This window comes from Lucilia cuprina, chromosome 4 (assembly GCF_022045245.1).
Source record: "Lucilia cuprina isolate Lc7/37 chromosome 4, ASM2204524v1, whole genome shotgun sequence".
Taxonomy (NCBI): domain Eukaryota; kingdom Metazoa; phylum Arthropoda; class Insecta; order Diptera; family Calliphoridae; genus Lucilia; species Lucilia cuprina.
Genome location: NC_060952.1, coordinates 5,280,189 through 5,352,277, shown reverse-complemented (window position 1 = coordinate 5,352,277; position 72,089 = coordinate 5,280,189). Strand labels below are relative to the sequence as shown.

At 30.2% G+C, this 72,089-nt stretch overlaps 5 protein-coding genes across 9 annotated transcripts; 1 reads left to right on the top strand and 4 right to left on the bottom strand.

Moving 5' to 3' along the window:
- The first annotated feature begins 14,999 nt into the window (after window positions 1-14,999).
- On the top strand, window positions 15,000-28,552 carry LOC111684430. Of its 2 annotated transcripts, none has more exons than XM_023446604.2 (17): window positions 15,000-15,870; window positions 15,927-16,369; window positions 17,724-18,478; window positions 18,535-19,300; window positions 22,573-23,210; window positions 23,271-23,581; window positions 23,649-24,212; window positions 24,267-24,424; window positions 24,495-24,628; window positions 24,697-25,057; window positions 25,119-25,234; window positions 25,295-25,464; window positions 25,521-25,602; window positions 25,665-25,964; window positions 26,124-26,768; window positions 26,828-27,064; window positions 27,132-28,552. In XM_023446604.2, the coding sequence occupies exons 2-17, from the start codon at window positions 16,108-16,110 to the stop codon at window positions 28,437-28,439; spliced, it is 6,807 nt and encodes a 2,268-aa protein (XP_023302372.2). In that variant the 5' UTR covers window positions 15,000-15,870; window positions 15,927-16,107; the 3' UTR covers window positions 28,440-28,552. The 2 variants fall into 2 exon arrangements, with proteins under 2 accessions (XP_023302372.2, XP_023302371.2); XM_023446603.2 differs by having other exon boundaries at window positions 24,483-24,628.
- Window positions 28,553-32,529: 3,977 nt separating this feature from the next.
- On the bottom strand, window positions 32,530-33,256 carry LOC111684428 (protein D2-like). Its single transcript, XM_023446602.2, has 2 exons — window positions 32,810-33,256; window positions 32,530-32,750 (listed from the first exon to the last, which is right to left on the bottom strand). The coding sequence occupies exons 1-2, from the start codon at window positions 33,202-33,204 to the stop codon at window positions 32,612-32,614; spliced, it is 534 nt and encodes a 177-aa protein (XP_023302370.2). The 5' UTR covers window positions 33,205-33,256; the 3' UTR covers window positions 32,530-32,611.
- Window positions 33,257-34,592: 1,336 nt separating this feature from the next.
- Window positions 34,593-35,330, bottom strand: LOC111684426 (protein D2-like). Its single transcript, XM_023446600.2, has 2 exons — window positions 34,854-35,330; window positions 34,593-34,789 (listed from the first exon to the last, which is right to left on the bottom strand). The coding sequence occupies exons 1-2, from the start codon at window positions 35,246-35,248 to the stop codon at window positions 34,651-34,653; spliced, it is 534 nt and encodes a 177-aa protein (XP_023302368.2). The 5' UTR covers window positions 35,249-35,330; the 3' UTR covers window positions 34,593-34,650.
- A 2,800-nt stretch (window positions 35,331-38,130) lies between these two features.
- LOC111684427 (vacuolar protein sorting-associated protein 16B) lies at window positions 38,131-39,809 on the bottom strand. Its single transcript, XM_023446601.2, has 2 exons — window positions 39,322-39,809; window positions 38,131-39,261 (listed from the first exon to the last, which is right to left on the bottom strand). The coding sequence occupies exons 1-2, from the start codon at window positions 39,707-39,709 to the stop codon at window positions 38,264-38,266; spliced, it is 1,386 nt and encodes a 461-aa protein (XP_023302369.2). The 5' UTR covers window positions 39,710-39,809; the 3' UTR covers window positions 38,131-38,263.
- A 1,382-nt stretch (window positions 39,810-41,191) lies between these two features.
- Window positions 41,192-69,003, bottom strand: LOC111684424 (bestrophin-2). Of its 4 annotated transcripts, none has more exons than XM_023446595.2 (8): window positions 68,723-69,003; window positions 57,197-57,613; window positions 49,080-49,190; window positions 48,243-48,999; window positions 47,846-48,172; window positions 44,712-45,351; window positions 44,579-44,623; window positions 41,192-42,072 (listed from the first exon to the last, which is right to left on the bottom strand). In XM_023446595.2, the coding sequence occupies exons 2-8, from the start codon at window positions 57,265-57,267 to the stop codon at window positions 41,699-41,701; spliced, it is 2,325 nt and encodes a 774-aa protein (XP_023302363.2). In that variant the 5' UTR covers window positions 57,268-57,613; window positions 68,723-69,003; the 3' UTR covers window positions 41,192-41,698. The 4 variants fall into 4 exon arrangements, with proteins under 4 accessions (XP_023302363.2, XP_023302365.2, XP_023302364.2 ...); XM_023446597.2 differs by having other exon boundaries at window positions 47,930-48,172; XM_023446596.2 differs by lacking the exon at window positions 44,579-44,623.
- Between the last annotated feature and the right edge of the window lie 3,086 nt (window positions 69,004-72,089).

Sequence of the window (72,089 nt, the reverse complement as noted above, 5' to 3'; positions counted from 1 at the left end):
TTCCAACAAATCTATATTTAGTTGACACTTAATTTAAACAAATTCTAACATGGATTCCTCTTCAAATATTCCAAGGACAATAGATAGTTTCCCTAAATAACCAAAAAATATCAAATTACAAACACACACCTTCGACCCACAACAAATGTCGGAAATGTTTCGTTCATCTAAATGCGTTTTTTTTTAACTTGCTCTTTTGTCATCTCTTTATTGGCAGTAAATTTCTAAAGGATTTAAATTGAATTCTCGCTTTTCATAACCGGCCACGTGTTAAGGATACACTTTGACATATCCGGTAAAGAGAGAGAGAGGCAGAGGAAGATATTTCTTGGACCACACGTACATTACAGGCGTAATGTAATTTAAGTTTCTTTCTCTTTTAAGGGTAATAATTAGCACATCACGTGTCATTATTATAAATAAACAAGAACAAAAAACAAAGACAGAAAAACGTATCGTTTACAGTTTGAAGTAAATAAAATGACAGCTTTGTAAAGAAATCACTGCTTAAGTAAGAAAGAATTCCTATATTAATTGTAACTGTTTAAATATTACTTGAATACATTTAATTCTTTATTACTTGCAAAATTATTTTAATAACATTACACATACAGTTAAAGTCATTTAATTTTTTTGCCTGCCATTTTTTCACAGTTAACATTACAAACTTTAACCAAAAAATTTGTTATTATGAGTCTTTATTGTGTGCATTGGGAGTTGTTAAAAACCCGCGAAGAGATTCAAAAATGACCATAGATTTTATAATGACTACAGCGATTATCTGTTCTCGTTTTATCAGAGTTAAAAACTAATTACACTGTTCATGTTCACTCGAATCCACCGGAATAATGATGATGCTTCTGCTGATGATGACAATTATATTGTGTTGTTGCTATTGATACTACCAGAAGCGGCAGCAATGTAACTGTTTTGTGGCCATTGATGATGATGATGGTGTTATATAATGTTACAGTAGATCGATTTATCCAAGTATATATTCTGGTCATATTTTGATTATCATTGTTGTTTGCAAAATGTTGAACAAGTGTATTTTGTTTTTGGTTTTTTCGTGTTTTATCAATGTTGCTTTGCTGTAGGTTTTTTTCATGCAATCGTTGTGTGTCTAGTAAATGTGGCAATTAAATGTTATTACTGTCGTCGTTGTTGGTGTTGTTGTTGTTACCAACGAGTGAATTGTTTTTTGATACAATATCAATTAAATTTGATATTTTTGTAATGAGGTGTCTGAAGTCAGACAAATATGTTTTGTTTCACAAATAAATCGCATAAAAACGGATTAGGGATAGAGTTTAAACACAATGCAAGCGTTAGGCGTTAAGTAAAAGTAAATTGTATAGAGGAGACAGTTTTATATTTTGACAACTATTTTTCTTTACGAAATTTTCTTAGCCGAAATGAACATTAACGTTTCTTACTCTTTAGCAGCTGGTCACGTAGTTTTTGGGCAAATATCCACTTTTTAGTTCGACTAGGTCTACAAAAGATGTAGTTACAACTGTTCTTATATAACTTTCTAGGAAATGAAGCTGAATGGAATCGTTTTAACATAAAACTGATATCAAATAGTACTCAAACCACTAACTTCTTATTCGTTGTCATCAAAATTAACTAATGTTATTAATAAAGAACACGAATGTCGAGAGTTTAACGTGAACACCTGCCTTGACGGCCTTATTTCATCCGCTGGGTAGACTAGAGACGGTCTACCATGCGCCCCTGAATTCCTCATTGAAGAACTCAGGTAGCAATTTTTGTACATGGATGTCCGGTCCATGTACATTTTGTTAAAGTACTTGAGCTATCTAATCTCTTGCCATAGCAGCCCCGTTGCGGAATGACAGTCCGCATAGGATTAAATCCGCAATGCGTACCCCGACAAGGAAAAAGCAATCACTGGTCTAAAGTCAATAGAAGGGGGTGACGAGTCCTAACATCAGGTAAAATCAATCTTCCGACAATACGGAAGTGACCACCCTTATGCAATCTCCATCATCTAATGACCCATTCCAGTGCATTTCTTAACCTCTTAAAGTCCGCGCAACCACACTACTGAGATGGCTCTGCTGTTTTGGCAACAGCACCTAGAGACATATTTGGTAGTCCGAAATACCCCAAAAATATGGATCAGGATCCCTCTTTTATGAACCGATCAATGTGAATTTCCAAAGTCAATTAATTCCAATAATTGCCCCGACAAATAGTCGCGCAGCATGTATCAAAATATCCTGTTGAGATGGCAACATAAAGAACAGAAACAACATACTTCACAGAGAGTAAAAAGACGATTAAAAATTATACACACTTGGTGCCAAATTAACACCAAAGAGTTTTTAACATCCCCTATCAAAGCATGTTCGTATAGTTGTCAAATTAACAATACAAATTAAAAAAAAAACACACGACGTTAAAAAATAAACAAAATATAATATAATCTTACCAAAGTGACAACATTATGTTGTCAAACAGAACTTTGCCTAATCGAAGTGACATCGATGCGTTGTTAAAATTACAACGTTGGTTGTCAAAACGATTACTGGGTGTTATTTAAATTTTATACACATCCCCAGTCCAAATGTTAAAAAGGTGGTAAGATCACGTTTAACAATGAATTGTTTTAATAAAAGTAAGTTCCCTTTTTTTAATATGTTTTACAGAAAAGAACAGAAAATTAATTCATAAAACAAAGAAACATTAAGGAAAAAACCAAAATAATAGAAACAAATTAAAAAATATTTAGCTACATATTACTGTTAACTAGTCTCCCACAAAATCCATACATTTAAATGTATAAATGTCCTTTAAAAATCTTCTGCTTTTCTTATTCTTCCCACATCATAGGGGGACATAGGATGCAGCAGCAATAAACCCTTTAATTTTGTAGGCGATAAAATAATAAATAAAGAAAGAAAAATTAAAGAAATGAAATGAAAGCAAACATAATGTAATGGTCAATGGAGCAACTGAGAAAAAGAGAGATATTTTGGGCAACATTGTTACAAAAAGTTAAGTTGAATTTGTGCTGTTGGAATGGATTGAATTGGTGATGGGTTTTTGCTGTTATTGCTTGTGAAAGTAATGATTGTAGTGATGGCAAGTGGTGGTGTTTTGGATAGATGCCTTTTGTTGTTGTTGGTGTTGTTGGTTCGTTTGTGGTTGGGTATGTCTGTCCATTTATATGTCTATCTATCTGTATGTATGTTTCGTTGTTGTTGTTGTTGGGTTCATTTGTTACAGTGAAAAACGCGCAAATGTTAATAAATCTTATTTTTATCATTCGGCTATAAATACTGAAATTTTTAGCCATTGCCAATTTATGACCATTATTTATGTACCACAAGGTACCAATAGTTCAACCAACAACATACAGAAAAAAAATACAAGAAATAAAATATTTATATGGTTAAAAATAATAATAAAAAAATTATATATAAAATATATATTAAACACGAATTATTTCATTTTAAATACATACGAATAAACTTCACTTACAGCAACAACATTTATTTAGTTTTATTATTAAATAATGTTGTGAGAAAAAATTTATTAAAATAGTTCTTTGTTGGTGTTGCAGGGAGTATGTTAGGAAAGTATATTATTTTTCCAATAGAGTTAAATTTTTATAATAATGAAATGGATTTCATCATATGATAGTTGTACAAACTAATGCAGACTTAATGGCATTAATGAAGAATGTTTCATTAATGGAATGAAATTAGTTATTGGTTCAATGAAAAAAATATCCTTGAGCCCGAAACTTTGATCGACAAACATACACACCCCTATTCTGCATTTCGAATACGTTTACGCATTCAGTTACGCAACGATCGAAAAAAGGTATTACAAGAAAAAACTGAATCGTAAGAAAAAGAAGAAGCAATTCCATTTTGTTTCATTGCTTTACGAACTGTGTATTTTGCGTAACGATCGTACTTACGTTTTTGTAAGTTATTGTTTATGTGGCGTAGAGTCGAATCGAAATGCAGAATACCAAAGCTGCCAAACAGAGAAAATTTCGATTCGAATTGAAATGCAGAATAGGGGCCACAACCATGATCTTTATTATATTCAAAGTTCTCAAAATAATTCCCCACATAAAAAGAATATTAACTTTAATGAATTTTCCTTTTAGAAAAACAAATCCATCGATGGAATGATACATGAGAAATACATGTTCAAAATTTTCGTTACGAATAAAAATACAAAACATTTAAAATAGTTACAAGTACTTGTAAGAATAAATGAAAAATCACTTCATAATACTGATAAACACCTCAAAATATAAATGAGCGCGTATAAATAAACGAAATTTTTTTATTCTTATAAGATACTAAACGACAGTAAGAACTACAAGAAACTATAAAGTTGAAAAATACTTGAAAACCGATGACCCAGCAAATGTTTTCAAAGAAAAAAATACTTTTAAACATGTAAAGAGAAAATTTTATTCCAACAGACCATTTGATCAACATATGTATCATCAAAATGTTTATAATTTATTAATAACTCCCGTTGTCGAATTATGTACAGATAGTTATCAAATCAACAACAAAATCATAAAAAATACACGATGTTATTAAATCAACAAAAAAGTAATAATGTTTTACCAAAGTGACAACAATTTGTTGTCAAATGGAACACTGCGTTGTCGAAATCACAAGGATGCATTGATGACACAATGCTTAATCGAAATGATAACAATATCTTGTCAAAATTACAATGGTGGTTGTCAAAATGATAACCGGGTGTTAAATAAATAAACTATATACACATCCGTTGTCAAAATGTTAACATACGTGGTAAGCTCACTTTTGACAACAGTTTGTATAAGTGTCCTGTATGTAAATTTCCTGTATGTTGGAACCATGTTGTATCTATCTATTTTGAATCTATTACACATTTAAAAAAATATACAGCGATGAAAAGTGAACGTTTTCTTTTCTAGTGTAAAAAGTTTGCTAGGTTTTTATTGCAATTCGTATCTAAAACAATAAATCAGACAATTTTCTAAATACATATTTCTGTGTGTTAGAGGCTGTTTTTGTAAATGTTTTTCTGTCTTTACAATAAAAACATTTTAAAATAGAGTTTGCCAATAGTGAAAAAATGGAATAAAACAAATCCTAATCAATAATATTTTATTGGCGCTAGAATTATCCTACAGTTTATGAGTTTTCATTACGGGTTTTGGACGATAGCAAATGTGTCATCCAATTTTAGATCCCATTCATTACCCTCGTAATAGTATCTTATTAGAGATCCTCTACAGATCATCTGCGATAACGATTTAAGTTATGAAGAGCTGCAGATCAGGTGGTTCAAATAATAAAGCAAAATTGTATGTTCTTTAGTTTACGAAAGTAGAGTCTCCAACAAAAGTTTTTTGATAAAATTACCGGCGATCAATTCTGTAAATATTCAGATAAAGTTATCGACGATTACAACATAAAATTGAGCAAAGATCCAAAGTAGTAGTTGACTTCGCTCTACAAAATGTTGACAGCAATTTAATTAGAAATGTTAATGCTAAAAGTTAAAATTACTCCATGAAATGTTTGAGAATAATTTTCTTCTTGTAATGGAATGGTAAGATTAATCTTAAGATTATTCCTCTTCAACTCATTAAGTTGTTATTTATTTTTATATGCAATCATGATCTCACCCTAATGACCTCTATTTTGGTAATCAATCAGACATTAGAGTCTATTCCACATATTTCTATCAACGAAAATCTTCTAAGAGATTACATTGGACTATTCACTACTACTGCATAAGTTATCGTTTTGAATAAAAGGGGCAATGTAAGGCTTTGCAGAAGATCCACATACAACTAGACCTTATAGTTGTACAACCTAAACACACACCACCTTTAAAAACATTTCAGTAGTGGATTCGAATGAAATTAACTTAACTGAAAATCGTTTTTGAATAAAAGGGGCAATGAAGAGATTTGCAGAATATCCTTTTACAACTGGGCCTTTTAGTTGTACAACTTAAACACCCACCACCTTTTAAAAAGATTTCAGTATTAGACTCGAATGCATTAGATGAATCAGATTATCTAGCGTTGTATACCAAATGCACTTTGGTTCCAAATAGGTAAACTACAAAAAGATAATACCTCCTTCCAATTTTGCTAACCCTAATAAGAAAATAAAACAACATGCTCATAGTTGGTATGATGACCATAATGAAGATCGTTCACAACATAAGTTATGTTGTAGTCGATGTATTTATATGAGATTTTTCACTTTGATTTCTTTTGCTTAAGCCTTTTCCTTCATCTACAACTCTTCTTCAAACAACTGGCCCATCTTCTTCAAAGTAAGGCAAAACACAAAGAGACTCCTTTATAAAATACACATTTCATAAACTGATTTTCAACTCTCTAGAGCTGTTTGCTGTTGCTCTTGCATTGGGTTATTAGAAACGCCTACAATATTTGTTGTTTGGTAATAACGATTTTTCCATTAAATTAATAAATTAATAGTTACGAACGAATACACTTACCAACCAACTAACAGGCTAAGTGTTCCATGTGTTTGGAGTGCAGAAAAAAAAACAACAATCTGAAAGTAAATGATGTCAAATTTTCATACATTTTGGGGTGATTATGAACGAGAAATTATTATTAATAAAAATGGGAGGAGGAGAAGTAGAAGAGCCAGCATTGTAGATGAGAGTTTTACAATTTTTGTGATAAAGCTAGAGGAAGGGGTTGTGTTTGTGGTTGCCATAAGGCCTCATTCAAATTATTGTTTATAAAAATAACACCTAATTTTGCTGTTCAAAATCTGATTTCAAAATCATTATTTAAAAGAAAAAAACTAAGTTTCCTTGCATTAAAGAAAAGAAAATTTGAATTGAAAAAACATGCAAATTTATCATACATCAAACTTCAGCGTATTTTTAACTTCAAGTCAAATTCTAGTGCATACAACCTGATGTTTGAAAATGTGTTGCAAAGAAACACATACACACATACCAACCACATTTGCCAACCATACCTTTTGTATGTATGACACTGGAGATTGTAGTGCAATTTAGAAAATACTCGTAGTCATAATAAGGGATCTATGTACTCGTATCTCTACGTGATGACAGATTGTATGTGCTTGAACGCTAATTAGTTTTGGGTTGTTGAAAATTCACGGGAACTCACTAGTTGTGGGGTCCTTTTTCCTTCAACTACCAGCAGCAGCAGCACCTACTCATAGCTTTAGTTTTGCTTTTGTTGTATGATGTTGTTGTCAACATTTGTTTGGGGTGCCTAGAATATCAATGTGGTTGGTAGCCTTGAGTGTGTGTTTGTATGTTTGCTTCCTTAGGTTTGCATAAATGTTACTGTATGTGTATGGTTTCTGCATTATTACAAAATCATTAATTCGTGACAATTGTCGCGTGCATTTTGTGCATGATTCCAAAATTAAATACTATGGAAAATTGGAAATCTGCCATTAAATGTCTTATGAGACATAGATGAGCTAGTGCTTATTGAATATTTTTATAATCCTTTTTATTGTTTTACTTAGTTTATTCTAAAAAAAAGTTATTTTAACTATTTGAAGATATTGGAAACTTGTACAGGAGTCCTTTAATTGCAAATGATTGGGCATTATATTGGGACTCGTCATTATTAAATGAAGGATTTGTGGAATATAACTTTGAGAGTTTCTTAGTGTGAAATCAAATTTAACGATTTGAAGTTTAAAATTTCGAAAATCGTTTGGATAATGAGATGCAAATTGTGCAACTCGTAAATACGAATGCGCTAAGAAACCGTTAAGTAGCTAATTATCCAACAACACTTTTTTGGGATTTTCTGGGACTGGCACTCAGGGGATGACCCCTACTCATGCAGTGCATTGTGCTGGAACTAGGAAAATAGGTTGTGGACATTTGATTTAACCGCAGGAAGTTTGTTCTACATACGAAGATTAAATTTTCCCTGTAATGTGTTGTGCGGTCCACTGACCAATCGACCACAAATGGGTGTGTTCTTGAACACAGTCGTGTGCTACGTAAAAATATACGGGTATCGGAAACGAGTTCCCTAATTTCAGAGGAACATATTCCATTATAGTAGCGATAGAACAGTGAAATACACCCCACATTGCGACGCTGCTCCAGTGAATCAATAGAGTTGGATACCCTACTATCACCCATGAGTACCTTCGCCCTCTTTTGTGCGCTGTCGAGTAGCTCCAAAATAGACTTCGAAGCTCCGGACCATACATGGGAGTTGCACACCATATTCGGTATATCCCACAGTTGGAAAATTTGTTTAGTCCATCGGCACTATATTTTCATGCCCAGAACATCAAGAGGTTCTGATCCACTCATAAATATAGTTGGACTAACATTATCTGTCATACGTTTATGTCTTAAAAAACAACATTAAGTCTTGCGAGCGTTAAAATCGACTCTTTTTACACGACCCATTCAGAGATTTTTATCAAGTCATGATTAAACGCTTCATTCATATTGCGCTTCATTGCCCCAATCTCTAGAGGGCTTGGCCTATATTTAAACGAATAGGAATGGCAGATATTGCTGTCATCGGCAAAAGAGTACATAGAGTTGGAAGTTTGAAATAGAAGGTCATTTATGAAGATAAGAAATAGGGAAAGAATACAAAGAATAAACAAGAAACGTTTTTGTAACTAATTAGCCGACACCAATTTGTCAAAGAAACACAAAATCGGCACTTTCTCATTTCAGTATTTGTCATCAAAAAAACGCCAAATCACCTTAAAAGATCTGCTTTTTACAAATGTGAGTTTAAAGAAGGATATTTAGAAGTAAGTTCAACAAATTTAGATACGAATGCATGGAATATTTTATAAATACTTAGCCAACATCCGATTGTCAAAGAAACTCCAAATGGGAGCTTTAATAGTACAGTTTGTTGGTTACATTTTCAACGATCGACTTTGTCAACAATGCAAATAGGCGAGGAATATCTCCGCAACCCCATTTTCCACTACTCGAGCACACAATTCGGCTGGAATTTTATACAAACATATACATTTGACAGTGGTACTCTACTCACGTTTGTGTAATTGGATATTGAAAAATAATTACAAATTTAATTAAGAATATAAATGATTGAAATGAACAAGTACCATATACTTATGTTGTCGTTCAAAATTTATAATGAATAGAAATCAAACCTTTTACTTCGTATGTCACTAGAATTTATTTGTCTTAGAAATCATTCAGAATCATAATTTAGAAATTTTATAGCAGAAAAATAAGTTTATTCTTAGCTAGTCTGATAAGACTTATTGAGCGAAGACAAAAACTTGGTTTGGATGCATAAAGGAGTTGACGATTTTCGCAACAAAAAAACTTCTTTTGAAGGATCTTTAAAAGATCTTCGATTTTGTTTAATTCCTTAAACTACCATTACATTAAATGTAACACAAAACTATAGTATGTAATTCATAGTGCGAGTGCAAAAGAGATAATCACATACAACTTGCATTCGTATTAACATGTTCGCGGGCATTTCCCGCCAAACGAGCTGCAAAGTTGTGACCTGCTATTTGTGCATTAAGATTTAAATCGATACGTAGTAGAAGCGTACAAAGTAAAAGACGTAAGAATAAAAACTAAAAAAAACAATTTCAACGCCTTTTTTAGTTGCATATTGCACACATTACTATGTACACTCTTCCCCCAAAGACACAAACTTCGATTATTATTAATGCCTTCAGAGTAGAGTAGAGTTTTGCGTAAATTTGTTCTTAAAAACAAGGTGGTGTTGATGGTGAGTGGGTTGATTTAAAAGGAACTATGAAAAAGTAAAGATCTCAAGAATATGATCAAAAAAGGTGGTTCTATATTGTCAATTAACTAGTCGAGAGGTTAGAGTGTACATTACATTAATGGCCAAATATATATACTATAAACAAGTAAATAACATATTAAGGTTCTATAAATCGATTTTCGAATAATCGAACAATCGACTTTTTGTCGAAAAAAGTCGAAAAGTCGATTTTGGAAATAAAAGTCAAAAAAGTCGGAAAGTCGGAAATAGTCCAAAATAGTCGAAAAAAGTTGAAAAAGTCCAAAAAGTGGACAATAGTCGGAAAAAGTAGAAAATAGTCCAAAAAAGTTGGAAAAGTTGAAAATAGTCGGAAAAGATGTAAAAAGTCGAAAATAATCAAAAAGTTGAAAATGGTCAAAGAGTCGAAAAGTCGAAGAAGTCGGAAAAAGTAAAAAAGTCTAACAGTCGAAAAAAGTTTTAAAATCGAAAAAAAAAACGTGGGAAAAAGTCGAAAATCGTCGACAAGTCTGAAATAGTCAAAAAGTCGGAAAGAGTCGAAAATAGTCAAAAAAAGTTGAAAAAGTGGAAAAAAGTCGAAAATAGTTGGAATAAGTCGAAAATAGTCCAAAAAATTCGGAAAAAGTTAAAAATAGTCGAAAATGTCGAAAATAATTAAAAAGTCAAAAATGGTCAAAGAGTCGAAAAAAGTCTAAAGAAGTCAGAAAAAGTCGAATATAGTCAAAATGTCGGAAAAAGTCGAAAATAGTCGGAAAAGGTAAAAAAAGTCAAACAGTCGAAAAAAGTTTTAAAATCGAAAAAATAGTCGAAATGTCGGAAAAAGTCAAAAAAAGTCGACTTTTAACTAAATGAAAAAAGTCGACATTTAACTAAATGCAAAAAGTCGATTTTTACCTAAATGCAAAAATCGAAAAGTCGACTTTTCGTTTCATCTATAGAACATATTCATAGACTGGCCCTCACATAGGCCACTTCACAGATTAGCCATTACTCTAGTCCCTGGAATAGCCCATAAACTAATCCATAGAATAGTCTATATACTCATCAATAGATTAGTAAATAGACTATTAAGCAAACTATTCAATAGTCTATTTACTAATCTATTGATGAGTATATAGACTATTCTATAAATTAGTTTATGAACTATTCCAGGGACTAGAGTAATGGCAAATCTGTGAAGTGGTCTATGTGAGGGCCAGTCTATGAATATGTCCATTGAGTAGTCAGAGTTATGAACTAGTGTATGACTGTGTACCAGTCTCTGGTCTATTCTATTTACTAGTCTATAGACTTATTTATAAACTCGACTAGTCTATAGAGTATTCTATGGATTATTCTATGGACTACTACACAATGTTAGAATTTTCAGTAAAGATCATAAACCAGTTTTTTGAAAAATATTTAAAGCTTTTTCTTCCCTCTGATAAATTAAAAGGTAAATCTTCTCCCTTAACAATTCATCCACTCCAAACTAAAACCAATAAGCACGTATGTTAAGATTAATATGTTGCTCGGTATTTCCATGCCTTTGCAAGCACAAACAAAATACACGCAATTGAAAATATTATTCACTATTTATTATAGACAGACGTCCATTCACTCACTCACTCACATGACGAAATTCGTCAGCAGTAAAAAGAAATTGCAAAATAAGAACGTCAAACTAAAACATGGCACATCAGGTTTCCCAACAGTCGTTTTTAATAACTAACATTAGTTTGATTAAATGAAAATAAAGTAAAAAACCTCCTCCTCATTCTCTTTAGCTGACTGAAGAGTAGTAACCAAGAGGAAGGAACCTCGGCATGTGCGTGCTACAACAGAACTGACCACAATTGTAACACATCACATCACGTCCTTGTTGAAAAGCTAAACTGACTGACTAACTGACAAAAAGAGCATTTGATGTACTAAAAAAGTGAGTGAAATAAAATCCATGATTTGGGACTGCGTGTTGCTCATGTTAATTTTTGTTGGTGTTGAAAGTAAATAAAACACTAACAAAACCACAGTTTAATAAGTCTTCCTAATAATGGCGACGAACTTTAATTCGAACACAACAACAACAACAGCAGAAAAATCAAGATTATTGTATTGATTCAGAGTTGGACAACTAAAGGGCCTTAAGGGAATCTCATTCTCAGGCCATAAAATAAGCAGAAACATTTTTATCATTTTTTTTGCGCCAAAACAAAATGTAATGAACATCTTTAAAATATAAAATACTATTAATGCCAACCAACTAAACAACCAACCATCCATCCATCTATCGATCTGCAAAAAAAATGTATTAAGTAAGCAAAGTGTATGAGTGTTTTTGTCCAAGTACCAAATGTTGTGTTGTTCAGCGTGGAAAGAAGAACAACCAACACAAGCGTTTGTTCGATTATTGAAAACAACACGTTCATCCACTTCACGTATTGAGGGCGTAGACTTTATAACGAGGCATTTCTGTTCGGGGTATGGATAGATGAATATTTTCGTTTGGGATTGATGGTTGTTGGCTGTGGATGAATTGCCTGATATTTAGTTGTACTTAGTTAGTGAAGATATGTACATACTTGAGTATCCCCACTACCATCATCTTGGCTTGTATGTCAGAAGAGAATGCATCACCTCATAACACGTTTACCAAGATGACTGACTACGTTTTACGTTGCAACGACATGTACTACTAACAGTTACAAGTATGTTTGAGATTCTTTTTTTTTTTAAATATTATTATCGAAATGGTTGTTGTTATTTTTTTCTTTCTGCTTAAAGATTTTGCACCTTTTTTATTGTATTTATATTGATGTTGCACTATTGACTATGTGATTGCTGTGATGAAGATGAAGACGATGAAGTTAGCGATGGCGTATTGTATTGCAGTATGACGTTACAACACCATATTATTGCTGAATGATGTACAATTACAAAATAATATCAAGTTCTATTTGGTGTTGCGAAGAAAGAAAAGATTTTGAGTAACTTTTTACATTTTATGTTTAATTTACAATATTTCTGTGATGTCTTTGTATAATTTAACAATATGTGTCTCAAGGGTTTTTCATTCAAAACGATGGATGCACTTTGTTTTTTAATATAATTTATTAAAATGTTCGTTAATCTAACTTTGGACCAAATATTGTGGTCTCCGGTGGGTTAGTGTTTATTGTTCTATATAGGTTATATGTGGTTTCGATTTCTTCCTGAGACACTGGTTAAGGAGCTCACAACAAGCCCGATAGGGGCCTAGGTGTACTTCTTTCGATTTGATGTATATGCATCCTCCATTTAAACTAACTAATACATATTATATATGGGGAAAGTAAATCGAGAATTGTAGAACATCACATGAATGCGACCAGCGGCCACTCGAAATACATAAACACACAAATTACAAAATTATTGGAAAACTTTAGATGAAATATCTAACTTTACCTTGGAAGACAAAAAAGGAGTGTTATGTACTATTGGAAAACTTAACTGGACACCAAAAGGATATGTACATATGTATGGTTAGCGTACACTGGAGTAATAGAAAGAAACAAAGGCAGAACAAAAGACAAAGTCTACTCACCATCTAAAAGAAAAACAACATAAAAATCTAATGATTGTTATAATATCACATAATATTACCTTTTAGTATAACCAAAATATTTTCTTAAGCAGCCAGCATTTTGCACAAAAAATATGCACAATCACTTTGTAAACAAACAAACAAAAAGTCACACACGAAGTTTTTCTTAAGAAATCATACATTAACACACACTTTCACTATTATTCTAACCACATTCCAGTTTATTAACATTTTAAACACAATTTTATTACAGATTCACTATTTTCACACTTTGTATAAAACAATTTACTCAATGATCACTTTTTTCTAAATATGGCTTAATTTTTCTCACACATTTGACAGCAGGAAACCATTTTAAAAATACCGTTAATACAACAAAAGAGCACCAGACTGTTGATTTTTCTAGCATATTAGTGCTTTTCAGCTAAAATACACAAGAAATACAACATTGTTATTATTTACTTTTTTGTTTTTCTTCATTTTATGACATTAAAGTGCTGCCAAGTTTCATCATGACAATTGAAGAATTTAGTCATCTAGAGGAAGAGACTTGAGACGATTTAGCTTAAAACAACTAAGCCTAGCCGCCGAACAAAATGTCACAGCCGCCGCCGCTGAAAAATTTTCAACTTAATACGGCTTGAAAATTTCGTCATAATTTGTACAATTTACAGAACACTTTCGCTAAATTTATGGAATTTTACAATATAAAATTAATTTGTTTTCATTTAAACAAGTTTTCTTTTATATAATAATAAGACGGTCATTAAAATTTGGACAGTGTAAAACATTGCTTAACGTTCAATGTTTATGCTTCGCCTGTTTACGCGCCTAATTACAAACGCTTCTCTTATTGGAAATAACATAACTGTTTATTGAAAACGTATTTACGTGTAAATACTAAATACCTATATTGATTGATTTAGCCTGTTTGTAAGATCAAGAGTATTAAAAAATGTAAGTAATGATGTTAAATTATTATTTGTCTCTAAAAAGAAAGAGGAGGCATCATGATGGTTTTCTGGAAGAATGTCCACAAGAGGGTGACAATTGTATACCTCCTACCAGGACATGCCATCCCTTTAATTGATGTTGTTCTGGTTCTCATTATCCCTAACTGGACCTATTTCAAAAATCTTAACACTTATTGAAACTTTTAAAATTTGGTGTTCTTCAAATCAATTTTTTTAACGTATATTTTAACTCTACTTTTTGCCCAAATTATTTTTTTATTACTGAATAAATAAATATTTTTGTTTTTACGTTATTGATTATATTCTTAATGCAAAATTTTTTAGAAACTGATTTTCTGCAAGATGTTTTATATAGAGAATAGGATCAAATATATTCCGATCCTAGTAAAACTAGAGAAAGGATTTGTTTTTAATGTTTAAGAATTGATTATCCATTCCTTCATAATTTCGCACACAACACTTCTGCTTATTCTGTTTTGTTGTTATAAACAATATATTTGCTTTCAAAATCCCACTTTCTGATCACTCGGATTCCGTTTTTATTTAAATCGTTGAAAATTTAAAAACTAATCGTAATTAAAAACAGCCGGCTTACAGTCGATTTAAGTTTAATTTTAAGCCGCCGCCGACATATTTAGTGTCAGTGACGACGACGCCTTTAATATTTGTTGGCGCAGGGCTCTGTCTGGAGGAACTTTTTATTGGATTTTCTTTATTTTGATTTTCTTAGAGAACTATTTAAGAAAAAATAGAAAATTTATATAAAATAAATGTGTAACGGTTAAAAACTTTTTCTAATTATATTTAGAAATATCCAATTAATAAGTGTGTAATGAAATTTGTGCAATTGACAACAAGAAATGTGAAATTAATTAAAAAGTAAAAAAATTTGTAAGCCAAAAAGAAGAAAAATTTGTTGCAGCAGCAGAGCACCCCCAGCACACACATACATTTTGAAAATCTACCTAGTAGATGGATGGATAATAGAGCAAACAGCTAGGGCAATCAAAAAACATTTTAGTGTAACCATTAAAAAGGGGGTTTGCTTGGTGGATGGATGGGTCGTAGTTGTATATTGAAATAAAAAAAAGACCCAACAACAACAGCCGAAAAGGAAGAACAAGAACATTACGTGAGTGCGCAGCCAAAAAAAAGAAAATAAATAGAAAAATTAAATAAAAAAGTAAAGTGTTTGAAGAAAAACGGGGGGCAACTACTAAACGACGGAATCTGCTGCTTTATACAATTTGCCACCAGAAAACAGTGTACAAAATACTATTCGTAGTACAAACAACTATTTTGAACACCGCACAGAATTGCAATACGAAAAAAATAATAAAAATTTGAAGGGAAAAACAAATAAGCAGAAAACACACACACACAAACCTTAACTAAACTCGACACGGCCGACAATTATTGAATTTTTGTCTTCTTCAATTCTTTTTTTTTACTTCCTTATTCAAAAAAGAATTTTAATACTCCCAGGTGTTTTAATGCGAAAAACATTTTGGTGGCGGCATTAAACCGTGAGTAATTAAAAATATAATTGAAAATATTTTATTCGAAAACAATTTTCTTTTAGTTTTTTGAGTTGTGTGTGCATTAAAGAAAATTTTCTATTCAACGACTAGCCGACAAAAAAATCAACAAGACCGCACCCTTCACTTTTACTCTCCCCCCACCTAATTGCTGCAATTTATGAAAATTTTCCCAAGAAAGAAGGATTTGTGATTTCCTTTTAGGAGTTTTCCTTCGTAGACGTTATGACTTCGCCTCTTTATTATCTGGACATTTTTGAATTGCGACCATTGATTACGAATTTCAATTGTAAATTATCGACCATCACAGAGTATGATTGTCACAAACAGCTGCTGTGCTTAGTGTCTGAGGACAATGACATTGTGCTGCGCTACACCAGTGAGGGTGGTCAAGAGGTTTTAAAGTTAATCTCCTGGTTTCGTCGTACATCCCGTGTTATACATGATGTTTGTTTTGATCCATCGGGAACGTGGTTATTGGTTTTATGTAAGTATTAATGAAAATTTATGAAAATAGTAGTTTTTAGATATTTTTCCGTTATGTATTAATGTTTTAACTAGTCTATTGGGTGGTCTGTGTTGTATTGAATTATTCTATTTACTAAATCAAAGTGTAGTTATTCTATATATGTACTTCTCTATGGAAAAGTATGTTCACTTGTTTCTTTTATTGTCTTTCGAGTTACCATTGAATTTTTCTCTTGACTAGACCAATGACTAGTTGACCTATATACTTCTCTATGGAAAAGTCAGTTCACTTGTTAATGTATAGTCTACTGACTATTCAATGTAGCATTTTACAGGCTATTTACTCTTCTAAAGAAGATTATACTGGATAGTTTATGAACTATTCGCTTTTCTGATCTATGAAGTGGTCTTTAAACTATTTGCTCTAGTCTATGGATATGCTAATAGTGAACACTAATTACTATTCTTTTAACCAATCTAATGGTTATTTTATAGATTCGTCCATTGGCTTATTTATGGATTAGTCTTGTTTTGTGTTAAATTTGTTATATTTTATAAAAATCTTTATATAAATATTGTTGCATTTTTTTACTAACAGAAACTTAATTATCTTAATTTAACATCTTTTTTGTTAGAAAAAACTGTATATGTCAAGAGTTTCGAAACATAATAGGGATGCTCACATAGCTGCACTCTGCTTGGTGTTCATATTGATTAAATTAAAACACTTAGGAAAAATGTGCCTAAGTGACCCAAAAACACTTTTCTTTTGAAAGCTTAAACATGTATTAAGTTTGTGGTTTTATGCAAAGATTTCTTAAGTAATTTCATTATATTTTAAGATGTATTTTTCTTAGTAATAGAAATAATAGTTTTCTTAATTACTCCTGAAAAAGTTATTTCACACTTTCATGGAAAACTTTTGTTAAACAACCGATTTTAATGAATATGCTATTTACAATTGTGTAACCATAACTAATTATAAATTATATTACATATCCCTATAAGTACAAAAGATGAACCTAATGTGTAGATGATGTCATTGAATTAAGAGAATTTTGAAACCCCTACCTCCGATTCTTACAATTTGTAGATTATGAAACTTAAAAAAGATGTGGTATTAAGATGAAGTTTTTTGTTAGATTCTCATAGCATGAGGCTAGACAGTTTGTCTTTGTTACATTGCAGAAGTACAGACACTTTATATACACATTAAGTTATTTTTAAAGTTTTTTACACGTTTTAATAGGGAGTGTTTTAACGCAATTTCTTTATATGGTTGGTTAACCTTCCTTTAGTTATGGCAAAATGGTAACAATGTTATTAATCTTTTAGTAAAAGTTATATTCCAAATGAATCTTTACTATTTCCAGGTTTTGACAACACCCTACACATAGTGCCCGCCCTAGCGGTGGTGGATAAAAGCTACGTGGAGAAAAATGCCAACAACACAGGCTATCCACAATCACACTATAGCCTAACACAAGTTACTTCATATATAATACCCTTTGTGGGTCCACATGAATGTCCCAACTCTAAAAAGTGTCCCAATCAATTAACCCGCAAACGACACTCCGCCCTTAATACGCTGAGAACAGAAGAGCGTGCTAAAGAAAAGCCAACAACTAGTAACGAAGCAGAAGCCGAAAATAAAGATAAAGATGAGGGAAATAATATAAAAATTCTAGTTGAACAAGTGGAGAATCTCCATGTAAACGAAGAGAAAAATGAAGAAAACAAAGAACAAGACGATGAAGGCGCGGTAATGGTAGAAGCCGCTGCCATAGATGAGGGTAATATGGAAGTTTTTAGTCACGATGTACCTGCCGAAATGTTGGCAACTTCAAGTGCTCCCAATCAGGTGGATGATAAGACCGGCAATAGTCATTTGCCATTGATGAGCATGTCCTTTATGGCCTCTAACACTTGTCCATATCCTCTATCGGTGGTGTGGTGGCGTACTTTAGAGGGTGTTAATCGTGCTGTTATTGGTTATTCAGATGGTTCAATATGTTTTGTGGGTCTTAGTCCCAATTGTCCATTTGTAGCCAGTACAGCAGTGGAAAGTGGTTCAGTAGTAAAATTGCTCATTTGTCGCGATAATACATTTGACAGTGTTATGTTATTGGTAAGGTTTTTAAATCTTAAAAAATGAAAACATTTTGTATTTATTTTTTTTAACAGATAACATCATCTTTAAAACAACAATTCAAACTGTTGTTGGAACAAAAAGCCATTAAGTATATTTACCCGGGCGAAATGTCTCCCACAACTTCACAACCCAAAGAAAACGATTGGCAAATTGTTATGCCCCTTAAGAATACTAGCAATTCTTCAGATCCAGCCTCAGAAAAATCTCAACCAGATGAGGATGTTTTTATAAGTGATGATAAATTAACAACAACTAGTGCAACAAGTACTGATGATAACGTATCATTAGTCTCACAGACACTGCCTTCAGCACAAATACAAGTAGCGCTTTCAACATCAGTGGCTCATAGTAGGCCTCAGCAGCCACCACCAGCACCACTTGGTTACTCCTCATCATCGGTAGCAGCAACTTCATCGAGCTCAAACACTAATGATTCTGCTGCCGATAACAGCAATCCTCAGCAGCAACCACCTCCTCCACCATATTCAGTAGCTATAACACGACATTTAGACAATAAAGTTTCGGTTACAACCACAGCTTCGAGTGCTGCTAAACAAACTGCAACCACTACAAGTTCTGCGGCACGTTTAAATCAGCAACAACCTTCTCAGCAACAACCTTCCCAGCAACAACAGCAACAGGATAATAACTTAATGAACGATTTGGATGATGCAAATGGTCGGGCTGGTATTTTACCAGCCGCTCGAGCTCGCTTGGCTTCTCTAAAATCTTTAGGTTCAAAGAAATTAAATGCCATCAAAATGCGTTTGTCGGATAATCGCCAGAAAATTGAAGAATGTAAGTAATGTTTTGATATTTTTCTTTTGCTTTTACTTTCACTCTGGCTTATCAAGCAAATGAACACTTGTTTAAAGTTACAATGTTTAAAGAATGTGAGAGTAATTTTCAATTTCGCCTTATCAAGCGAAAGAACACTTGTTGTTTTATCGCGTTTAAAGAAGGTGAAAATAAACATAAATTCAAATTTTTCAAAAATTTTTTATTGAACAAAATTTTAAAATATTCGAAAGAGTTTGAAGAAAAATTTTGGTGTCAGGTGGGTGACTGATACTTTTTCGAAATCCGTACATTTAAAGGATGAAAATGTGTAACAATGGTGAATTTGGTACCATTTTGGGTCCTTTATAACTTTGTAACTAATAATCATAATAAAATTTTTGAAAATATTTAGAAGACATCTTCAAAATTAAAAAAAAAATCGATTTATTGACGTATTCTTATAAGTAATTACCTATTACACTGACCAACTCTGTAATATTTATATAAATAAAAAATTTGCTATTTCTTTAATAAAAAGTATCAAAAAGGGGGAAAACGGGAAATTGAAATTTCAAGTCAATTTTTTATAAATTTTTAAAAATTTCAAAGGCCACTATATGTTTCGGGTACATTGTTTGGTACTTTTTGAAAGCAGAATTTTTCCGAAACAAATGAATGTAGATTTGAATCGTATGAGTTATAACTTCTGTGATATTAAGATTTAAAAGCGGAATATTTTCTGAACTTAATTTTCAAAAATGTGTATTTCTACCAGAAATGGGAGAAAATTGTACTCTTTTTTTTTTAAAGAACTTTCCACAAAGGTAAAATTTTTTCCACTATTTCATCATTTCAATTGTATTTTTTGAATTTTAATGATTTTATTTGATTGAATTATTTTTGTCTATAAGAGAACATACAAAAATTATTAAAATATTAAAGAAAATACAAAAAGTACTATTTGAAGAGCATTTGGTACTTTTTGCTCATCAAATAGTACTTTTTTGTATTGTCTTTAATATTTTAATAATATTTGTTTGTTTTCTAATATATCCCAGGAAAATTTTTAAAACTTGTTCTAAAAACTACTAGTTCTAGAACGAGTGAAAACAGAACCACTTCAGTTTCTTAAACAACAGCCTTGAAACTAGTAGTATCACCATTACTTCTGGAAACCGGTCCTTAGAATATTGTTGTGGTTCTTGAATACTTCTAAATAGTTTTAAAGGAACTAATTCTTTAATACTAGATATTAGATATTAAAGAGATCCCTAATTGAATGGTACCGAGAGAACGGAAAGTTAGTAACGTATATCTTTAGCAAAAATATTATAAAAGATTAGAAGTGCGGAAGTATATATTAAATTTTACGTAAATAAAATTGTTACAATAGTAAAAATTTCTTAACAGTTTCTCAAAATTGCTGCGAATCTTAATAATTTCAAACAAAAATGCTGAAAAAGAAATATTTGTTTATACGTTCTATAAAACTTCCATGGAACTTGTTTCGAGTTTGATAAATTCAAACAAAATTCATTGATTATAGAACTAGTTCCAGAAGCGTTCCAAAAAAAGAGTATCGATTCCATAACGTTTCCTCAGAACCAGTTTGAAGGTGAAAACCTCGAACAAAAATTAGACGCTAAAATAGAACGAGTTCAGGCTAAAATCATGTGTTCTAGAACAGCCAAGCGCAGAAAGTGAAACTGTTATTGTAGTGGTAAGAAAATACTAAAAAACACTTAGAAAAAATATTTCCTAGTTACGCTTGCTATAATCAAATTTTATAAGAAGTAAAATTGTAAATTTTACAGATAAAGCATATTCAAAGAAAAGAAAAATGTTTACTTCTATACAAAGATTAAAGCTTTTAATATAAAATGTTTAAAAAGTATTAAAAATATTGTTTTTATGTATTTTTAATATTATGCATTCCTGAAAAGTTTTTGGAGTGTACGAGTTTTTTGCAAGTTATTCTCTTGTTTGAAAATATTGTTGTTGTTTTTATATATTTTTGCAATTTCTACGCTTTTGCTATAAGTTTTATTTATGATCGGGTTGTGTACGTGTGAATTGCCGAAAATCTTCGTAATTAGAACAATATGAACGCGCAACGCTGTTCTAGAACTAGTTGTAGAACTAATACAATTTTTCCTGGGATGAAGACAAAACACAAAATTTAATCTAGAAACATACACTTTTTTAATGTTTCTCTTCGATTTCCTAATCAAAGGTACTTTTTTGGTTTTTCGAATTATTGAATTAGAAAACATAAAAATCAGACGTATTTATAGGATTATAGGTTTGGTACTTTTTTTATTCTTTAACTGGCACTTTTTGTTTTTTAATATTAAACCTTGAATGATCATCTATAAAAAGAGATTTTTTGTACGTTTTTCGTTTTCTAAATGTTTAATTACTTTTATTATATATTTTTAAGTTTTTTTTTTTTAAGAATTCGAAAATTGTAAGAATTATTTAATAGTTTCTTTGCAGTCTCTACCTTCAACAGCAATACGATTAAAATTTAAATCTTTAATACAGCGTTTAGGTATGAATTGAATCATAAACACATTACATCTTAAAGTTGTAATAATGCCAGATTAACAAAGTAATCGTATTTGCTAGTTTATATTTATAATATCAAACTTGAGAAAATTGTATTTAAGGCAATATTTTTATATTATAACTTAAGTGTTTAAAGCTTTAAATGAATCATTGTAAAATTATGCCTATTTAAACAACAATAACATAAACAATTTAACAGCCTATACATAAACCTCAATCCAATTAAGTTATCACTTAAACATAAAAAATATGTAATTTAAAAGCATAAAAGAAGCACTTTACACCCTATTTCCAAATGTTGTTTGCTACTAAAGCTCAAGTAAAATTCCTTATCTTTTTTAATACTATATAGATTCTTTCTTTTGCATTTTTATTTTTCTATTTTTCTTTCTATTCTTTTAATGTGTATCGATAAATACTTGAAAAAAAACAAAAATAAGATCTAAAATGTTTTATGATATTTTTATATAGAATGAGAACAAAATTTGGTGAGTTTTTTTTGCACCCAAAAAAAACACAATTAAAATGTTAGAGAATTCAAAGTTAAAGCATCTCATTCTAATTACAAGAAAAAAAACTAAGCTAAACTTGTACTTATATTTAGTAAAACCTTCTTAAAACTTAAGTTAGTTAAAATAGCATAAATACATTTTATTAGCTGTTAAAATTCATTAAAGGGATACATATATAACAATTTATACTTGATATCTTTTTGATTATAGATATGCCGGACAATTCATTGGGTTCCTCATTTGCCATTGTGGATTCACCTTCTTTGACACCGGAATTGCTGGCCAATTCTGTTGGTTCCTTTTATACCATACAAAACTTACGCAGTACTTATTTACTAAGTGCTCTACACAGTCAATCGAATAGTTTTACCGTGCACAGCATAGATATACATTTGAAACCATTGTTTCTATATAAAATCCCTCCCGATTGTGTGGATATATTGATTAGTTCAAATATATTATATTCCATACAATATGTTGATTATTATAATGATTCACCGGCGGGGAGTAGTAATGTTTTACCCAAGGAAAGTGAGGTTATGATAAATCAAAATACAGAAAAAGAAAATCGTGATATGGATGTGGAAAAACAGGAAAAATATGCAGAAGTTCCCAAAGCAACAAATGATCTCAATAAAAGTGGGAATACTGATGATAACAATGAAAATGACAGTGACATTAAAATTTTAGCCGAAAGGCCTCAAGCCGAAAGTCCAGCTGATACTAGTGCCGCTTCAACTACCACTACCGAACAATTCAGTCGTGACTGTTTGTCACCCAGTAATTCTATCAATGCTGTGGGTGTCATCAGCAGTGCTATGGCTTCTTTACGTACCGGCAATGAAGATGTTGGTAGCATGATATTTTAAGTTTGTCTTGTTTTTTATTAAAAATTTCTTTTATTTTAGAGATTCAATTCTGCCTCACAATTGGGTTTGTTTCGTTTTGAAAATGAAACAGTTTTGAGTCTTTATCAAATGGCCACTTACCGTCCAGCTTTAAATCCTAATGAAGTCATATCAAAAGATGAAAAAACCAAAGCATTCGAACATAAAGACATCAAATCACCCATGGATTATGTTAAGTTTTATGAAACGGCCGATGTGCAGGAAGAGTACTCTTTAAGACAAATGGAAATTATGCAAAATGAATTTCCTAAAATTAACTATGATCCCTGTTATGTGGTGACCAATAAAAATGTCTATTATATACAACTCAAGTAAGTGGCCTTGAATAGTTCTCTATACAATTTAGTTTAAATTAATTTCACTATATACTTTTAACAGAAAAGAACCCTTTGCCATTTTCCTCGACTCAGCCTTGGCCGGAGAGTGGACACAATGTCGGGATTTTTGCAATACCTTTGATCTCACCTATGAGGCTTGCATTGAATTTGCGGGTGATTATCTATTGCGTCGTAAGAAGGTCACACAAGCTTTGCTCACTTATAATACGGCACGCATTAAACCCATACGTACGGCACTTAAATTGGCCATGTTTGGTCAGACCACAGCTTTAATGCATCTTTGTGCCATGGCTTTAAAACTTAGTCATGTTCTTAATTCGAAATATTTTTGTCATCCCATCATAAAGACACTCTTGCCCGACATCACCTATAGGCATTCGGAAGATGTTCGCTTAATATTACCGCCTACACCAGCAGAATATGCTCCCGAGGGTAAGGGTCTTACTGTCAACGAAGGTTTGCCCTGTGGCGATTACACCTATGGAGTAGATCAGTCCTTAAGTCAATTGCAAATGTCACCCTCTTCACAATTTCATTTGGCAAATTTACTGCTCATAACTTTAGCGGAAAAAGCTGTCAATGATAAAAACTATATACCTCTTTGGTAAGGTATTCATATTACCCTCACAAAAAATTTATTAATATATATCTATTTTAGGAATTTTCTGGTTACCAATGGCAAATATCATACCAACATGACCAGCATAGTTTTATGTCAAAGTGGTTTGTTTTCAGCCGCTTTACTATTGGCCAAGATACGAGGTGTTTGTATTGATACCTTTTTGGCTTTAAATAGTGTTGTAGGCCAGGAGTTTGGTAAATGATTTTCTTGTTCATAACTTTCAAATAGAATTGACAACTATTTTGTTCTTAGGTTGGTATACAGAGCTCAATGTGTGTCTTTACAATTTAAGCGAATCTATGTTTACGGAAACCATAACATATTTGCCCAGCATTGCTGTAGATTATTTTACTTTCATACAGGAAAAATTACCACAAATAAGACCAAGTGTTTTAAAGGTTCATTTATAACTTCAATAAAATACAATAGATTTGATAATTTAAATATTTTCTTTTATCTTTTTAAGCGTTTGGAACAACAATTAAATCCCTTTTCGGCCACCTTAAGACCTATTGTCTCTCATACTTCATCCTCATCGCAATCGAATGACAATAATACCTATTTATTGGAATTTTGTAAAAATCTCATTGAAACCTATTTGGCTGTACTCATACACTTGGAATCTCAGCGCTCAAAATGTGATCGGGTATTAAATGCCCTCAATACGTTTCGTTTAACTTATGAAGACAATCAATTTGCCATCGAAACCTCGCGTTTTAAACCAATATCGGCCGGCTGTGCCCACTGCGCCTGTGTAGTGGATGGTGTAGCCTACTTTTGGGGCTCAAATGGTGTGCCTTGCAATTATAGTGTTAACAAATCTTCGGGTAAGTTTTAACATTATAATTACTAAGAACTTAACAAGGACAAAGTATTTATTATTTACAGATACTCCGGAACCACCTTATGCTGTAAAAAGTTTAGATTTATTGTCCCAACTAAATTTAGAGGTGCATGCCGTTAAATGTGGCCGCCAGCATACCTTAGTGCTTACAAATAATGGCGTAAGTTTTTATACAATTAAAAACATTAATAAATTTCTAATTGATTTCTCATTTATTTAGCTTTATACTTTGGGCAACAATAATTTATGCCAATTGGGTATAGGCAAGCAAATGCAAATGACTCTGCAACCCATGCTGGTTAAACAGTTTGATGGTAAAAATATAACTATACTAGAGGCTGGACAATATCATAATGCAGTGGTAGCAGATGGTTTACTTTATACTTGGGGGTAAGTTTAAATAAATTAACATTGTATTTCTTTAAACTTACGATTATGAATTACAGTTGGGGTGTATATGGACAATTAGGTCATGGCAATACAGAAAATGTGTCCGAACCTAAACTGGTTTCTTTTCTGAAATATAAGGTAAGTTTAGCCATAAATATTTAAACTTAGTTTAACTGATTTATAAATTATAATATTTTTAGAAAATTCTGCAAGTTTCTTTGGGTCATGCTCATAGTTTGGTTTTGTGTGAAGGGCCTTTACCAAATACTTCCGAATTGTATGTATTTGGTTCGAATCACTTTGGACAACTTGGATTAGGTTCATCTAAAACAGAGGCAACTTTAGATAGCAGTAGTAGCAGTAGCAGCAATAGCAATAATAGTAATAGACCACCAGACGATGAAGTAAATAATGCGAGTCAAGTAAAATACCTATTACCTCAAAGACTCGAAATTGGCACAGCGAGAATAAGACTGATTCATACAAAATTCTTTACAAATGTAAGTATAAGTTGAATAAGTTTAATAATCACGATTTAACACTTTTTACAGCCCTAACAAAAAAATCAAACCGGCAATCTCTTATTGTTCTCAATATATAAATGAAAATTTTGAAATTAAATTTCATTTTCTTACATTTTTTTTCTTTCACAAATACAGATAGTAGTAGATGAAAATGAACGTATGTACACTTGGGGCTCATCACCCCAAGCTTTACGTTTGGCCAATCAAATCAAGAGAAGAGCAAATGCCAAACAGAAAATCGAAGAACATCAGCGACGTGAAATAAGTCGTCGTTTTGAGGCTACCATTACTACTGCATCTGTCACCACAGCTAGCACTACCGAAGGTGAATCAATCGATTTGCCTGCGAGTTCAAAAGATATTGTGCCCACAGTAACCATAACCTCACCAGGTTTGGATGTAATAAAAGCTGATGAAGAGGATAATATAACAAGTATGGCTAAAGACGAAATTGTTTCGGGTGTAGCAGCAATAGTTCCAGACATTGATACTTTACCTTTAGATGATAATATAATTGCCACCGAAGATGCTACCGCAAATATCAATATACAAATTTTAGATGAAGTAGTAGACGATGTGCCCGTATTGAAAACAAATAATAATGCCGCAGCAGAACAAGATAAAATAGAGGAGAATAAAGCTGCAGCAACAGCTAACACAAATGTACCTGCCGCTCCAGCACCGTCTGTGCAGCAGCCACCTGCAGCCGATGTAGATCCTTGTGAGCATATGTCACCACATTTAGTGGATACCTCCGAAGTGGCAGGACAAATATTACAGGTATTAAGGAGTGGTTTGTTTTGGATATGATTTGTGTTTTTAATATTTTATGATTTTAGGTTTCTAGTGGCCTATTCCACTTTGCTTTGATCTCTTCTTCCTGCACTCTGTATACATGGGGCAAAAACTTGGAACATCAATTAGGTACCGAAGATAAAGAGCGTAGAGCAGTTAGTAAACCTTCACCATTGGATAATATCGATCGTCCCATGTATGTAGATTGTGGTGCAGATTTTACTCTAGTCATGACAACCGATTATGTTGTTAAAGCCTTTGGTGGCAATTCTAATGGACAGGTAAGTTAAATTTAAGCAAGAATTTCAGAACTTTAAAGGTATAATTTCTGTTTTTATTATTTCCCAGTGCGGCCGAGATTTGGGAGCATGTATAGATAAAATGAAACAACGTGTTGTTTGTCTACCCACCACTAAACGTTTAATGCGTTTTGAAAGCCAATGCATCGAAATACCAGTAGAAATTAATTTGCCCAGGCCACGCATACGTTTGGATACCGAGCCCATACGTTATCTTAAGACAATACCACGTTATAAATATTACTTTCTACAAGAGGCTGATATCGATTTCGAACAATTTGGTGAATTAAACGATAGACCTTCACCGCATGAGTATAAATCAACCACACAGGCAGATAGTTCGGCGAATATAGTAACGGGACAAGAATCAGATGATATGATTTCCTCTCTAGAAAATCTCAGTCAAAATGATGCCTCCTCTTTGCAATTGTCGCTAAATACACCACTGCTGGCAGACAATATGTTGGATCTTAATCAGCAGCAGACTACCAACAGTTCGTATGAGTGTACGCCTGATGAACAAAGTTATGCCCGTTTGCCTAATGTAGATATTGATAATGGCAGTTTAACCGATGACAATGTTCATAATAATGGCACAGAATTACTGCTACCAAATGCAACAGCAACGGCAGCAGTTACCACCACAGCAGCAGAAGCTAATGTTAATAATAATGGCAATAGAAATAACGATGAGGTAATCACGGAGGACAGTGAGGAATTACAAAATCTCTGCAATTACATACACTATTGTCTGTACATATTCCATGGCCTCTATAGTCCTGATAAAGTGCGCGAATTTTCCAAAAATCGTTTAGAATATCGTATACGTACATTAATGTTAAATTTCAAATATGTTGATGCCTTCACTTTATGCCTGCAGAGCACCAAAAATTCTCTATGTGCTTTGAAAATATTTGAATACTTTTCGAAAGATACCGGCTATGTGCCGCTAAGACGTGCCGATTTAAGATTTCTTATTTATTACTTGCTCAGTCATTTCATTAATCATCAATACGATTTAGCCGAATGTGAACGTTTCTTTTTGGCCGATTTAGATTATTATCTTTTGGAGTTGGCTTATGTTTTGTATTTCAACAATAACAATACTGATCTGGAGCAGAATCTCAATGAGAAATTTAAGACTCTTATAGCTAGAACAGAGGGCGAAACAAATTCAAATTTCTATCATCATCAACAACAACAACAGCAGCAATTTCAAGCCGAAGAGGATCACCAGCAGCAACATCAACATCATGCTACTCACAAATTGGAGGATACCGATGTGATATTCGAAATGTTGAGTGTTAAATTTAAAACGATTATTTGTCAGCGTTTGCTTAAGTTTTGTAATTCTTAAATTTTATTTGAAAATTAAATTGTAAAAGTTTTCTTTCTTTTCTTTTTCGCTTGTTGTAAATTTGTTTTTTTTTTTTACTTTTATAACTTTAGGAATTTGAAATTGTTTTATTTTCTTAATCTTAACATGCTTGTAAATTTGTATTTGTCATCTCTATTGTTTTTTTTTCATTTTACTTTTTAAAAACTTTTTGCTTAATTATTAGTGATATTTCATTTTATTATTATTATTACATCTATTTACATATTATATATACATATTTAATCTTGTTTGTTTATAATAGTTTCATTGCTTTAAATAATTGTTCAAAACAGAGAAATCATTGTTTGTATTGTAGTTAAGGAGAAGTGGACGTAAGACCATAATTATCTCAAGTAAATTATTGAACAAAGATTTTTAAAATATCAGTTTTTTTGTTTTTATTTATTTTTTGTAATTAAATTCAATTTTTTGTTGATACTTTGATAAGAGTTTTCTGAACAGTTGCTGAGAGTACATTTGTGATCGATATGTGGATCTATCTAATTATCTTGTGAAAGGAAGTCTTTTTTATGAACAAACTTTAATAACGATTTTGTTGTAAAGATAAAGTGAAACAACGTGTGGTTTATACGTTAAATGCATTCTTAGAACCAATGCATTGAAATACTAGCAGAAATAAATTTGCCCAGGCCACGCTTACATTTGGACACAATTTAAATCTTTTGTTTATTAATTTTCATTAATATCAAACTTTTTTCTTACAAAAATAACCCAAACAATTTCTTCAATATTGATTTTTTTTATAAAATTTAATGAATAAAGATTTTTTCTAGAATTTTTAAAATTTTGCTATTTTATTGAAAATTTTAAAAATATTGAAAATTTTCTAAAAATTTCGTATATAAAATCTTTAGTTTTGAAAATTTTCTATAAAAAACTTTTTTTTAATTTAAAAAAAATCTATTAAAGAATATTTCTAAAATTTATAAAAATAAAAAATCAGTATTGAAAAATTTAAAAAAAAACTTCTTTATTGAAAGTTTTCTATAAAAACATTCAATATTGAACAAAAATTTAAGATTTACTGTTAAAAAAATCAATAATTTTGAGTATTTTCTATCGAAAAATCTACAATATTGAATATTTTTTATGAAAAAGTCTCAGTATTGAAAATTTTCTACAAAAAATCTTTAAACTTAAAATTTTTCCGTTAGTATAAAAAAATTTATGAAAAATTCTCAATATTTAATATTTTTTAAATCTCCAATATTGAAAATTTCCTTAAAAAAAATCTTAAATATTCAAAATTTTCTATTTAAAAAGAAAACTAAAATTTTTCTTCAATATTGAATAAATTATTAAAAATTTTATTTAAAATTCTGCAATATTGATTATTTCCTATAAAAAACTTTAATATTGAAATTTTTCAATAAAAATCTTCAGTATTGAAAAATTATCAAAAAAAAAACATCCTTATTATAAATTTTCTCTAAAAACATTCAATATTAAAGAAAATTGAAGTTTTATTGTAAAAAATCAATAATATCGAATATTTCCTATAGAAAAATCTAAAATATTGAATATTTCTATGAAAAAGTCTTCAATATTGAAGTTTTTCTATAAGAAATTTTGAAACTAAGAATTTTTCTGTTAGAAAATCTTCAGCATGGAAAAATTTTATAAAAAAAATGTCAATATTGAGTTTTTTTTTAAATCTACAATATTGAAGATCTTCTTTAAAAAAGTCTATTATATTGAAAATTTTCTTTAGAATTCTGCAATATTGAATATTTCTTTAATATTGAAATTTTGAAAAATCTTCAGTATTGAAAAATTTATATGAAAAAAATCTCAATTTTGAAAATTTTTTATAAAAAATTCTATAATCTTAAACGTTACCACGACATATGGAACTGCGTTTCGAAACGACCTGATTCTCCATCGTCCAAAGATGGTTAATTTAGCAACAGCTGTATCAACGGGAAGTTTTTCCAGTCACAGCCATCATCTGTTACAATAACAATCTTATTAAAACATTATTAATATGCAAAGTTTTCTTAAAAAAGAATACTCGAATTTTTTTATTAAAAAATTCTTATATTAAAAATTTTCTATAAAATAAATATTAAATATTAAACATTTTCTATAAAAAAATCTTCAATATTGTAAATTTTCTATAAGAAACTCTTAAATATTGAATATTTTTAAATATCGAAAAATTTCCAAAAAAAATATTCAGTATAAAAAATATTCAATATTGAAAATTGTCTATACAATTAATCACAATCATGAAAATTTACTATAAAAATTTCTTTAGTATTGAAAATTTTCTTTAAAAAAGTTTTCAATATTGAAAATTTTGTGTAAAAAAATTTTTAGTGTTTTTAAAAACTACTCGATATTGAAAATGTTCTTATAAAATTAAAAAGATTCTTATATTTCTATCATTAAGTTTCATATCGTTTGATCTGAAGAAAATGTCAAAAACTATTTCAAAAATTTAAAAGTCAAGCACAAATGAAAGCTTAAAAGCCACAGCAATTATATATAAATAAGGGAAAAGACATTGTTGTTAAACTCTCATTGTAATTATCATTTATATTGACAAAATTATTCGATCATTTAACAAATTTTAAAATTTATAATTTTTTTTATAAAAAATTTCACATATTTTAGTTAAATTATGCTAATATTTTTTAATAAATCTAATATTAAATAGCTTTTTAAAAAAAAAACTTCACTAAAACACCAAATATTATATAAAAAACAATAATTACTTAAAAGAAGAAAAAAAAAACATTTTCATAAAAAATAATTAAATAAACATCATCCTTATTGCTAAATTATTATTAAATTTAAACTAAGGTTTACTTGAGTACAAGTTTTTTTTTAAACTCTAATAATTTAACAATAAGGCTAAAAAAATTGTTAAAAATTAATTAATTAAACCAACTAGTATTTTTTTAATAAAATAAAACAAAAAATATTGACTGCTTATAAATTACTTTTTTTTACTTTAATTTAAACATTTTTTTGCAATAAACTTTTATTGTGCACTATTAAAAATATATAAAATTTAAATGAAAAAAATAAACTTAAAATAATAAAATAAATAAATGCTTTAAATGTTTACAAGTTTTATAAATAAATAAAAAAGAAATTATTAAATATTAAACAATATAATCAATTAACTACTTAAGTAATTGTCTTCACAAATAATTACACAATTATACTATAAATAAAATGGAAAAAAGAACAACAACAACAATAATAAAACAAAATTCTTAATTTTTTGTATAATAACAAAATAATAAAAAAACATATATTTAAACATAGTTTTATTTTTTTATAGAAATTAAATTTGAACGAAAAGTATATACTGCAAAGCATTTTGATTAATTTATAGTCTAGAGTCCTCAACAGACTATAGAGCAGTCTATAGTCCAGACTATAGAGCAGTCTATAGTCCAGACTATAGAGCAGTCTATAGTCCAGACTATAGAGCAGTCTATAGTCCAGACTATAGAGCAGTCTATAGTCCAGACTATAGAGCAGTCTATAGTCCAGACTATAGAGCAGTCTATAGTCCAGACTATAGAGCAGTCTATAGTGCAGACTATAGAACAGTCTATAGTCCAGACTATAGAACAGTCTATAGTGCAGACTATAGAACAGTCTATAGTCCAGACTATAGAACAGTCTATAGTCCAGACTATAAAACAGTCTATAGTCCAGTCTAGAGAACAGTCTATAGTCCAGAGTATAGAACAGTCTATAGTCCAGACTATAGAACAGTCAATAGTCCAGACTATAGAACAGTCTATAGTCAAGACTATAAAGCAGTCTATAGTCCAGACTATAGAACAGTTTATAGTCCAGACTATAGAACAGTTTATAGTCCAGACTATAGAACAGTCTATAGTCCAGACTATAGAACAGTCTATAGTCTAGACTATAGAACAGTCTATAGTCTAGACTATAGAACAGTCTATTTTCCAGACTATAGAACAGTCTATTTTCCAGACTATAGAACAATCTATTTTCCAGACTATAGAACAGTCTATAGTCTAGATTATATAACTGTCTATAGTCTAGATTATAGAACAGTCTATAGTCTAGATTATAGATAAGCTTATAGTCTAGACTACAGAACAGTCTATATAATTCTATAAATAATAATACATAATCCTTTATTTTTTATAAGTAGTTTGCAATATTGGAACATAATCATCATATTGACAAAGATAATAATTACCAGCAATAGGATTGCCTAAATTATACTTGGCAATAATATCACGGGTCTTGACATTAAAACGACCCTCGAAAGATCTACAGAAAGAAACAATAAAATATATTACAAACAAATATATAATAATGTACTTACTTACCCTTTTGGTATAAATATATCGGTTGTAATTTTTCCCACTTGTTTAAAAATAAGAAATACATAACGATGTAAATCGGTACCTTCTTCGGGTCCTGAACTCATGTATTCGGCCAACACTTGCCCCTCGCTAATGCGATTGCCAGGTATATTAACAACTAACCAATGTAAAACTTCTCTTAATGTCGGTTCCTTACGTGAAGGAGGATCTAGATCTGTCATTAGAAGTGTGTATAGTGATCCCTGCTCAGCGTTCCATTTTAGTTGTGGCTGATCTTTAACTTGTTTCGGTTGCAATTCATTGCCCATATTAACTTTGAGGCCACCTGTGAAAGTTACCTCAACAGTAGCTTTTGGTTTAGAGTCTATCATATCGGGTATAATTTCACTGGTATCCATTTTGTAATTGCGTTAGGGGTTTTCACTTGTGTTGATAAACAACTACTGATCAGTGAAAATTTATTGTAACAGTTTATATTGTATTCTAAAGTTCAATAATATATTAATTTTCTTATCAAACATTGAAGAGTGTTACAGTTTTAACAACATATTTGTTTAGCAATAATTTTAATATTTACAAATAAATTTAAGTTTTTTTAAGTTTTATTGCAAGCAAATTCGCTACTTATTACTCGGTGATATTTTTCGTGTTTTATAGCAATAACCGCGAATAATTTTTTAACGTCTTGCCAAAGCAAGTCGGTCTATTGTCACGAAATGTTATGTTATTTCCTCTGTTATTATTTTATTAACAACTCTGTTTCACACTGTTGAATGTTAACTAAAATTCTGTTAAATTACAGAATTAATTAAACAGTTAAATTTTGTTAACAGAGGTATGTACTGTAATTAGGGTTCTATAAATTGACTTTCGTATAATCGAACAAGCGACTTTTGTCGAAAAAAGTCGAAATCGACTATTTTGTTCTAAAAAAGTCGATAACTCGACTATCGTTTGTGAAAAAAGTAAACTTTGTAAATAAATGTCGAAAAGTCGAAAAAAGTCGGTAAGTCAAAAAGTCGTAAACTGTCGAAAAGTCGGAAAAAATCGAAAATAGTAGAACAAGGTCAATAATAGTTGAAAATTTAAAAAAAGTGGTAAAAAAGTCAAAAACTTTAAAATAGTCGGAAAAAACTCGAAAATAGCAAAAAAAAAAAGAATTATAAAATACTTAAAGTCGAAAAATCGACTTTTAATTAAATGAAAAAAGACGAAAAATCTACTTTTCATAAAATGCAATAAGTAGAAAAGCCTGCTTTTAACTAAATGCAAAAAGGTTGCTTCAACTATAGTAAGGATATAAAAATCACTCAAATAGCATTTAAAGAGTGATGACACTATAGCGCTTCTATTGACAAGTTTATAGATGAAATATACATTGAAACTCTATAATCAAGACTATAATTAAATTAAAATTACATATCGATGCAAATCGGTACTTTCTTGGGTTCCAGAGCTCATGTAATCTTCCAAAACTTGATCTTCATTAACTTTATTTTATTATATTTATTGTTAACAAGTGACGAATTTTATATTTGTATACCAGTTAAGAATATCAGTTTATCAGATAGTTCGTCTCATTAAATGTGATGGTAAAATAAAAATCAACTCTTAATTTTTTTAAATAATTTCTCGCCTATATCTTATCTAGTTCAATAGTGTTCTAACATAAAAACCAAAATTAGAACACAAGTGGTTTCCTTTTATAGAAATTGGTTCAAAATTAGTCAAGGGTTTTTATATGCACTAATGAAAATAATATAAAGAAAACATTTTATTTAAATTAACAATAATTTTAATTAAAAAGATTTATAAATTAATAATATATATTTGTATGTATACATTTATTGTTTGAATTGTGCCTTCAAAATTGGTACATAATCATCATATTGGGCCTGATAATAATTACCAGCAACAGGATTACCCAAATTATATTTGGCAATATAATCACGGGTTTTAACATTCAAACGACCCTCAAGGGATCTAAACAAAATCGAGAAAAATAATCAATATTATGGAAAAAAATAATGTTTTGTTTTTCACTTACGTTTTAGGAATAAGTTTGTCGGTGGAAATTTTTCCCGCTTGTTTAAAAACAAGAAAGACGTAACGATGGAGGCCAGTGCCTTCTGGTGGTCCAGAACCAATGTATTCAGCCACCACTTGACCTTCACTTACTTTGTTGCCGGGTATATTAATAACTAACCAATGTAAGGCTTCTCTATACTTAGGTTCCGCCCTGGAAGGAGCATCAGGATCTACCATTAATAAAGTATAGAGTGAGCCTTCCTCAGCGTCCCATGTTACTTCTGGTTGATCTTTAACCTGTTTAGGTTGCAATTCTTTGCCCAAACTAACTTTAACACCATCACTATAAGTCACATGAACTGCGGCTTCTGGTTTATTGTCTATAATATCGGGAATAATACCATCGGCATCCATATTTTTGCTCTGTGCGAGTTGTTTCTTCTAGTGCTTCAGCGCATAAACTAGTCAATTTTATGTTATAGTAATTTATTTTATTAAATTATTTACCATCATGATAAATTATTTTTTCTGCATTAATATATAATTCAGCAATATTTTTATAAAATAGATAATAATTACTGATAGTAAAGTCTACGGACAGGTTAAAGTATAACAGTTACGTGTATTAGTTTATCAATTAATTTGTTTGTCCAAAAATTAGATAATTAAAATTATTTTTTGATTAATAGTGTAATTTACCATTTTTTTAATAATTACGTACATACTTCTAGAAAACTGAACTGTTTATCAATATTTTTTAAAGTAAATTATAGGAAACTCTTGTTTTATTCTTCATATATTTGTATCTTGAATATGATTAGTCATCAAAATTATATTTAGACGAGAATAAAATTGGAGTATAATCTTGATTAAAAATAGTTCAGTAGAGTATACTTAGTCTAGTTTATAGATAATATTGAACTATTTTAAAATTATTTTTAGACCATACAAAAACTGGAGTATAATCTCGACAAAAAATAGTTCAGTAGTGTATATATAGCCTTATGTCTATAGATAAGACTACACACTACTGCACTATTTCTACTATAGTCTTGACTGTTTATAGACTGTTCTATAGTCTTAACTATAGTCTCTTCTATAATTTTGACTATAGAATTTTCTATATTCTTGACTATAGACTGTTCTATATTCTTGACTATAGACTGTTCTATAGTCTTGACTATAGACTGTTCTATAGTCTTGACTATAGACTGTTCTATAGTCTTGACTATAGACTGTTCTATAGTCTTGACTATAGACTGTTCTATAGCCTTGACTATATACTGTTCTATAGTCTTGACTATATACTGTTCTAAAGCCTTTACTATAAACAGTTCCTTGACTATAAACTGTTCTATAGTCTAGACTATATATCGTTGACTATAGACTGTTTATAGTCTTGACTATAGACTATAGTCCTGACTTTACACTGTTCTATAGTCTAGACTATAAGCTGTTCTATAGTCTTGCCTATGGACTGTTCTATAGTCTTGCCTATGGACTGTTCTATAGTCTTGTCTATAGACTGTTTTAAAGTCTTGACAATAGACTGTCCTATAGTCTTGAATGTAGACTGTTTTATAGTCTTGTCTATAGACTGTTCTATAGTCTTGACTATAGACTCTTCTCATATATTGACTAAAGACACTTCTATATTAAAAACTTTGAACTCTTTTATATCCTGATGTATAGTCTGATTTATAGGCTGATCTATAGTCATAACTATAGAATGATCTGTATAGACTATTCTATAGTCTCGATTGCAGATTGTTCTTAAGTCTATAGGGCATATATACATATGTATATATGTGGTTTAAGATTTTTTTACTAAAATCTCAATTTGATGTCCATAAGACTATTATTACTGTTCTATAGTTGAAACGAAAAGTCGACTTTTCGACTTTTTTCATATAGTTAAACTCGACTTTTAGACATTTCGACTTTTAGTTTTTTTTTAAATAGTCGACTTTTTGACTATTTTCTACTATTTTTTTACTTTTTGCAAGTTTTTGACTTTTTTCCACTTTTTTAAAATTTTTTCTACTATTTTCGAGTTTTCGAAATTTTCCGACTGTTTTCAATTTTTTCCGACTATTTACGACTTTTTTCGCCAATTTTTTTTATTTATTTCGAGTTTTTCCGACTATTTTAGAGTTTTTGACTTTTTTCAACTTTTTCAAAATTTTCGACTATTTTTGACTTTTTTCTACTATTTTAGAGTTTTCAACCTTTTCCGGCTTTTCGATTTTTTTCGACTTTTTGACATTTTACGACTTTTTGACTTTTATTTACAAAGTTGACTTTTCGATTTTTTTCATAGACGATAGTCGAGTTATCGACTTTTTTGGAACAATAAAGTCGATTTATAGAACCCTAGCTTTTATGTTAATATTAACACAGTTTCTTCTTAATATTTGTATTATAAAAACGCATAAAGGAAAGCACTAGTATGTTAGTTAGCATTTATATCAGTTAAATGTTATACCTCTTCTTCATGTCATTTTTAACAGATAAACAGGTAAACAGAGCGTATTTTTCTCTTCCGTTTTTTACTTTGATTGAGCAACTCTGTGTTTTTTTTTTACTTTTGTCAATTTAATAACTCTGTTTTAGTTAAAATGTCAATTTAGTTCGCGGTTTTTTCTTGTCTTGCAAAAAAGTAAGGCTTTTGTTAATAGTAAAAAATATACATTTTAATGTTAAATTCATATAAAAAATCAAAAATTTAAAAGTTTATTTTGTGTTTTATATGTTATTTTTAACGAAAATGTGAACATAGTGCGTTAACATGATACAACCATTATTGTTATATTATGGTGCGTTAAATCGTTTACTAAAGTTGCCGGAAAGCATCAAGTTTTTAATGTATAAAAGTTTTAAATAAAGGAAGATAAAAGTTAGGAAAAAATACACCCAATTATAAAAGATCTTGCAAAAACTCATAGGTTTTCAATTGTATGTTAGAGCCAAAAAATTGGAGTTCCAAAATATGTACAAACTTTGCGCAGTGATTTTTATGATTGTCCAGGGACTGCTCTTATATTACAGCTGGAAGTCTCCTTTTTTAAAATTAATTATTCTAAAATTTCTTTAAATTAATTTTTAAAGACAAAATGTCAAGATTAAAGTGTTTTTAAAGCTAAACAAATTGAAGTGTAAAGTGTGTTTTAAATTCTAATAAGAATCATAAATAGTGCAATTTTTCCAATAGGATCTATTACAAATTCTATGCCGGAATTACAATTATTTATATCAAAGTGAGTACCTATATAATATTAATATTAAAAAAGTTTTAAAAATTTGTAAAACTTTTTATTGCAATCTTTAAAAATGTACAATTTATACAATATTTAACATTTTCTTTGAGATTTTTCGGTAACAAAACTTATAAATAATTATTGCATTTTCATCAATAATCAATATTATAACTCAACTAAGATTATTATTGAGTTTCAATTTAATATTATCCGTAGTCCATCTTTTAGTTTGTACCGTTTTTAAAGCATTGTCACAATAAAACTGTTCCTCTGAACGTTCAGCTAAAGAGTCTCTCAGTAAAGTCAATTGACCTATATCCTTTAAAGCCACTAGAGCATCTATTTCAGCCTTAACACATTTAACTCTTCTAGCTAAAGTTAGTTTATCATTATTGTTAGAGACTTTTGATAAAAACAAATAAATTATAGTGGCTGGAGCTTGTAATTCATGCAATCGTAAAATTGCCAAATCCAAAGAAAAACTTATGTGAAATTGTTTTTGTTTCATGGGATGCCAGGTGGGTATGTGTTCGAAAATATGAGGTAGATCAGCATAAGCCTGTGCTTGTGTGCGTTCATTCAAGGCACACCATTCAAATTGTCCTGGTGAGATCTGTAAATCAGCCGCAAAATGATATGGGGAAATAGTTTTTAACATATCCTGTTCCTTCCAATTATTATATTTGGAACAACAGGCATATAAAACTTCAATAGGACTGGAATCTATATCTATCATATTGTTAAAAGTAGCACGTTCTGTATCCAATAGGTTTAGTAGCTTAATATTAGCATGTAGTAATTGTGGATAAAGCGGACTGGACGCTTTATAGTTTTCCATAATTTGTTGTAATTTTTCTTTACGCTCTTTCACCGTGTGAAATTGATAAATTTCTTTGTAAAGTAATAGCAAAGAATCCTGAGCTTTACCTAAATCTTTAAGAAGTTTAACAGCTTCTGTGGGATTTTGTTGCTTTAGAAAAGCTAAATAATGTTGCAAGGCCTTGGGTTTTGCGGCAAGTAATTGTAAAAAGTCTGGTCTATTTAAAGTTCTTTCGAGAAATAACACCACACTTATAATGGCATCACCAGCAGCACCCATATTTAAAACAGCTTCCAAAAGTTGCTGTTTATCATGTAAAGACTTGAACACCTCGAAATTAACCATAACACCTAAAAGAAAACAATTTCATATAAATAAACCAAAACGTTGATAAATATTTTAAAACTTACCACTTAATAATTTCTGAGCCGTTGTTAAAGGCGAAGGCGTGTACAAAGTATTCTGTATTTGTCGTCTCAATAATTTCAATTCTTCTTCGGCACTCAGACCCTTAGGTATTAAACGATCATCCATCGACTGTTCATCTAATATACACTTTAAAGCTTCCTCCGACAGCAAAGATTTTATGGATAAATTTAAAGCTCCACCAGCGGCACTATTATCAAAACTAGCCTCTGAAATGGTGTCATCGTTTAGTATACCACCAAAATCTGTTGTTAACTCATATCCGGCCGCTACAGTCTTAAATTCCGTATCATCGGTGCCATCGTCATCAAAATTGAAAGCCTTACTGGCTGAACGATTCCAATAACTATCGTTGTCGTAATTTGTTGCCATTATTATTAATAGTTTATTGTGAAATAAAAACAATATATGAAAATTAAAACAATGGCAAATAATAATAAGTTGTCACCACATCTGTTTTTTTTGGGATTTGTTGTGACAGCAGCAACAAAATTGTAAACAAAGGTAAAGAAAATGAAGTTAAAAGAGAATAGTAGAAAAACAAACTGAGGTGTTCAGTTGACTAGTCTGCGCTTAGCAAACTTTATTAAATGGGGAAATTTTCTTTTAGGAATTTGAAATTGAGGGGATTTTGTTTAAAATATTTATATCAAGACCTGAGAGTAGATTTTTAAGGGCCCTTCTAACAATTAAGATGTAAAATGAAAATTGAATTGAAATGAATTGGGATAAAACAGTAACTAACTAAGATGGCAACAGCTGTTTCTCTTTTTTGTATGTTTTAACAGTCGTAATTCAGGTTTGAGTTGGGAAAGAACTCTGGCGATATTGCGATTATTTTTTAAACGCATTTAGGCTTATATTTATTGCCTGGCTTTAGACAGGTATGCATCTCGCACTGATGAAGTGTATTATTCCATATAACTGTTCAAACGTATCACCTCAAGTGAGGTTATGTTTTATTATTGGAGACCATAGAATACTCAAACGTTTATATCCTGGTGGAGACCAAAAAAATTTTCAACTTTAAAGGTTTAAAGGTTTCCAGCTTCCAATATGAAGATATAGAGCGACTTGGAGGATTTCCTTTAAACCAACATGGAACACCTAGGCTAACTAACAAACTAACTAACTAACTAACTAACTAACTAACTAACTAACTAACTAACTAATTAACTAACTAACTAACTAACAAACTAATAATTTAAATGTTTAAGGGCTAATTTTTAGGTGAAAGATTTCGGATTAAGCTTCGAAAATTGTTTTTGAATACTGAATCAGCTAATTTTGTTTGCTAGTTTAAGCGGTTAATAGGGGTGGTTTAAACTTGGAGCAACAAATGCAAAAAGTGTAAACAGCTGATGCAAAAAATGAATTTAATTTTTATTAAAATAAACATTAAAATTTTTGATTTATCGATTAGTATAAATTATGGGGACTTCACAATACATTTTATAGTTTTACATTTATGTTTTCATATTTCATTTACAATCTTCTTCTTGTTCTGAAAACATACATTGTTTCGATAGCAAACAGAGACGTTTTCTGTTGTTTTGAATGGCAACACTGCGAAATTTCATCAGAATCATCAGATAAAATCTGATGATTCTGATTAATAATCTGATTATTAATTGGCATTTGATTGCCAACTCAAAAACCCGCTCTAAATAAAACTTCAAAAACTTATTGATTTTCATTTTGTTTTGATATAATAGTTTATTTATAATTTAAATAAATTGTTTTTTTATTATTATTATAATTAGTTAATTGTACTTATAAATAATGTAAAAAAATATCAAATTTTCAAAAATAGTTTTAATATTTTTTCTGACTTTTTTTTCTTTCTTATAAATTGAGAAACAAAACTTGTTATGCAGCAATTAAATATTTTTTTTGTGAGCATCTTACAATTATTATTCATATTTAATAATATTATTTGTTTTTATTTATTGTTTGTCTTTTAATAAAGCACCAAATTATTAATAAATATACATTACATATGTAACCTACATACTTATAGTTATTATTCTGTTTGTTCTAATTATTTTTTTAAGTTAAATTACTTGCAAAAATGTAAAGCTTAAAACCCAAAATTAAATAGATTAATTAATTGTCTTTTATTAACTAGGCGACGAATACAAGTAAAAAATCCAATTCTATTGGTTAAAAAAAACATGTGTAAAGCATTCGTTACGAATTTCTGTTATTTTATGTACAAAATGTTATAATAATTGTGTACTGTGTTTGATTTAAAGTCTAATAATACAGAAAGGCAGTACATTATCATTATGATTAGTACCCTACAGTATTTACTATTAGTTCTATTATTTGTTGTTTTTTATACTAATTTTACTGTGTTAATCATTCATTTAAACCGCCTTCATTCCATTTCTGCGTAGAATGTGTTACTGGCTCGGTTATTGAAAGTAAATCTGCATTTGAACTCGTTGTCGGTAGTGTTGAGCCGGTAGTGCCTACAGCCTGTGTAGCATTTTGGGCATCTGCAGTGCTTACTGCAGGATTTGCTATAATTGCAGCTGCCACCATAGGTACTATTGTGGTGGGTACTTTTTCACCACCCGGTGCCGTACTTATTTGTCGAGCAAATTTTTGCTTTTGTCTTTCCAATCGTTCCTTTTCACGTTCGGCTTTAAGTTTTTCAAAATCATCTGTTTCAACATCGGCATTGGCGGCCGCTATTAGATCATGTGTTGAGCGCATTTCCATATCTTCCACTATGCATAGGAGTGGGGAAAAGAGAAAAGAACAAAAATTATATTAAAATAGATCTATTAGGGGTGTTAATAAGTTTCAAAACAATAGCTCTAATTAGTTCGAGTAGTAGTTAAATAATGCAACAGTTGATAATACATACAGAGGAGAGTTAAATAAAGTTTAAAGTTTACATTTTATACTCAAAGTTTAAATTGTTATAGAAAGTTTAAATATTTTCGAATTTCTTTATAAACACAAATAAATACTTTGGAAATAATTTTTTCTAAAAACCAAAAAAGGGATTTAATTTTAAAGTCAAAAGAATACTTTTTTTGGATCATACAGATTTTGTGCATTTTTTTAATATAGTGCTTGAACGACATCAAAAAAGACTTTCTTTTCTATATATTCCTTAACTTTTAGATATTATTTTTGATGTAACACGAATTCTGAGATCTAGTTGTAAGTCTTACGTCGTCACTAGAACAAATAATTTTTTTACTAAAAATTAAGTTTTTCACAAAATTACTGATTTTTTCTCTAAAAATCTGCTTTCCCCCAATAAACTGAGCTTTCACTAAAAGTCTAATATTCCCTAGAGATCTGAACTCGAAAAATCCGATTTCAACGAAAAAATAACAAAAGACAGATTCCAGATCCGTATGAAAATAAAAACAATTTCAACATCACTCTGTTTGCATTTACCTGGGTATTGGAAACGTAACACCAGCATCATGGTACCAAAGAGCTTTTAAGCAATGCATCGATTGGTAGATAATGAGCAAAAATGTAATTGCGTGAAAAGGACAAGTTTAACAATATAATGAATTTTGAAATGTAAGATAGAGTCAAGCAGAATGTATTTACAAAATATCCCAAACAGCAAAAGAACATTAAACCACAACAAATACCAAAATATGTTTTACATTATCCAACGATAACGATATTAAACAAATAATAAATACGTTCAAAAGGTCTCTAGTTTTTAATATTTTTCACCCCCATTTTCTGAATGTCTGATTATTTTGTATCTTAAAGATAAAGCTGACAATTAGGGTTCTATAGGTAAAAGTCGATTTTTTGCATTTAGTTAAAAGTCGACTTTTCAACTTTTTGCATTTTATGCAAAGTCGATTTTCCGACTATTTTCGACTTTTTGACTATTTTCGACTTTTTTCGACTATTTTTGACTTTTTCCGACTATTTTTGACTTTTTCCGACTTTTTGACTATTTTCGATTTTCAACTATTTTCGACTGTTTGACTATTTTTGTCTTTTTTCGACTATTTCCGACTTTTTTCGATAAGTTTTGACTTTTGAACTATTTTCAACCTTTTCTGACTTTTTAACTATTTTTGACTTTTTCTGACTATTTTCGAATTTTCGACTTTTTCCGATTATTTTCGACCTTTTCCGACTTTTTAACTATTTTTGACTTTTTCGACTATTTTCGACTTTCCGTTTTTTTCGACTTTTATTTCCAAAGTTGACTTTTCGACTTTTTTCACTGACATCGACTTTTCGATTTTTTTCGAAAAAAGTCGATTGTTCGAAAGTCGATTTATAGAACAATACTGACAATTAATCATTTGTTTCGATTTTAAGTATTTTCTGACTTTTCGACTATTTCGACATATCGACTTTTCGGCTTTTTTCGAGTTTTTCCGACTATTTTAGAGTTTTTGATTTTTTTCCACTTTTTTTAAATTTTTGATTTTTTATGAATTTTCGACTTTTTGCGCAGACGATAGTCGAGTTATCGACTTTTTTGGAACAAAATATTCAACTTCGACTTTTTTCGCAGACGATAGTCGAGTTATCGACTTTTTAGGAACAAAATAGTCAACTTCGACTTTTCGACTTTTTTCGACAAAAAGATTATTTGAATGTCGATTTATAGAACCCTAATGTATCACAATTAGATTGCGACAACTAATTGTAGCAATGTTGAAAACGTTGCGTTGTCATTACATAGTGTTGTCGTACGTATGTATATACTTGACAAGGGATGTGTATAAACATAAAATCCGAAGAAGCCTCTATCGGGCCTTAAGTATACCAGACTAGAAGAAAACTAACCTACCGAAGGACATACCCAGATATAGACATTAGATCATAATCAAATCTAACTTTTTCCGAAACAAAGTACATTTGCATTTGTTCATCTCTATATATATAATAAGCGATCATTTCGTAGGATTTTCATAGTTTAAGCTATATCGGTTAGTAAAAGCTAATTTAAATAAAAAACTTACTTTATATTTATAACCAGTATTAAATATTATAAAAACTTTTAATAATTACATACTACATTAACTAAATTCTTAATACTACACTTATGTAACTAGAATTTTAAAACGAAATTCTTCTTAAGAAAGATCATATAACATACAAATCATAACATGCCAAATAACAAACGGACAAACTAAAATAACAAACAAAAAACAATTCAAACGTAAAACAACCAAACAATATAGAAAACGAAAACAAAAAGGGAAAAATTTGTTTGTTTTTTTTAAACTTTACCAGTTGATAAGAACCACCTGAATTGGGGCGGAGCATCTGTACGTTCTATTAGTGGTGATTTAGAAAATATTAATTTCCTGTGACACACATTATGTTTTTGTTTTGTTTTGTTCAGCAGAAAGCTGAAACTTACCTGTTTCACGGCTGCCACGTTCTTTATTGTCCCGATCGTATAGAGATTTTGTGCTTTCCCTGGTAGGTGAACTAGGTACAGTGCGGGCCATGGTCGGACTTCCGTTCGATGGGGCAGATGTACTCAGTAGTGCTTCTACCCCGCCGGCAGGAAACAGACTAGGCTCAACAGTTGACTGTGTACGCATATATAGTTTATTATTTTTCATAGGTATATCCATGGGATCTGTAGGATATTGTTGCTGGTGTTTATTTAAGCTCGCCGATGAACCAGAGTTTTGTGCAAAAATATCTCGAACATTGGGGCGATTATCGTTAGCACGCTGTGAAGTGATGGTAGTTTGTTCATCAACTTCTTCGATGACTTGATCGGTGATGCGCATGCTGCCAACTGGTTTTGAGCCGGCAGGTGGAGCTAAACTATTAGAGCTAGCACTGCCGGGAAAACGATATTTGGGATTTTCATCATTGGGTGTTAAGGATCCGGGGCGACTATCCTCTCGATTGAGGAAACGTTTAAGCGCTGAGGCTACGGTATTGACACGAGACAAAGTACCACTAAGACTCACTAAACTTGGTGATGAGCCTTGTCTCGTTTTGCCATTACCGGCTGTAAAATGTATGCCACTGGCATCATCAGCCTGTGGAAGTGAATGTGGGTTGAAAGTTGAAAATGAAATATATTAGATTTTTTATAGTTATAAAGTTGTATGGTTTTTGTTAAAGTAAAAGCAGCAGCGGCAATTCAAAATTATTTGGTTTTATTTAAAAAATTTAGTAAGATTATTAGTTTATAATGAAGGGTAACATGCATGTTGCTTATTTGGTTTTCATGAATAATGAATCTACTCTCAAAAAATTAAGATTATTTTATTATTCTCAAAACATTTCGGTCTAAAGTCCTTTGACAGAAATTTAGGTGGCATGTGTGACATAATTGAGTCACAGTATCCATGGACTTAATGACAGTTTCAAAAGTGTCACAATGTCTATGATAATATTCGTGATCTGGAAGGTTTTGGGGTGACAGGTCGGATTTGGTTTTTGATTTTGGTAGTGTTTTGTCTGATGAGGTTTCTCGTGGTAGGTTAGCGGTTTTTGCGAAGGAGGTCTTCAAAAGAAGACGAAATAGCCGTGTGGTTAGTTAGACAACGTGTATTCGGTGGGTAGTTTGGACGGTTGACTGACGAATTGTGTGTGTGGGTTGTATGAGTGTGTTGTATGGGGTAGTCCCGGGTCTTCTGGGACCCCACTGGAGTAGTTTCGACTACAAAGACCGACCGGAATATATAATCTGGAATCACGGGATTCTGCGCCCCTGGAACATTGTTTCCAGTCTGGTTGTTGGTGAGGTCCTTCGGTAGCTGTGGTTTAAACCCAAATCGGGGGTAAAACGTAGGTTCGGTGTGGAGTTGCACTGCAATCGAATGCCGATCCTGATAAAGGGTGAAGAAATGTCCAAAAGCATGTCTTTGAATTTGTACTCTTGTTCTTTCTGCCGCGGTTGGGCAAGGGGGCGCTGGTCGAAGCATTGTATTCACCCTATGGTTGAAAAAGTACCGCCGTGAGATAAGGCTACACGCCAGGTATTCACGTAAATCACTACGACTTTCATGTCACAATGTCTATGAGTAAAATGACATAATGTCCATGAATTTAAAAGAGTCCATTTATAAAAAAGTTTAGCGAAGCCGGTATTCGAACTCGAATCTTTAGAATATTTTTTAAAAGGAATCCAAAATACAACATGCACCAAATTTTGGAGAAATTCTCCAATACATAATGTCCATGGACATTATCACACTTTTAGGAATTGTCATAACTTCCACTTTGATACTTTTTGGTGTGTCACAACGTTCGTGGACATTATGACATGCCACCGCATTGGTGTAACTGAACTGACGCTTGAACTTTGATCGGACTCCAAAATTGGGAGCTCGTCTTCAATGCGTGCCTATAGCCAAACTTTGGCTTATTTCTCTTCCAATCAACTTTGGTGCAAATCTCGTTCACACTGGGAAACTTTTGTTGAGAAACTTTTGATTTTGTGTGTAAGAGAAAGAGATGGTTGATATTTCTTTCTCTCACACACAAAAATCAAAAGTTTCCCAAAAAAAGTTTCCAAGTGTGATCCACGTATAAGTGACAATTTAAAGGTCATTCATTGATTAGAGGTTGAACAACCCATCGCAGTGGCGTTTCTTTGGTCGAACAATCCACCGAAACTGGAAGAGTAAAAGAACTAAGCAACCGAAGTTTTGAATTAAACGAGTGAAAAATACGAGTCAAATATTATTGATATTATGCGTTAGAAGTGATATATACTTAAGAAGAGGTTGAGTCTTAAATTTATCGGATTTAGTTCATAACAAATGATTCAAATGATTTACAAAAATTGCTTACATTCCGTATTTCTCAAACTGAAATTTGAAAAACATACAAATCCCAAGAATAAAATATAATTTTGAATTACCGCTACAAGAAATGTTTAGAAATACATATATAAGTAAAAGTATATAATATAATAGAAGATTATATAGATAATAAGGTAGTTACAATTGTGCAGTGCAGATGCATATGTTTTTGTTTTTAGAAGTAGGTAGTTACAACGTGCCAGTTTTTTATCAAGCTGCGTGAAGTCTTCAAAGCATTATTCTTATAATAAAATATAATCTTATATCGGTTACAGAAGAAACAATTAGAATCAATGGTTAGTAGATATTTAGTAGAGTTGATGTTTTCCAATTAAAAAATTAAGAGCCCAAAACTCTTATTTTCCAAAAAGAATTTGTTGTTAATCACATTATTAATAATTATAAGTTAGAAATCATTAGTAAATTTTGAAATAATTAATTATACCGTCTTAAAACTAATAACATTTATTTAATAGGTTTTATATTTGAGATTTGAGGAAAAAAATGTATTACATGTAAAATATTAGACAATTATTGTTGAATGAATAAAGTGCCAATATCAAACCAATCACCTTTTTTTAAAGAAGGAAAATCAGGGGGTGTTAAGGGAAAACAAATTTGTTTAAATTAATTATACTGAGTTTATTTTTTTTCTTTTTTGTTAAGCATAACAGACACTTAATAGTCTTGCTAATTTTGAAGGACCATTTTTGATTCTAACCTCCTCTTCTATGTTATCGGGGAATTTATAGCTAACTGCCTGCACATTTGGAGTGTTTGGTTTAGATTCGGGAATAGTACCAACCATATCATCAATGCGAACACTAGACATAACGGTTGGCATTGCAGCATTCTTGGACACTTCAATTTTAGCTGTTGAGGGTTCGGGATGTTCTTCGCGGAAACGTTCCGAGGCTATGGTATAGGGTAGTTCATTGGGGAATACTTCATCCCAATATTGATCTTTGATAAGTTCCGGATGTTCATGATGCATTTCGTCCACAATCAAGTAAGAGACTTGTAAGTTACGATCCACCATCCAATTGACCTTTTGTTTAGAAATTACAAAAAATTGTAATTTTATTATTTAAATTAAAGAAACTTTTTCCCTTGCTCACCTCAAAATCATCATCATCTTCTCCAAAGGGATTTATTAAAGATTCAGCCACTTTAAGCCATCCCATGTAAAAGAAAAATTGTAACGTTGTAAAGACTGGAAAATATAAATCAATTTTATTTTCATGACTACTATTGGCCACAGTTTTGCCCATGGTCCATTGTTGGCCCATAACAGAACACAAGAAAAATGAATACACAGCTAAAGTTACCACCTGAGTGTATACTAAAGGCACACTGATGGTATCGTACGATATTAAAAGACCACATTGTCCTCTAAACTTATTTAATTCATCAATTATAGTCTTGACAGCAAAATCATCACGTATGCGACCCTCTTTACGTGCTCTAGTTATAATACTAGTGGCCCATACTATTGGCAGCCAATGCTTTGAATGACGTGGAAATCCTTTATTCATACTTTCTATAATTTCTTTTTCATTTTCATTTAACAAACCGGCCTCTACAAAGTTACTAAGATTGGGAAACCTTTTCTTAACACGCGGTGATATGTTGGTCATTACCATGGTCAGGCAAAGGCAAACATAACGCATTATCGTACGTCGCATTACACGACCTCTTTCGTCTTGACCATGTACATTTGCACTGACAAACACTGCTATGGGATCGGGCCAAGGTATACTGGTGTATTGACCCCACCATCTGGTCATCACAATGGATACATAGAAACCCAAAACAAAGGATAGAGGTATGAGATCACTATAATTATAGCAGTATTGTACCACAGCCTCAAATTGCCTGAAAGGGTTTAGAATAAATGATTTGGTTTGCGGATTGGTGGATTGTTGTTGGTTTTATGTGTTGATAATAATACTTACACTTTTTGATCCTCGTTGAGTACAAACCGATACATAATATTAAGAAAATAGTAAAGGAGTAGAAAAGCTAATAAGTCCAGCCATACCAGCTTATAAATACTACCGCGCCATCTAGAAATAGAGAGAGAATATATTGTTGTGTTAGTTTTCTAGCAAATTATGGGAATTTTAGTTGAAAAATTGTTTACAGGACTATAGATATTGAAAGATTCTAAGCCTTGCTCAAATCGTTGTATTCTTTTGAAGGACATTATTAAAATATTACGATTTTTGCGAAATGATCAAATGTGATAAGACTGCTATCAATAAATTGTGGGTATTTTGGTACAGATCGTTACTGATCGTGGTCATAAATATATATAATGAGAGATTTGAAACCTTTTTAGTTTAAAAATCAATCTGATAATGATTTATCGGGGAAGATTGGAGTAAATAAATGCTACCAAATGTTTCTAGCATTACGGAGTATTTAGGTCGTGCCTTTGGTTTAGTTTGTGTATTGACTGATCCAAGCATTAGGCTATTGACAAATGTGATCTATATTTTAGTCTATACACCCGTATATTGATTAGTCTATAGGCTAGTGTAGGAACTATGCAATTCACAATTCGTCTAAAATGTAGTCTGTTCAGTAATGTATGATTTGCTGACTAGCTTTTGGACTTGTCTATGGATTGGTGAAGAGAGATATTTTTAAAATATTTCGGTTTTTGCGTGATGATCAAATGTTGTTTTGTGATAAGACTGCTGTCAACAAATTGTGGGTATTTTGGCACTGATCGTAAGTATTAATAGATATAACGAGTGATTTCAAACCATTCTAGCTTAAAAATCAATCTGATAATGATTTATCGGTGAAGATTAGAGTTAATAAAGGAATGAAGTTTATGCTTCCAAAGGATTCTAGCATGACGGAGTATTTAGGTCGTGCCTTTGGTCTATCGACTAGTTTATCTATTGACTGGTCCAAGGATTAGTCTATGGATTAATATGATCCATATAGTCTACCGACTTGTGTTGGAACTGACCAATTCACGATTCGTGTAATATGTAGTCTGTTGAGTAATGTATGATATACTGACTAGCCATTGGACTTGTCCATGGATTGGTGATGAGAGATATTTTTAAAATATTTCGGTTCTTGCGTGATCTGTGATGAGACTGCTATCAACAAATTGTGGGTTATTTTGCACTGATCGTGGGAATTAAAAGCTGACTAGCTTTTTGACTTGTCTATGGATTGGATTAGAAAGTACTAGTCTAGAACTAGTCTATAAACTAAAGTAGTCAAAATTTTAGTCCATTGATGACTTTATTAACTAGTCTTTGAACTAGTCAATGGACTAGTCTATATGATCATTGGCGCAGTTTATTAACTATAATTGATCTGATCTATAGACGATTTATAAAGTATTCGGTTGACTAGAATTGGCATAGTTAATTTTGTGGGTTAGTCTATGTTTAGATTACATAATATCTTCTTGATTCTAACATTACCAAATAGAGTCTAGCAAATTGGCAGATTTCAACAGATAATAACAACTTTTGATTGGATTAATAAAAGTGTTGTCGACACTTTAACACCCACATACATACACATGTATATTATCAACAATAACTAGATTATAAGGCCTGACAATATAAATCATATCCAACACTTGTCACCCTGTAAACATGCATCAAGCATATGCTGGTCTGACTATTTTATTGTTGTTTAATTAACTCTTTGTTTACACTCATTCTCTCAACCCTCTCAACCCATTGATTGTCACATGGCACCCACATTCACACTCCCAAACTAACACAAACCAATACAAACAACTATTATATAAAATTCATTGATAAACATATATATGTATGAAGTATATTCATAAAGAGAAACTCCTTGAGCTTTATCATCATCATACACATTTTATGTATTTCAATTTTTTTTTTTTAATTTTGATTATATGTATATATGACTGACGGACTTTGTATGATGATGATGATTTGTCGCCGTCATTGGGTCTGCAAACAAATAAAAGCAATAGTAATAACAATAATAAACAATCCATAGACATTATAAATATACAATTTACTTTTTGTTATCCAACAACAATGTCAAGTAAAATTGATACTTTGTTTGAGCAACAGACTTAAAGAATGAGAATACAAAAATGATTTCATACTCAGGAGATAAGGGAACCAGAGAAATACATATTAGTATGTCAAAGTAAAAAAGTTTATTATCATGTTTTTTTCTCCAAAGAATAGTATGTAGTACTTATTATTCCTCCTTTAATTTATTGTTAAAAATTTTCTCTGTTTAAAGTTTTATTACAGTGAAAGAAATGAATATATATTTTTTTAATTTGTTTTTATTTCTTTTATAATTTAAACTTGTTTGTGCATAATTTAGATATGACATCATTATTATTTAAGATCTTTAGTTTGTGATTTGGTTAGAGGTGTTGTTCATGGTCTGCTGACGTTTATGTTAATTGTTTTTATAATATTTTTAAATATGTATAATTGTTGATGTGCTTAATACCAATATTGATTTGATTTTTATGATTATTTTGGCAGTAACTCAAAGAAATTTTATTATCATAAATCAATGTGAAAAATCTTTGTATCTTTTAAACTTTTGTGATTGATAAATTGTCTTTGAACTTATAAGCAAAATAATCTTTAGACTAATGGACCAAAGACTAGTCTGTAGAATTGTCCTTAGACTAGTCGAACAAGTATTTAATACTAGCTCATAGATCAGTTAATTACTATTAATAAGAATTCAATAGATTAAAGCTAGACCTGTCGACAGGAGTCAATAGATCATCCTAGTCAATAGTCTGTTACTTTGACTTATCAGTAGACAGATTCATAGACTTAAAAAAGGTGCAAAGACTAGATATTCATAGACTAGTCTTAAACACTAACTAGTGGCCTCCGGTAGATTAGTGGTTATTGTTCTAGTCTGTTAGGTCAGAGGTGGTGGGTTCGATTCTCACCTAAGCGCACAACAGGGCCGATAGAGCCCAAGTTGTATTTCTTTGGATTTGATGTATATACATCCTTCTTTAAAACTAACTAAAGGCTTACTAATCGGCTGGATTAACTAATGGATTAGTTAATCGATTAATCAATAAACTAGTCAATAGACAAAATGGCAGAAGTTTTAGCTCCTAGGTCTTTTTTTTATTGAAGTTTTCAAAAGTAATCTATAAAAGGAAATAATTGAAGCAAAATTTTTATAAAGATCTTTAAGAATAAAGAAATTTTTAACAAAATTATATTCCAGACACATTATATACCAGTTCCAATAGCTTTTCTTTAAAAATTAGATTTTCCACTAAAAATAGAATTTTTCAAAAAAAAAAAAAAAATGTTTTTCATTAAACATTTTCACTAAAATCCGGGTTTTCACTACAAATCCAAAGAACAACAAGTAAAAAAAATATATCTTCAATTTTAAACAAAATTGGATTATTTTTGCTTCTTTGGAAGTCAATAAACACCACATCCACAGAAGTTAAACAAATTCATTGAGTGCTACTTTTGAAGTGGTGATAAGTGTTATTCTTTTAGAAGTACTTCGTTTTATTTTTGCTGGGTCACTTTAGTGGGGATATTTGCTGGTGTATGTAATGAATTGAATTAGAATAATTTTTTGAATCGATTAAGCTATCCAAATAAACCTTTTAATCAAACTACAGGTCGAAATTTTCAAGATAATTTGATGAAACTTGACACAAACGTTTCTTTTGGTTAAATTTGTTAAAATCGGTTTATTACTGCCTTACCTCCAAATAGGGTTTTTAAATCCATAATGACGTTAAATGTTCTAGCACAAACTTAGTTTTGTACCCATTCTTAATGATTAGGCCTTTCAGAAAATGATTTAGAAATCAAAAAACACAAGTAGGAATTAGGGCAAAAAACAACTTAAAAGCTTAAAAGCTTTTTTACATAATATTCACTACTGTAGTGTATCATATGAACGGCCAGGCATATTTTCAAAACGTACAACATATTTTACTAAAAATCCTGTGTTACACTAAACAACTATTTTCAATAAATAATCAAGTTTTCGCCAAAAATGTTTATCAAATAGTATTTCATATTATGCATGAAAAGTTGCGTAAATATAACGAAAAATTTAGTTACGACTTAATTCCTAAAGCATTTCTGAAGTTAAGCATTGGATTATTTTAAGTGTATAATATACAAAATCTTAATTTGATAGCACCCTAATGTTTTAGAATTAATTTTACAAACAGACGGCAGCTAAGAAAAACAAATAAGTTAATATCTCTATTACTACAGTTGTTAACTAAATGAATTATTTGCTAATCAAAACTTTCCACTTTAATACAAAAATAATATGGTTTTAATAAAAATTCCAAAATTATATATATATATATATTTTTTTTTTTGATAAAGCCTTTTATGATTATGACAATATCACGACAATTGTTAGTTGGTATATACATACATATGTATTATGTATATATTTACAAATATAATTCTTGCGAAAATAATAATATTTTCCATACAGATGTACTAATTTCAAAGTATATTGTGTCATTTCTATGACATTATTATTAGACATACTTGTCTAATAAATAAAAAAAATAATATTCAAAGTAAATATTAATAATACAACTGAAGTGTGTCATTAACAAAAACCCTACTGATTTGTTACTATTTGTTTATAAGTTTTACTTAGTATTTGTTTAAACAATTGCGAAAAAAAAATAAATCACGTGATACACTAAAGCCTAATATTCAAGTGGAAAACAGATAGTTAAGGTACTTTTAGATTAAGTCCATAGAGTTTATCTGTATTTTGAAACGTTTCAAAAAGTTATTAATATATATTATATTAAAACAAACCTTGAAGAGATAGTGTCTGTTAAAGCTGTCAGAAATTCTCAATATTAGTTTGAAATTTTATTTTCTTAGATAGCAATATCATTTTATTTCCAAAACAAAATATTTTTAGCACAAGCATGTTTTGATTAAATCTATTCTATAGATCAAGATAAGTAAGTATTTTTAATGAAGTTTTTCCGTTTTAAATTCTGTTTTTAATTTAATATTTAAATGTTGATTAACAAATAAAAAAAACCCAATTAACACCTATAGTTTTCATTTATCATTGATCCTGAGAAAAATAACCCTTAAAACTATATTTTCTCAAGATTAAAAATACTCTAAAGATTTTCTCATGGTAAACATATTCTAATTTCATTTTATTCTAATTTTACTGTTAATTTTTAAAGTAAATAACAAGAGAAAAACAAAATTCATTATATAAATAAATTAGAAAATTTTTTATTTTTTTTTGCTACGTAAGAAAAATACTCGTAATAAAAACCAAGAACTTAAGCCAACAAATAAAATAATTAAACAAATAAAAAACTGCTGAGATTGTAGTTATTGGACTCATATATTTATATGTACTTAAACTATAGTATACATATGTATATTTAACAGAAATGACATAATTTCATTCTTTTTTTATCATTTTAAAATCACAATCAAATAAAAAATAATTAACACGTTGTGAAAAATTATACGAAAAAAATGCATTGAGCGATAAGTAGGTAAACTTTGATTATATTGCCGGTAAAAGTTTTTTGTTACGGATTTATCATAAACACTTAATAGCTGCAAAGAATTTAGTATGAAGTCATTGTTTAAAAAAAATTAACCCGAAAATTATTGTATTTTTTTAAAATTATGAATGGGTTTAAAATTTACGTTCTTTATAATATTTTCTATGTGAAATTCCGATAACTCTATTAAAGTCACAGAAAAACTTGTTAAAACAAAATTTTTAAAATAATCAGATTTTATAAAAATGTTTTATAATTATAAATGAACTAACTCCATGATTTTTCTGTGAGGAAAAAGTACATATGTATATCTAAAAGAATAGAGTTCATAAATAAATAGTTGTTATTGAAAAAATTAATAACACAATTGTATCGACAATGACTAACAGCTTTAAATTAACCGATCTTTGAATGCCACCAATCTCTTAGAACAAAAAAAAAAGTATTTCAATGTATATATGTATAAATTACTACATTTATTTTAAGACGCAATATTTGCAAACAGTAGACCATTAACAGTCATGTAGACGCCTAACATTGGCAACAAAAGTAATTGTTAATTTAATACTTTATCTGTTGGTATTCAGCATTATTAAGAAAATTTGAAAATAGGGAAGGAAAGAAATAGTTCGAAATAACTAAGTAACTAAGTAAGTAACTAAGTAACTAACTAACTAACTAACTAACTAACTAACTAACTAACTAACTAACTAACTAACTAACTAACTAACTAACTAACTAACTAAATAACTAACTCATAATTAAGACATGTTAAAATCAAGACAGACTCTGATCGGGGTACTGAAAACGGGGAATGGTCAATTTCACCGTGTCCTTTTTCAACCACTGGATGAGCTTCTGACCATCGCCCGCCCCATTGTGATTCTTAAATGCCTGAGGCAATTTAAGTTGCTCAAACACTTGCTTGCTTGCTTAACTTCCGATATTCAAAAACATCACTTTCGTTTACAATCAAGCAGATAAGTTGGCCCCTGTTGAGTCCGCAACAGCACCTAGGGACGTAACCAGTGGCCCTATGTACGAATCCATCAAATAAGCCTAGACTTTGTTCTCACTCACAGGGACTCACTGTGGTAGATCGGATATGTACAACATTTTACTTTGAACACACCTGGGCAAGGAAGGAAAATTCAATGGTGACACTTGAGTATGATACCTTTCATCCAATTCATTTAACTCAGCGCACTTCTCATTTATCCGACACATTTAAGACTTGGCAAGGCCTTCTGTATTCATTCAGTATCATATACAATTAACACCTTCTCATTAGAGTTCTATAAATCGACTTTTTTCCGAAAAAAGTCGAAGTCTACTTTGGAAATAAAAGTCGAAAATTTTCGGAAAAAAGTCGAAAATAGTCGGAAAAAGTCGAAAAGTGGAAAAAAGGTCATAAATAGTTAAAAAGTCGGAAGAAGTCGAAAAAAGTCTAAAAAGACAAAAAAAGTCAAACAGTCGAAAATAGTTGAAAATCGAAAAAAAAGTTGGAAAAAGTCGAAAATCGTCTACAAGTTTCAAAAATACTTGAAAAGTCCGAAAAAGTTGGAAAAAGTCAAAAAGCCGGAAAAGTCAAAAAATAGTCGAAAAAAGTCAAAAAGTCGAAAATAGTCGAAAAGTCGACTATTTACAAAATACTAAATGTCGACTTTTAACTAACCGAAAAAAGTCGAAAAATCAACTTTGCATAAAATGCAAAAAGTTGAAAAGTCGACTTTTAACTAAATGTAAAAGTCGAAGAGTCGACTTTTACCTAAATGCAAAAAGTTGAAAAGTCGACTTTTCGTTTCAACTATATAACCCTTAACTTATCCGCCGAACTTATCCTGAATTATAGACATTACCGTGCATCAGTATTTTAGGTTTAAATTACAGCCTTTACGTGGATCCTAAGCCAACTGACCAGACAATACATACTCCTGTAAGCAACTGGCCACCAGTAGTACCAGATTGTGTAGTTTGTGTGGTTACATCCTATGTCAAATCATTCCAAAGTCTAGCGTGAAATGTCCCAGCAGACTAGAGGTATTCGTAATGAGGGTATTGCAATGAGGGTTTTTTATCAAGGAAACATGCCCCGGGGGTGATTTTGTAAGTGATCTTTTGTATAAATTCATAAGGGTATTCATAAGGTATTTTTTATATTAAAATATCAAATACAGCTAATATTTTATTATTCAGTCAACATTGCTCAGATTTAATTGAATGATTAATTTTAAAAGCTTAAAACACGATGCCGAAGTTTTTAAATACTTCGTTAATTGTGGTGTACATAAATAAAAAATGTAAAAAATATCAAACAAAATGGATTTCCCGTTTTAAATTAATTGCAATAAGTATTGACATTTCAATTTAAAATGTTTATGTATAACAAAAATACACAAAATAAAACTTTGCACTCGTAATTAGATATACATATGTAAGATCATTCTCAATTATATTCTACTATATACATATGTAAATACAAACAAATGTTTCAAGTCATTGTCATTTGCAACTCACCTGAGTAATAATTTTAAAAAACAGCCAAAGCCACGACACGTCGCTACTTCTCCTGTATATGTAACTGTCATTTTGTTGTTTTAAAAAAATACTGACACTTTTGTTCTTTATAAATAATAATATTATTATTTAAATATACTATATATAACTACGTATATAAATTTATTTACTTATATGTATATAACACTTTTAATTTATCACAAATGATGTTTAGACAATAAGTACAAATATCTATTCTCTAGTACTAATTGTTAAAGTCTGTTTGAATTTGAAATCGAATTTGTATTTGTATTTGTACAAAAATATCTTTGATCTGGCACTGTGGTCGTCGTCATCGTTACATTAGTAACTTAAAGAGACATTTTTTCATCCTCTTCTTACTGTTGAGATTTGAATCAAGACAAATTGAAAATTACACTGAAAAGATAAAAATAATAGAAATATTGTTTTAAAATAATTATTAATTTAAGTAAATAATCATATTACAATCATTGTTGTAGTGTACAATTCAAGATAAATAAAATTCATTTGCTAGAGTGTTGAGCAAAATTAATGAATTGTATTGTAAATAACAAAAAAAAAAAAACAAAAGTAATTTATTTCGATTATAAATTCTGAATGAATTAAAGATAATAAAACAATAAATTTTGTTTTATATGAGAGGCAAGTAGAGTATTGTTTGTTAATCAATCACTTAAGAATGTTTTTTTAATTATCGAATAATGTTTTTATTATTTTCCTGTATATTACATATTTATTTCCCAGTGAAATGCTTATAGAGTTATTTGGATGGTTAAATGTTGACACAAAGTAACTATTTTTTAAAGTGTATTGAGTGTTATTGATCTGAGAACTTTGCTTAGAGAACTTAATTTATTTAGTCAGATAGATAGATAGATATATAGATAGATAGATAGATAGATAGATAGATAGATAGATAGATAGAAAGAAAGATAGATAGATAGATAGATAGATAGATAGATAGATAGATAGATAGATAGATTTAGTTCTTTAGTTAGTTAGTTAGTTAGTTAGTTAGTTAGTTAGTTAGTTAAATAGGTCCTGTTGTTCGCTCCTCAGTTGTTAATCGAAACCATCATCTCCTGTCTACTGGTGTAGATCACTAATCACTCATCTACCGGATGCCACAGACATTTCTACACAGTTTACATAAGTTTTTAAATTTAAAACCTTTCCTTGATAAATCTATTATTTCAATGTAAAAACAACTTTCTCTGTCTATTATCGCGAACAATCATTATTTACCAGACGTTTTATCAATTTCAAGAGGCATAAAGCTAATTGTTATTATACGTTAATTATAAGGATTATTAACCTCTTGCCTTACCCTAAAATAGCGTTAACTATCCAACAGGTGAAAAACACTCCTACGAAAATAGAACAAACAAATAAACAGTCATCGAAAATATTGTTTATCATCAAGTTTACCCTACAAGATTAATTATAGTTTACTTGGTTTATTTTTTTAAATCGATAGAGATAGTAGAGACTAAAATGAAACTAAAATTAAAAAAATTGGAAAATAACATTATAGAATTTTTTCTTAGAGCTAGTATAGCCTTAATGAGGAACCTCATTCTTTTGAAATATCATACTTCAAATACTTGTTCCAGTTTTATATTGGATCCGTCTATGTATTATACTGCATATTCTGTCCCCTAGTCATTGGAGAATGTTCGGTATAATAAATCAAAAAATTCTTTACAAAAATATTAGTTATGAGGGCTAATTCAGTCATTCGATAAAAAATAGATAATCCGAAGAGATACTCCTCGGGCTGCTGTGTCCCTTTTTCAAAACACACGACCTCCGTATAGGGGATGTAGGGTCAATTGTAGACCGATTCTTACAAAAGTTATTAATAAAATGTTCATACAAAACTTGTTTATATCGCTTTACATTGCTGTACATGTATTTCTGAACCTGTAATGAACGTTAAAGTTATTTTCTGTAGGGGAACTTATATAGAGGATTATGGACCGAACCTCGTAAAGAGATTTAAGTTTTCATAGAACTTGTTTATAAAGAATTTCATCGTTATACTTGTATTTTTAAATAAGTTATGACTGTTAAAACTTTTTCCGAGGAGGAGCCTCTTGTATGGGGGCTATGCGAAAACGTAGACCGATTTATATACTTTTATGGGTCTATAACCAATATTTCAATATATTACAAACTAAATGATAAAATCATTACACGCGCATCTTTTTTGACGGTGGGTATAAAAATAAAGTAATAGTATGATCGTTTTTAATTGCCTTAACCTCAAAAGCTGCTAATTATGATCTATATAAGATTGATCGTGTTAGTTTAACTAACTATTTCACAAAAAGGTTTATTTTCATTAATTCCATATTACATTAAGTCTACGTTATCGAGACCGCTACGATTAAATATTTAAACAAAATTTGTTCCAAGCTCAATCTAAAACTAATTTCACCTAATTTTCCTGAAATACCTTCCACTAACAATTGTAAATTATTCCACTAACAGTTTACTTTTCAATCATTCTGTTTTTATACATTTTTTTTTGTTTTCATTTCTTCAATTATTAAAAGTAATTAAAACATTTTCTACCTCACGCGAATTGTAACGCTACAAAGAAGAATAAGAAAAAAAAACAAAGATTATTAAGAATAAAAATTGCAACACTTTTTATAGCTTTTATTAAAAAAACTTAATAAATTTAGTTTATATATCAATTGTCAAGATCAAATACTTAGAAAAATAGTAAAAACTAATACCCAGCAATTGAGAATTGTAATTTTTTTCTCCTCAAAGCATTAATGTACGGTAACAACTACTGTAATTAAGCTGACATTTGTTGTAATTGTTTGTAGAGAGAAAAACAAATGCTTTTATATTATTTGGTTATAAAAATCATTTATCTCTAATAGGTCTGCAGGCGCTACATTTTATGACAGGGTCCCTTTTGAACAGTTTCAAATATTTTGTAAATAATACGAATAGATGTACTTGTACAATGTACAAGTGCTACTTGTAAAACAGTTTCATAATTTCATTTTCAATATTTAATACACTGATAATAATGGGAACGTATCAGTTAGTAAGTATATGTATGTATGCATGCATGTATTTGCCCTCATGTGAGTGCCAAGTATTATTATTTGTTTAAGGAATTACATATGTTTTTGTTGTAGAGAGCAGAGATTTAAACAAATGTAATCTATAATAATTTCTGCAAAATATTATAGATAAAAACAAGTATGAATGTAAAGTAAGCAGACATTTCCAGCTCTGATTTGCCACTGGTATGTGCAAGTCCATTATATCATTACAGTCTGTAAATATCAAAACACAAGAGTAAAACTATTGAGGGCAATATATAAATATTGAATGGTTATTTTAGTTTAGTTTTATTTTTTCTTATAAATAAAAGAGAGTAAAAAATTATAAAAAAATAATAAACCCACAAGGTCATTGACATATTTATGACTAATTTTTTGTATTTTAATTATGACGTCACTTTTTATATAAATACATGAAATAAAATAAAAACAAATCAAAACAAACGGTCTTATATGCTAATGTTTTGATAACATGAAATTAAAATTATTTCACACTAAATATCAAAAAAAAAAAAAAACTAAAAGAACTGGCAACTTAACAAATAAGTTCATTCATACATTGACTTTTGTGTTGTTTTTACGTTGTAAACAAAAAAATTTTTTTTTTATATAAAATTAGTCAACTGTATAAAAATTCATTGTAGCATGCAGTGAATGCATCTTGCAACATGTGTCTGTGATCTACTGTGCCTCTAAATATAATTAAAATAAGCAAACGATTTTAATGCAGCAAGTTCAAAAATTCTATACTTAAGGGAAACATTTCATTAAAATTATATTCCCAAATTACTAAAGCTAGAGTCACACTTAACAAATATTTGTTAAAAATTACGTGACTGCTACAAAATCGACTTGAACTTTACAAATCTTGTAATATAGCTTTTTAATTACAAAAAAGTATGTACGAGCCAAAAACTTTTATGAAAAAGAATAGCTTTTAGGCCAAATATTTCATAGATGTGAACATACCTTAAAAAAAACATATATTAACTTAAACTAATTTAAAATGTTCAGGGTTATTAAATATTTTTAATTTAATATATTTTAAATTATATACTATCCTTAAGTCAATCCCTTTAAATATTTTAAAAATATATATACTTTTTATTTAAACAATTATTTGTAACATTTTGCGTGCTAAAGTTTTGTATAATTAAATTAATTTGGAATTTATTACATTAAATTTCCAAGTAATAAATAAAAGACACATGACATTTGTTCGAAAAAAATCACATTTTTTTCGATACACTTCACTGAGTTTTTATTTTTGCTCTCCAAAAATAAAATTAGGATAAATTAAATTAACATCTATTAACTCAGTCAAATACAGTGGCACGTTTAGTAATTTTATAAAATTAAAGATTAATTTTGTCTCAGTACACTTAGATCCAATATTGAAGAAAGTTAATCTACAGATAAAAAAAATATTTATAGAAAGAGAATGCGTAATTAAAAAGTGGAGCTAGTCCCTAAAGCGATAGGATTTAAATAAAACCTAAATTTATATACTTGTGATCGCCAAGATCGCAGAAAGTGTTTGGCTAAGATCAAGGCATAATGAATGGCTTACAGTTTTAACCGTCGTATCGTTGTGTCAACTCCTACACAAAGGGAAAAAAGAAATATACATGACTGATACCAAATTGACACCAAAGTGTTTATAATTTTTCAATAACATACGTTGTCAAAGTATCTACATACGTATGTACAATAACACTCGTTATCGAAATCTATATTTTATACACATCCGTTGTCTAAATGATAACAAACGTAAGCTTATTACTATTGACAAGGGATTGTTTGTCTGTGTACACTAATCATAAAGCATAGTAAGGAGACTTGTATGGACTTCGAAAATGCGTAATAGCTTACTCTCTGTTATTGCCTTCGGGGTACAGTTTTGGTAAAAATAAATAGTACTCTATCAGAAATCAACGAGAGACAACTGTGTATCTTCGTTAACTCCACAGATTTTAAAGTCCAAGACGTAATCTACCGACATGGGATTTCTTTATAATCATGAATGATTTTATTACTCCAATTGTTAGAAGGTCGAATAGAAGTTGTAAATCCTGGTCGGCATAAACGTATAAGTGTAGTACTTCAATCAAAGGGTATGTGGTATCGTACTGCTTGATCTCGATAGAGGCATGCCAAAGACAATGCTATCTGTACCACATCTTACTTCATCATCGCAAGCCGGGTCATCAAAGCCAACTAGTAGTTCGCCAGCAATATTGCAACTTCGAGTTATCAACTCGTTATCAACTCATTGAAATCGTTTTGTGTGTATACCCTGTGATGATGGCCTTATCGAACTGAACTGACGGTCAGCAATACACTTTCCAAAAGTTCTTCTCATTTTATACTAAGGCACTTGACATTATACTATCTCACACAGTCAATGGATCAAACCTATTAAAGTCGACTTCACACGAACACACAAGTAATATAATCTGTCAAAATTTTGTGTAGAAGAGTACATATCGTATAAACGCAATATGTAATGAAACCAACACACTTTGACAGAGAATACGGATGAAAAATTTGACAGTCGTATGGCTCTCTTCATTTTTTGCAATGATTTATAAAACAAGCAAGACGCATTAGATCAGGGATGTATTTTTATGTAAACACATACAAAAAATGTGAAACAGCTGTTTGCATCTTAAATTGTTATTGTTTTATACTAACGTGTAAACACAAAAATATAAATCATACGACTTTTGTTTTCTTTCTAGTATATAATTCTTAAACATTTTAATAAATTAAAAAAAATCTACAATTTTCACTAATCAACCCACTGTTTCCCTTTCGAATAGTAACAATAAAACCAAACAATATGATAAAAATTTTGATTGTTCGATAAAATTTAGCTTGTTCTTTATTTGTTTTATGCTTTACTATCGAGTCGTAAACAAATAATGTCAACTCTACGTTTTGCCGCGATTTCTTGTAGACGAAATTCTTTTTCGTTTACCTTTATAATAATGAAAGAAAAAAATTATATATAAATTAGCAATAAATTAAATAAAAGTAAAGGAAAAGCAGGAAATTGAATGAACTCTCTCTCTTTTCAATCCTTTTGTTGTTGCTGTTTTATTTTGCTTTATTTGAAAAGAAAAAACGGCGTCTCGTTATAATAAGTAGAAAAACACCAAAAATAAATCGGTAAAAACAAACAAATATTATATATATAGAGTTTGCAACAGGGATGGAAAATGCGGTAGTAAAATTCTTAATAGCTGTTACAACAATGGACAAATTTCATTAATTCTAAAAACAGTGTTCACACAGGTTGTAAATTCAAAAATCATGGCTTTAATGACATTTTAAAAATTTGCGACATTTTCGTGCTAATTGCAATAGTCTATGGACGTCAATCTCAGTTCTAATCAGTGTTGTGTAGAATAGGGCTTAAAATTAGAATAGCATTATCCAGTATTATTGCAATATAATAAATGTCCAATAGTTGGTCAAAGGGTCAATATATTGCAATTTTTAATTCGTATTTTGTCACGAATGTGCTTTGTTAACGAGAGTTAAGACAGTCGGCGCTTTGTAATCAAGAGCAGCGGCAGTCGTCACTTTACAATCTTCAAATAATCAAGAAAGTAGACTCTTAAAAAACAAACAAAAATGTTCATTGTCAAACATTGACTCATTTGTACTAATATTCTGACTGCCTCTTTGTAATCATTGGAGTAACGATTGACTTTTTTGGAATTGTCAAACTGTTGGATGTTGTTGACGGTTTTTTTTTCAAACTTCGTGCCCTATATGGGTGCCCTAGGTCAATGTTTTGTCTTTTCTGCTCTAATTTCCTTTAGACTCTCATTTCTCCAACCCTGTTACGTATCGTGCAAATATGAAATAATGTGACAAAATAAACAAAGTGAAGAATTAAACCTATCGAAGAGTGAAAAGAAGGAAAAATGAGAACAACAACAAACACTCAACAAAAAGAACAATAAAATAAAGAAATGGTGCACTGACACTGATACATTTTACATTCATACACACTCGTGTAATGGTCATGTAAATAAATGTATAATGTGTAATGTAATGTACGGATGGATAAATTGTTGTTTTCGTTGTTGCCATTAAAATAACGATGTAGACGGCGAACTTTTAGAATGTATAGAAAACAAATCGGGAGTAAAAGAAATCATAAAACCTTTAACATTAGCAGAGGTTGAAAGGAGTGTAAGTAACCATAAGGGTTAAATGATTTAAACGAACTAGTCACGTGACTGATGAAAAGGGAGATATCAATGGACACATTTAAAAATTAATGAAAAACTATAGTTAGTTAGTTGCTTTATTGAAAAATCATTTTAAACAGAAAGACTTTTCGGTCATTGATAAACAATCTGTGGAAATCGGTTTGTTTTGGATCGAAAATCTAATTACTTAGGAACAGCAGTTTCGTTTTGCCTAATTCCGAGACCTTTGTTATTAAATTAGCAAAGTGACAGATTGGATCGAAAATCTTATTACTAAGGAACAGCAGTTTCGTTTTGCTTAATTCCGAGACTTTTGTCATTAAATTAGCAATTGGATATTTCATGTCAAAGTGACAGATTGGATCGAAAATCTAATTACTAAGGAACATTAGTTTCGTTTTGCTTAATTCCGAGATCTTTGTTATTAAATTAGCAATTGGATATTCCGTGTCAAAGTGATATAAATTTGGAGACAGTTTGTTTTTCTCTCTTGATTCCTACCAATCCAAACTATTTCAAAACAAGTCACTATACAAATTTGGTAACGGGTTCGTTTCTTTCCTTTTAAGGTGTTTAAATGGTCCTCTAAAACCTCACCAGTTAAGGAATTGGGACGTTTAGTGACAGTTTATTTCAAAGAATAGATCACAACATTGTGAAGTTTCTTTCTCTCTTAAGGAAGTTTTAAACTACAATTGGTTCTTTCTGATCTCACGGATCATTTATCTCTTAAAAACCAAAATCTTTATATTCTTAAAAAGTTCGGCATTCTTAAGAAATTTTGCTTAAACAATTTACACAATTATTTATTTGATCTTCCACTTTAAGATTGCATTCTTTTAATACTCTGAATATGCAAAAACAACCAAACCAAATAAAAATACATTAGAACCTGTGTCGTCATACGATTGAATCATTTTAGCTGAAACACAACCAACAAAATATTAAACGTAATAACTTGAAAACACACAAACGGCAACAATAATACAAATTCGAAAAAAAAAATATTATAGGGCGAGAATGCCGCGAGAGAGGTCAAAGGGGGGAGGGTAGGAAATATGGTATTTCCACAACATTTAATTGAACATTCGAAGTATGTATAAAATCATTTACAAACATTTACACATACTAACGAAGGTTAAAATTGTTAAAAACATTTTAAACAAATCTAAAAAAACACAAATACTAGAGGCTTGGGGTCGGCCACAGAACGTAATAGCGATAGACAGATAAAAATACGAATGGCTAGCAGTGGTATGGTTCCGTGTTTGTTTTTATTTGAGGAAAAACAAAATTGTTTAAAATTTTTACGCAACAATTTTGACGTTGATTTTGAACACTCACTTACACAAACATGAATATTTATAGTACTCACTTCTAACTCTTTTACTCGGTTACCAACAATTTTGGTTTTGTTTTTTTTTAAAACTCTTTTTTTCGTGAATATTCTTTTGTTGCTTCTTTTATTTGTTTACTATATGATTTATTGTTAAAAACACAGAATCTTCTCTAGAGTACAACTGCAGAAGTAGAGAGGAAAAAATAATAACAATAGTGAATGATTAGCACAAAAGAAGTGTGACAGAAGAAGATTTATTAAAGAAGACAAAACTTATAAATGGATAAAAACAGGGCATAAAAGTACTTTTTGTGGCGACCAATTTAAGACAAGTAAATACCTATGTAGAATAAAATTTACAAAGTCCGGATTCCGGAACCGGCCAGCAGCCTATTCCTTTTCTCTCTGATTGTCCTGCTTTGAGGACTTTATACCAAAATAGTTTGTCAGTCTATTTGATGGCGATCCACGCTTCAATTAAGGAACTAAATGTCCAGAATTCCATTTTAGTCAGAAAACCGAAACATATTGTTTTTCTTAAGGCAACTTGACGATCAGAAGCAACGTTGATCTAAATGTTTTCGAACAGTCGTGTAATAACCGTGTGAAACCCATCGAAATATTTTATCCAATGGCGTTTTGAGTAGTTGAAACGAAAAGTTCAACTATAGTTAAAAGTCGACTTTTTGCATTTTATGAAAAGTCGATTTTTCTACTTTTTCATTTAATTAAAAGTCGACTTTTACACTATAAGTATTTTATAAATAGTAGACTTTTCGATTTCTTCTATTTTTTGACTGTTTTCGACTTTTTTCGACTATTTTCCGACTTTATTCGAGTTTTTGGCTTTTTTCACTTTTTTAAAATTTTTGACTATTTTTGACTTGTTTTTATAATTTTCGACTATTCGACTTTTTCCGACTTTTTTTTGATATTCTTCGACTTTATTCGACTTTTTTCGACTTATCGACCTTTTTCAACTTTCAGACTTTTCGACTTTTATTAACAAAGTCGACTTTTCGACTTTTTTCACAGAAGATAGTCGAGTTATCGACTTTTTTGGAATAACTTCGACTTTTCGACAGAAAATCGATTGTTCGATTATTCGAAAGTCGATTTATAGAACCCTAATGTTAACCAGAAAAATTAGAAAGTACATTTGAAATACCTAGGAAATAGAGCATTGGTCTTAAACAAGAGCTCTGATTAGATCGGGTGATATACAATAAATTGGTCAAAATCATAATGAATATAGAACCAAATAGGATTATTGAAAAAACATCTAAACATTTAGACCTAGGAGGCAAAGAAAGAAGTTTCGGTACATCCTGCTAAAGTCCGAGACTTGCAATACTGAGAGAGATACAAACTGCATTTCAAACGCTTTCCAAATATATATTACAAACATTACATTATTAACCTTAAACGCAAGTTTAGAATAGGACCTTGATGACAAGCACTATAATTAGTTATGAATATGTTTCATGACATTTTTGAATGTAGAAGAAGAATAGGAAGATTATATTTATTAGTGTCGAAAGACAGTAAATGTTGCATTATTATTACTACTGTTATTAATAGTTGCTTTCTGTGAAAAGAAGAACCGGTTCCTTAGTTGCCAATTCTGAAATTGATGGTTCCGGTGTCATGTATCAATTGTATGGAATTCTCTCTGACGTAAGAACTTCTGCTGGATACAACTCTTATTTAGTTATATCAGATTTCCGGAACCCTGATTCAATTTTCATGGCAATCGAATGTTTCAAGAAAGTGGAATCGTGGCTCTGAATACATTGAAGAGGTTAATAGAATATCGCTAACAATATCTCTCTATAATTGCTGTTCCAGATTCTGGTAACGCAAGTATTTTGTTTTGTTTATTCATTACATTATTGCCTAATGGGTCAATTAAGAATGATTGCAATCTTTGAATTTGAAGATCAAGCTCAGACTTCATATTGTTCCAATTATTTGTTTGAACTTCCAATCTCGTCTTGATTAACGAAAATATAGTCATTGCAGGACGTCGAATTGTCGGAAATATTTGGTTTTAATGATTCCATATACTTCAGTTTTGATAAAAACTAGTTAACATCGGTGTGGTCTCATGTATTATGTAACGATTGAAAAAGGGTTAAAAACATTTTAGTAAACATTTAGTAGAAGTTTTCGAATCAAAATAAGTTCACATCAGTGTGGTACCATGCATTATGCAACGAACAATAAAGGGTTAAACAGATTTTAGTAAACAAATTTGGTCTTAATGATTCCTTGTACTTCAGTTTTAATAGAAATAAGTTGATATCAGTGTATCGCATGTATCACGCAACGATCGAAAAAGGGTTAAAAACATTTAGTAGAAGTTTTCGAATCGAAATAAGTTGACATCAGTGTGGTGCCATGTATCATGCAACGATCAATAAAGGGTTAAACAGATTTTAGTAAACATTTAGTAGAAGTTTTCGAATTGAAGCTTTTTAAAACTCAGGTGACTTGGTACAATAAATTCCAAAAAGTACTTTTTGCTGTACTATTTTTCATTGTTACATCTAGCAGTTTAGCACATCTCTGATGCTTTACCACAACAATAGGAAGAACAAGAGCTTAAAAAGATTTTTTTTGTTCTTTAGACACTTTCAACTAAAGCCAAGTAAAATGGAAATTATTAATCATCATTATACACTTTGGATATTTACTAAAAACAAACTTTTTAAACTGGTTTTAAATTTGCGAAAAAGAATTTTTTTTTCTGGAAAAGATTTTTTGTTTGCAAATTTCTTAGAATTTTAATTCAGCACAAAAAGACTAGATATAAAAAAAAAACAATTTTTAAAAACACTCATACACTCACATTTTATTTATTTAATTCTAAATTTATAAAAGTGACGGACTTTCTTTTAAACTTTTTTTTAATAACTGAAATTAAACAGCAATGTAAATTTGCTTTTTCTGTTGAAATAATTATTAATTATATATTTTATAATTCTGTTATTTTTTTTGTTTGTTTTTTAAACTGCAAAACAACAACACTTTACACGACACGCTTTGTAACAACACACTTAACAGCACGACAACGACATTTATTTGTTTTTATTTAGCAGATTAAAGGCACAACCACTCGCTACCGCCGACATTTAGTGACTGTTTAGTAGTGGACTCGTAGTTTGTATCTCAGAGAATTATTGTCGTTTTTTGCAATTTATGCTTGACGAAGAGGTTGCCAGATAAGGCAAAAATTTATAATTGTAAATATATATAAAAACGTTAAATTGAATGTGGGATAATGAGTTGATGTACATATATGTATGTAATTAGATGTGGCTTTGTACTCGTACAATAGGGAGAGTGAGTAAAACTTTATAGTTTGTTATTGAAAGTAGCTTTATGTTTATTTTGCTCTTAAGTTTTGTTACTCATCATTTTAACCGCTAATTTTAACACGTTTTTGTTTTGCTTTACTAAAAAACAGAGTTTGAAAAGTATTCGTTGATATAAAGCAAAACATCTGAAAATGAATTTAATTTAACACTCCCAGATCGTGAGACTATTTATGAAATCATATCAGATAGATATTTTAGATTCCTTAAGAATTTCACCATTTTTCAAGAGAAAATGTCGCCTTATGCAAGGATAATGGTTACTGAGAGCGATGTACTTTTAATAAATAAATTCATGAGATGAACATTTTCGTTGTCGAGTAAATCTTATTATCCTAGAGAAAACTAACCGATACGTTAAACAAACTTTATTGGATCCATTAATGACACATCTCTGAGGCGGTCTAGAGCAGAAGTATTTTTAAAAGTTTTTAGAATACTTATTATACCTATATTATATTTACTGGGAATTTAAAAGCACTGTATCCCATCATATCCCGACATCAATAAATTATTCTAATTTAAACAATTCATAGATGTTAGAAAGATACAATGATCAACACCCAGATAAAACCTTTATTTCCACCTACTACCAATTAAGGGGCTAAAATGCTTATATTTACTAACGCAATAGCATTACTAGTCTTTATTTTAAAAATGTTGTACAACGGTAATTACATTGGCGGTAAATACTTAACATGCTTGCTTACAAATAGGGAGTTAATTAAGTACTTACTATAATGGCTTTCTGTTATAACTACATATGAGTTTTTTAAGTTCTATTTACGGATTTGTAACGTTTAAGATGAACATGAAGAAGATTTACAGTCTGCGCATATATTGATAACAAAACGATCACTCAGATGTCTATTGAAGTTGTAGCATAAACAATGTTTAATAATTTGTGTGTTCTATATTTACACTATTGGTTATCGCTCAGCGGGAGAGACTACACTAAAGCGGCATAATTGACCACTGACGGGCCAATTGTTTTATAGGTAGTCAACATGGTTTCTTTGTCGATTCCTCAATTGCTGCCGGCTAGCGCATTGAGAACTTTCTTCTACTACGAAATCTGTGCTCAATTGTAGTAGCACTAGCTGAGGAGGTAACCAGGCTGTCAAAGGTGATCCAAATCTTTGGGTGGAAAACATTCGGTATATGGGTTTCATCGATTTCGACCCCTAAATTAATGTTTATTACAGACTTCGCTAGTGATAGTTTGAGATTACGATCAGTGAAAAACTTATGCATTTTCCGAGATAACCATACAGTCGATCGCATCAACATGTTGTCCCGTCCACATATGATAAAACTCCTTGTGATAGTGTGAAGAGTTTACAGAGTTGGAAATTTAACCGTAGGAGCGATAGGACTCCGACCTGTGGTACTTCTTGTTTAACTCTACAGATTTTCGAATACTTGTCTCCAAACTCAACGAATGACAGTCAACTACTCATAAGGTAGAACATTATGGATTTAAAACTCTTTAAAGATTTGAATTTACAATGGAAATCTGATCTGATCATTTTTAAGCATTATCTTCGTATTTAGAGTATTTTGATGCTTCCCATAGTAACAATTGTAAGGAGAGATTTTATGGTTTGCAGGTGACATTATCGGACCCCGAGAATTTTTTGTCAAACATGACATTTAAAATCTTGGGATTATTGAGAGTTCTGATGCTATAGATTCAAGATCGAATCTAAAAGACCATTCTGCTTCCAGATTGTTAAGTGTAATGTGGATATTGCTGCTGATGATAATTGCATATTTTGATAATTGAATCTAAGTCTTGTTGCTGACTTTGGGACTGCTATTACTGGCTACCAAATATTATTGATAGATGTTTCGATACCCAAGAGAAAAGGAGATAGAAAGAAAGGTCATAAACATATCAGAGAAAATTCGTTTAAAAAAATTTAAAGAAGATTTTTTTAAGATATAACCAATTCATTTATTTGTTTAAAATTTAAAGCTTTAAAGTAAATCTTTTAAAGAAAGCTTTTTTGTGGGTATGAATGACTTAAAAATTGTTCCAAATTCTCAGCTTAGTGTTAATTATCACTTTGTTATATGCAAAGCTTCTTTTTAAAAGCTTCTCTTTCAGTGTAACTTTTAGACATTAAGAGCTTTTTAACAATATATAAAATACTTTAACTAAGTGATTGGTAAATAATGTTTAAATTTTAATTAAAAACTTTTTTCCAATCCAATGGCGTCATCATAAATAGCTAAAAGTTAATTATTAATAACGTCTTTAATTATCACCTGAATTTTTTTATTTTTAAATTATATTGAGTCATTATTTTAATCAGCAATTGTCTAACAATAATTAGTTTATTAGTGTGAAATTTCATTTTAAATTATTTAAATTTAACAACTACGTCAGTTGTATTTTTTAAATTTAGATAATTATTACTATTTTTCATTATTATCGTATTATCGTACGATTAAGATATTTATTGCTAGAAGTTAGCCGTAAAATAGCTTTTAAAACAATTTGTCAAAACATAATCATAAGTTTAGTTTAAAAAAAAAATCACAAAAATATTCCAACATTACTAAAAGAAAAGTTTTTGTTTTAATAATCATTATTTTTTTTTCTTTATTAATAATATCCATACTTATAAAGATAATAATAATAAAAATATATCAATATTACAATTATTAACAATACCATCAGTATTAATTTTACAAAAATTAGTTGCTTATTAATTTGTTTTCATTTTGATTTAGGTTTTTTTTTTTTTGTTTAAAAATGCTTAAAACTTATGTTTACTAATGACTTAATTTTATTGGAATTAAATACAAAATAAAAAAATTTTTAATAAATTTTTT

Coding starts and splice junctions, on each gene's coding strand:
- LOC111684430 (XM_023446603.2), top strand. CDS start 16,108: ATGACTTCGCCTCTTTATTATCTGGACATTTTTGAATTGCGACCATTG. Junction 18,479..18,534: donor TTGACAGTGTTATGTTATTG/GTAAGGTTTTTA, acceptor TTTTTTTAACAG/ATAACATCATCTTTAAAACA. Junction 25,058..25,118: donor TAGTGTTAACAAATCTTCGG/GTAAGTTTTAAC, acceptor TATTATTTACAG/ATACTCCGGAACCACCTTAT.
- LOC111684428 (XM_023446602.2), bottom strand. CDS start 33,204: ATGGATACCAGTGAAATTATACCCGATATGATAGACTCTAAACCAAAA. Junction 32,751..32,809: donor GATATATTTATACCAAAAGG/GTAAGTAAGTAC, acceptor TTCTTTCTGTAG/ATCTTTCGAGGGTCGTTTTA.
- LOC111684426 (XM_023446600.2), bottom strand. CDS start 35,248: ATGGATGCCGATGGTATTATTCCCGATATTATAGACAATAAACCAGAA. Junction 34,790..34,853: donor GACAAACTTATTCCTAAAAC/GTAAGTGAAAAA, acceptor GATTTTGTTTAG/ATCCCTTGAGGGTCGTTTGA.
- LOC111684427 (XM_023446601.2), bottom strand. CDS start 39,709: ATGGCAACAAATTACGACAACGATAGTTATTGGAATCGTTCAGCCAGT. Junction 39,262..39,321: donor GGCTCAGAAATTATTAAGTG/GTAAGTTTTAAA, acceptor GTTTTCTTTTAG/GTGTTATGGTTAATTTCGAG.
- LOC111684424 (XM_023446595.2), bottom strand. CDS start 57,267: ATGACAGTTACATATACAGGAGAAGTAGCGACGTGTCGTGGCTTTGGC. Junction 48,173..48,242: donor AAGATGATGATGATTTTGAG/GTGAGCAAGGGA, acceptor TCTAAACAAAAG/GTCAATTGGATGGTGGATCG. Junction 45,352..47,845: donor CCGATAACATAGAAGAGGAG/GTTAGAATCAAA, acceptor TCACTTCCACAG/GCTGATGATGCCAGTGGCAT.